Source organism: Camelina sativa, chromosome 10, assembly GCF_030686135.1.
Source record: "Camelina sativa cultivar CO46 ecotype springtype chromosome 10, ASM3068613v1".
NCBI lineage: Eukaryota > Viridiplantae > Streptophyta > Magnoliopsida > Brassicales > Brassicaceae > Camelina > Camelina sativa.
In genome coordinates this window covers 16,287,801-16,359,502 of record NC_141889.1, presented here as the reverse complement: position 1 = coordinate 16,359,502, position 71,702 = coordinate 16,287,801, and the positions used below count along the sequence as shown (strand labels likewise).

The window sequence follows — 71,702 nt, the reverse complement described above, 5'->3', positions numbered from 1 at the left end:
TTTTTGTTAGTTTTATAATTTTCTCAGGTTTATAAAAGAAAAATCAAGTTCGTACACTATGTAGCTTGGCCCAACGCAGCGTGGTGATCGAGCTGGAGACGGAGTCAACACAAGTCAGCAGAGCAGCTAAACCACCATCAAGCTCGAAGAGAGGCTTCCCTGTTCCACTGGATCTCGAAGATGAACACGCCAGCTCGACCCAACACGATCCATCATCCTACCCTCCCACCGCTGGTTACACCCTGGAGAGCATGGAGCCCTACCTTGACTCCCAATTCTCCTAAATGACCAAGTAACACTCCTCACTCATCTGGTTATACCATTGCATTTCATTTAGTTTGTTTTCTTTGTCTTTTGAACTCTCCTTCAAATTTTTGTTACACAAGGGACTGTGTAATTTAAGTTTGGGGGAGGGTTTGAGATGTATATAACTTGTTTTCTTTGTCTCTTATTTTCAAATCTTGCATCATTGAGTCTGCATACATAGAAAACCCAAAAAAATTTGAAATTTTTTTAAATTTTCTATAAAAAAAAAAGAGTGTTCATATAGTTGTAGTTGCATTTTAGATTAAGTCTTGCTTTCTTTTTAGTAGTTTGTACATATGCAGTAGTTTGTGCATATGTGTTAGGGGTCTGTGATGAGTTTGCCTCGTAGACATGCTGATTTACTAGATAAATTCAATGCCCAAGTTATTAGTTGTCTAACGCATGATCTAGCGAACCTGAAGTAAAACCGCACCATGTTTAGAATTCACAACTCTGCATTCTTGTCTAGATGGAAACATGTTGCGATCTGATGCCTTTCCTATTTACTTGAACTTAATCTTGACTCATAATTATCATGTTTTAAGCACTGAATCTGAACTCATGGATACCAATATACATACTTGGATTTTCTTTCACCTTTATACCACTCTTGGCTAATCCGAGTAGCTGATTCCCATTATTGGAACAGTTTCCCCCACCATTAGCCTACCCTTCTTTCAAGCCAAAATTATCTCTGTGTGTGAGGCCTTATTTTTCGGATTGAGCTTGGTAGAAAGTGTTAGGTCTGAGCCGACAGGAATGGAACCTTGTGTAGTTCTAGTTCGCGTTATCCGGACTAGATAGGACTAGGTGGGAACTTGTTATAGGGGTTTGGGATTCAATGTGTGCAGAAAGGAAAAGAAAAGAATGAAAAGAAAGGATAAAGTCTCTAGGAGGGGTAATCTGTCTCTAAATATGAAAGTCTAGTAAAGGATTTGGGGAATGCAAAGTATAGGAAAAAAAGAAAGACGGTTCTAAGAAAAGAAAAGAAAGTTGTCAAAGAATGTATAGCAAAAGCTTTTGAAGTCTTAAGAAATAAGAAGGAAAAGAGGACCATAGTGTTTTAGAAAAGAAACCCCAAATCCGCTAGGCAAAATCAAAAAGAAACCTCTCCTGAGACTTGGTACAAAAGGGTGAATGGGTATGATCAAGAGAGCATAAAGCTGAAGGGTAGAGTTAGGACAATCTGGGTTTAGAGAATTAGGAGTCAAACGCTTGGGTACTCTCGGGTAGACAAGGTTTTCTTCCTGTATGCATTTGTTGGTCCTTACCTTTAGCCTTCTCCCAAAAGCTCAATCCATTTTCTTGAGAGAACCCTGATCAAAAACGATGAACCTACTCTAAAGGAGATCACCTTTATCTCCATCCTTTTCTTACCAAACCAAATGAGTTCATAGGCAGTGTTTAAGCTTGATTCACGGTTCCAATTCAATGAATGTTAAAGGGATAGGTTGATTTGAATGCATGTCAAAGTTGAAACAGAGACTAAGGCGTGTAAGGAAGAGCATGGCCAAAGTTTTTAAGTACGACTCTCTCTCTCTTTGCGTTTTACAATTACTAACTTGGACATTGATTTTACCTATTTTATCAGCATGTTTTGGTTCTGAGCCCCCTCCTTCAAACCTCTTCTTCAAGCTTAATCTTGATTATTTGCTTGAGGGCAAGCAAGAAATAAGTTTGGGGGAGTTGATGTATCTACATTTTACTTGTTTTAGATCCTCATTTGCATTCACTTTAGCATCATTTCATCCTGTGTTTGTATCATTTGCGTCTCATTCTTGCATAAATTCACTCACTTAGTAGTTTTCCATTAGCATTGCATACATTGTTGCATATGGAGTTGTTATCAGGTTTAGGAGAGCTTTTGGGAACACGAAGCTGAGCAGAGTGCAAGGCGAAAGAGAGCTCGATCGAGCTGGGAAGACGAAGTGAAGCAGAGGAAGTCGAACCAAGGCAGAATGACCAACTGAAGCAGAATCTAGCCTAACGCATGCAGAGCAGAAGACAAGGCGGAGCGACTGACACAAGAGGCAGAGCTCGATCGAGCTGATTGAAAGAAAGGACGGTCGAGCTGTTTGAGACAAAGAAGAGCTCGATCGAGCTGAAGTGGAACGCGAAACCAAAGCTGGACAAGAGGAGAAAGCATAGCTCGATCGAGCTGTTGGAAGCAGATGAGAGCGAGATCGTGCTAAGCATCAACCGACTTAAAAATCGTTGACTTTGACTAGGGTTTTCACAAGTTTAGTATAAATATGTCTCATTTGTTTAGACTTGAGAGGATCCTTTGGAGCTATTTTTCTAGAACTTCTCTCAAGAAACAAAATGTGTTTAAGGCTTTGTAATTCGAATTCTCTTTTAATCTTTCAAGTTTTTATAGTTTTACATCTCTCTTTTATGCTTTAGTTTATATAATCTTGTTAATATCTCTTTAATCTCTTTTCATAATGTTGCTTATTGAATTTTCTGGGTTTGGGTTCTTGAGCTTCATGATTTCTGAGTAGTGTTCTTAGAGTTCTTGAGGTTGGGTGAGATCCATGAGGTTTTCTTAGTCTTTTCTAGGGTTTTGATGTTTAAATCTTTTAGATCCCTTCTGGATTAGTGTTCTTCATGCTAGCTTCTTTCTGATCATCTGAAGCTTAACCCGAGGCATTTCCACCCGAGAGGGCTTGGTGAAATGTCTGATCTAGCTAATACCGGAGATTGACGTGCCTAGCCTAAGAGATTAGTTGTCTAGGGTGTTTATTGACATTGATTGATTGGTTGTTAATGCCTGCCTTGTTATGCTTCACTAAAGAGATTTAGGTCTGGAGGTAACTTGGCTTGAGGGTCTCTGTCACGAGAGTGGATTGATCTGTTGTTGAATCTTTCGTCAAGGGATAACTTTGTTTAAAGTTTTATCGAATCTTTGTATTAAGACTAAGTTACTTCATGGATCATTGATACCCAGCCTCACGAGCTCTCTTTTATCATCTGTTTGCATCAGTTTACGTTTTGCTTGTTTCGCTTAGCTTTGCTTACTTTTGTTAGTCACTGCTTAGCTTTGTTAGTCACTGCTTACTTTTGTTAGTCACTGCTTAGCTTTGTTAGTCACTGCTTACTTTTGTTAGTCACTGCTTAGCTTTGTTAGTCACTGCTTACTTTTGTTAGTCACTGCTTAGCTTTGTTAGTCACTGCTTACTTTTGTTAGTCACTGCTTACTTTTGTTAGTCACTGCTTAGCTTTGTTAGTCACTGCTTACTTTTGTTATTCACTGCTTAGTTTTGCTATTAGTTCTCCTTTTCTTTTGTTGCTTGCTCACTTAGGTTGTTAGAAAATCAAAACTAAGGTTCGCTTGACTTAGCTAGATTTGATTGCATCTTTTGTGGTTAATAGCTCACCCATTTGGTTTGACACCCTTTGTACTACAATCACAATTTAAGTGCTTAGGGAATTGAACTTCAGTAGAGATGTAAAACTTTACTATCAATTTGGCGCCGTTGTCAATTGGGTGTTTGTCTGTTACATTCAAGATTTCAGATCTCTTAAGATCAAGCTGTTTTTCTTTTATTTTCGTTTACTGACTTGTTGGCTGTCTATCTGTTTGCTTCAGGAACACTCCTTCGACACACAGCTCGAGCAGTGTTGTTGAGTTCTCTCTTGCATGCAAACACGCTCCCAAGGCAGTCATAATCTCCTTTTCTGTGATGACGTCGATCGTTTACCCCGCGCGTTGAGACAACAAAGGAATCAAGTCGGATTAGATCAACAAGATCACGTTGGTATGGATAACCAACAGCACGACCCTCATGCACCTGGTGCACAAAACAATCTGCCACGCCAACCACGACACATTGGCGCTGGTGATGCTCCTAACACCCACACGCAGCGTCAGGGAATTGTGCCTCCTTCCATCCCAAACAATAATTTTGAAATCAAGAGTAGTCTCATCTCTATGATTCAAGGTAACAAATTTCATGGCTTGCCGATGGAAGACCCTCTTGATCACCTGGACGAGTTTGACAGGCTCTGCAGCCTCACAAAGATCAATGGTGTCAGCGAAGATGCATTCAAGCTGCGCTTATTCCCATTCTCTCTTGGTGACAAAGCACATCAGTGGGAAAAAGCTTTACCTCAGGGATCCATCACCTCTTGGGATGATTGTAAGAAGGCTTTTCTTGAAAAGTTCTTCTCTAACTCGCGGACTGCTAAGCTCCGTAATGCAATCTCCAGCTTTGCTCAGAAAAATGGTGAAACCTTCTGTGAAGCTTGGGAAAGATTCAAGAGCTCCACTACTAAATGTCCTCACCATGGTTTCAGTCAGGAATCCCTCCTTAGTACTCTCTACCGGGGCGTTCTGCCTAAGTTCAGGATGATGCTTGACACTGCAAGCAATGGCAACTTCCTGAACAAGGATGTTGAAGATGGTTGGGAACTTGTTGAGATGGTAGCAACCAAAGCAAGTCAGTACTCAGAATAAGAAGTGGGATAGAAATTAATCTTGCAAAACTTGAAATCTTAAATGTAGCAAAATGAATCCCAAATGGCAACGGCGCCAAATTGATACTAAGATTTTTGTGTATCCTAGCAGGTTCAATTAACCTTATGCAGTTGTAATACTTAAGGTGTCAATCCAGTTGGGAAACTTCACTAACAATTAAGATGCAATCAAGAATCACAAGTCAAGCCAATTCAAAGAGAGTGTTTGTGTCTAACAATCCTAGAATGATCAGAATGCAAAATGGAAATGTGTTATAGGACTAGAAACGAGAATGTATGACTGGAAGCGAAAATGAATGAAAACAGAAAACGAGTCTAAGCATGAACTAAAAGGCAAGACACGAAACAGTCTCAAGAATGTAATAAATATCAGGAAGAAAGAGGTCCTAAGGATGGGAGTAATTGATGTCGGTGAAGTCTCCTAGTCTACAAAGTGTTTAACATGCCACAAGCAATCTATCCCTAGACAACGAACATCTCAACTTAGCTAATCCAGTCTCTTGGTAAAAGCTACTCGGACTCAACCACTTCCATACCCAGCTCTCGCTAGAGAAACATGGTTGAGCAGGCATGACAAACAAGTTCGTTCATGTCAACAAACATCCTAGACAACTAATCTCTTAGGCTAGGAATGTAAGTCTCTGGCACTAGTTGGTCAGACATTTCATCAAACACCTTTTGGGTGTGGAAATGTCTCAAACCTAGTTCCAATTGATCAGAGAGAAACTAGCATTTCTAACACTAGTCCAAAAGGGAATCATAAAAATCAAAGCTTAAACACTCTACATCCTAAGATCCTCCACCTAGTCTATCCCATCCTCAAAGACTACTACACTACTCAGATCCGAAAGTCATTATCCAAGATGCAAACACAGAAAACATTGAAACAAGCATTATTAGGTAGATAAAAATAAGATGAAAAACTTTTGAGATGAAATCAAATGCAAAAACTGAATAAACTCGGAGATGTCGAATTACAAGTCTGAGAACGTTTTTAGGTGGCTAGGTTAACATTATGAACAAAAACGAAAATGAGATAAAAGATAAGATGTCTCAGCAAAGACTTAACAACATGTATATATAGTAATCCAACATGGAAAGCCCTAAAACTTAAAACGACAAGGTAAAGCGTCGGTTCAGTAAACTCCTGAAGCGTGTAAAACCAAACATCTTTCTTCCTGACATGTGCGATCGAGTCCGTGCGCGTCGAATGGAATGCAATGTCATCATGGCTCGGACGGACGGCTGAAGAGCGTGGCGGGAGAGCATGGCTCGATCAAACAAGCTGGAGTGCGTGGCGAGGGAGCATGGCTCGATCAGACAAGCTGGAGTGCGTGGCGGGGGAGCAAGGCTCGATCAGACAAGCTGGAGTGCGTGGTGAGGGAGCATGGCTCGATCAGACAAGCTGGAGTGCATGGCGATGGAGCATGGCTCGAGCGTGGTGTATACACATCCACTAAAACGATGATAACTCTTGAACCACACCTCCGATTGGCTTGAAATAAACGGCGTTGGAAAGATAACTCAATTCCCTACAACTTTAATCAATACGTTGAAAGCTAAATCCCACTCGAGTGGAACGGCTCGAACGGATGGCTCGGTTGACGCTTCCCGGAGTGTTGTGCAGCGGATGGGTCGAGCGATGTGTTCCCGACGTCTCCTAGATACCTGAAATACTCCAAAATGCACAATGTATGCAAGTATGATGCAAAAACTACCTAAACATGCAAAGTGTATAGAAAGGACTAGAAAATGAAGCAAAACAATGTGTTATCCTAGCTAAATGCATGATAAATATATGCTAAGGAGAGACAAAATATAGACATATCACGGCTTCGAGCAGATCGTGGTTGCAGAGGGAGTGTCGATCGACACCAGCAAAAAAGCATCGATCGACACTGTGGGTGTAGTGTCGGTCGACATCGAGAACAGTGTCGGGTGGGGGCAGATTTTGTTCAGGAGACCTGAGAGAAGATTCGGATTCTCAAGCAGAACATGAAGGAAGCTCAAGATCGACAGAGGAGTTATGCCGATAGGAGGAGTAGTGATCTTGAGTTTCAGGGTGGAGATAGAGTGTACCTCAAGATGGCTATGTTGCGGGGTCCGAACAGGTCATTGACTGAGACTAAGTTGAGTCCAAGGTATATGGGTCTGTTCAGAGTGATTGCGCGAGTTAGACTAGTGCATATAGACTGGAGTTACCTAAGGTTATGCGAGCATTCCATAAGGTTTTCCATGTGTCTATGTTGCGGAATTGTCTTTGTGAAGATGATCGGTTGTTGGCTAAGACTCCATAGGATATTCATCCTTACATGACTTTGGAGGCGAGACCAGTGAGGGTGCTCGAGAGGAGGATCAAAGAACTTCGGAAGAAGAAGATTCCTTTGATGGGAGTCCTTTGGGACTGTGATGGTTTTGAGGAGCAAACTTGGGAGCCAGAGGCGAGGATGAAGGCAAGATTCAAGAAGTGGTTCGAGAAGCATGTCGCGACTTGAATTTGCCTAGCCTGGTCCCAGTTGTAGTCCGTTGCTGGAGCGGGAATGGAGTATTCTAGCCTATCTCTCTTGGTTAATTGGTCGCTTAGGGGTGGTTGATTGCGCGACTAAGTAACAAGATGAGGTGGTGCTCGGGGTACGAAATTTCCGTGGGACGGTGGTTTGAGGGAACATTTCCTGAAATAGAAGTTTCTAAAAGTGGATAGTTTCTAGAAGTGGAAGTTCTAAAAATGGAAAGTTTTATGGGAGTTAGAATTTGTCCATTTTTAGTGATTGTGAGCCTTGGAGGGGCTTATGTGGCCTTTGTGGCGGGCTGTTTAGCCGTTGGGTGGCTTTGTGGCGGGCAATCTAGCCGTTGTGTGGCCTTTGTGGCGGGCTGTTTAGCCATTGTGTGGCCATTGTGGCGGACTGTTTAGCCAAAGTTATCGTTTAGGCGGTCCTTCGGGACGAGTGGTCTTTGTGACGCTAATTTGGGACGAGTGGTCTTTGTGATGGTCCTTCAGGATGATTGGTCTTTGTGACGGTCCTTCGGGACAAGAGGTCTTTGTGACGGTCCTTCGGAACGAGTGGTCTTTGTGAAGGTCCTTCGGGATGAGTGGCCTTGGTGGCGGTCCTACTTAGGACATTTGTTTGGCCTTGGTGGCGGTCCTGTTTAGGACATATGTTTTGCCTTTGTGGCGGCCTGTGGGGCAGTGGGATGATCCTTGTGTGGTCATGAGGTATTCTAGTGAGGGGATATGTGGTTGGTAGGGCATTTTGTTTTTCTACGCGAGCCACGGGAAGAAAACCTGGTTAGGGATAGGACTCAGACATGTTATGAATTGTTTGCTCACGACTCTTGGGGGACTTCGGTTCTCCTAGTACTGTTATGTTCTAAGACTTTGTGGCTGGAGCGTATAGTTGGTATATTGACTTTGGATGACGATCTGGGGGTGCGCTGTAGGGTGGCAACCCGAGAGACGAGTATTGGACTTCCCTATATTTCGCATACGGGCTTAGGTCTTATGAGGAGCCAATATTATGGCATGCAGGCTTCGGCCTGATGAGGAGTCAAAAAATCAAGGTTTAGGCATGTGAGTAAACGAAAGTCCAAAAGTCGAGAGCAAATAATGCCTGGAATGTGAGTCTATCGCCTATAGGTGACCTTTCGTAGATTGATCGGAGGAGTGCGAACCGTGGAGACGGTTGCACGGGAGTCCTTGGTTGATGGTTGTTCGAGATTCGAGGATGAATCTATGTTGGTGGGGGAGAATTGTAACACCCGCGACCAAAACACTGCGTTTTGGGGGTGGGTGTCGATCGACACCAAGGGTGGTGTCGGTCGACACCTGTTATTTCTGGTTCAGCCTGATTGATTAAATTGTCGATTTTGGTCGGTTTGGTTTAGAGAAAACGACCTATGTCGTGTTTTTGGTGGTTTGTCACTGCTTGAAACAGAGAGAAAAGGAGAGAAACAGTTTCTTAAGGTTTTAGAGAGAGTTTGTGAGATTTGAAGGCGTTTTTGGAGAGATCTTGCTGTGAGAGTGAAGATCCAAGGCTAGAGACGCGTTAGAAGCTTGCTAGGAGGGTTGGATTCGTTGCCTTTGGTCTGAATCTTCCTGCAAAGAGGTGAGTGCATGACCATGGCTAATCTAAGCGTTTGATTCATCGTATTTGCTTGTTTGTTGTTGTTTTGTGTGTTTTTCTTGCTGGGATTGGTTGCTATAGGTTCCTACGGACGTTTATGGTATGGGTTTTGAGTATTGGACGATTTGGAAGAGGTTGGGGAGCGAGATTCGACTCTCGGCTTTGAGAGGATCGTGGTTGCAGAGGGAGTGTCGATTGACACCAATTGGTGTCGGTTGACACCAGCAAAACGGCATTGATCAACACTGCGGGGTAGTGTCGGTCGACACCAAGCCAATGTCGGTAGACACTTGGCTGGTGTCGGACGACACCTCCCTTCCAGCGAGATGATGTTTGTTTTCCTGATTTGTATGTTTTGTTTGGAACATTGGAATAACTGTTTCTTGTGTGTATAGCCCAGTAGATGGGAGGATTCTCTCACTGAGTGTTTATCAAATACTCATGCATCTCAATTTGTGTTTGTGGTGCAGGTAAAGGCAAAGTGTGATCGTGGAATCAAGGCGATGAAGAAAAGGATGTTCTAGGGACATGATTGGATGTTGTCTAGCATTGTTAGGTTGCTAGAGTTCGGTCTTTAGAACTTGCTAGGTTGCTGGTTCTTTGTTTCTTGTTGTTTGATTTTGGAATTATTATGTTTTGGATATTGGTTATTTTATTATTGGATATTGGTTTGATTATGTTATCCGATGTTGTGTGTTTGTGGTTAGGTGGCTAGTGGGTATGGGACCATTAGTTGTAGAGTATTTATTTATTATTATTATTTATTAAAATAAAAAATGGGTCGAATCGTTTCATAAGTAAAATAGGAGAAAGATACGAAGAGAAAAGGAGAAAGGAACTGGAGAATTTTAACCAAAAGAAAGAACAAAAGAAGGAGAACATTTCATCAGTTGGATTGAATCAGTCTATGAATGGTGGAGAATAAGCCAAAGCTCAATCCTTGTCTCTATTTATTAGCCAAAGAGAGGCTTTAGTTTTTTTTTTTTTTTTTTTTTTTGGTTTTGTAGTTTTTGGTTTACTTTTTATGTATGAATATTAAATTTAAGGTTTGTTTTTGGTTTTGTAGTTTTTGGTTTACTTTTTATGTATGAATATTGAATTTAAGGTTAAGTGTAATGCCTCTGTACCGTTCTATGGCCAAACCCGCCCAGAACGGTGTTATTCCCATTTAAAACCTTAGCCAGTCCATTGGTGATATTTCCACAACTTTAGACATCATTTAGACTTGCCAACCCTCATGATGCTCAAGTATTGAGCCGACCCGGACTAAGTCATTATCAGACATTGCTCGTACACGAAATATAAAACTGATTTCTTTCATTAAATAAAATATTTCACATCACAAGGTTAATAAAAGACTTTAGAGTTTGTGGCCAGGCCTATTGCCAAAAAGATTATACATAACTGTTTTTAACAAATAAAGCATACTTTTTCTTTACACAAAGGCACAAAAACTATTTCGGGCTCCTATCGTCCAACACGCCCTCTAGATTTTCTCTAGTGGTCACCTACAGAACAAATACTATCATAAGTAATATAAGATTACTTAGTGAGTCTTAGGGGTCCCTGCAGAAAATTAGATTTTCGTCCCAACCCCAAATCACAAGGAATCAATCACCACTTCACAACAATCAATCAGAGAAAGCAAGCGGAAGATAATAAGCCAAGCAAATAACCACACGCAAGCAATCAATGCAACATGCAAAACTTGAATAAAAGCATACGTTTTTAAACAACTTTTACTAGGGTCCAAATATGCTGCCTTCCATTCCACTCCCTTGTTTTGCCCGCACTAAAACCACAAAGGTATGCAATCGGTATAAAACACCAACTACACCGTCGTATAAACAGCTTTGGCCAAGGTAGCAAACCAGGACCGAGCTCTTGGCAACAACATGCAAAGCTATGACAAGGCTGCATGTTAAGACGGTTTCACAGGGAAGGTCAGACACATCTCCATTCTTAGTGCGATTATGGCTTGTCGGACCCCTCGTCACAAACGACACGCACTAAGATCATCCAACAATTAATTTTTAAGTTTATGGTTTTAAAGAACACATAAAACTTCAAACAACAATATTTAACCTCACATGCAATAGATCAAATAAACGGATCGACATCCACGTTTATGATCTACCATGGAATTCACCTCAAACATTTTACTTAAGTTTATGGATTTAAAAATCACATAAACAACAAGTGAAAATGCGATACCTCAAATGTAATAGATCAAATAGACGGATCATCCACGTTTATGATCTACCATGGAATTTACCAACCAAAATGCAAAACTTCAAGAAAACTACCAAAAAATCAAGAAGAAATGCAACTATATGCACATACAAAGCGAATCTAAAACAAGTCTCCCAACTCCAAACTAGATCGGATCAATGCTCCATGAACTCACTGTTTTCAAAGAACTCAAGCTTCTCCAACTCAAACTCTTGCTAGCTTCCATCTCTTCTCGTAGATGCAGCAACTTCGATCCAAGCTTCTCACACTTAAGCAAATTTCTCTCAACTCTTTTCTACTCTCTCCAACAGCCTTTGGGCGAAGTTCTCTCTTTCTCTTCTCCAAAAATGAGAAGAAGAGATGGTATTTACAGAGAAGATGAGTGAATTCCTCAAGCCACACACAGGGGTGAGGTGTCCTCCTCTCATTCCTCCATCACACACTTGTCCAAAGTGTGGTGACACCTCTCCTTATGAGGTGTGTCTCCCTCATTCTCCCAAATCACAAATGGCGATTGGAATAAAGAATATTCTTTCCCACTTTCTCCTATTTCCGATTATTTAAACACTTAGTGGAAATTTAACTAATGATTAATTAATTAACATTTAAATCACCATTACCTCCACTTTGTAATTTAAATATTCTTTTTAGTGGGTTCCCTCCTGCTAACACACATTTCATCCCGGCCATGTTCTAGTTTGACGGTCTTTGGTATGCTAATTTGTCTGTCCCTCGTACGCATGTACGATTGACCGTACGACCGACCATTTGGTCGATTTTTCTCATCAAGTGGCTGATCGAACCCTTGATCGACTGTCGGTCGATTGCTATCTCTTCGATCACCTCTTAGTACCTCTTTTCAGTTTGGCCTGTCCTTACTTCCGCGTCTGTCTGGCCCGTACCACGTTGTGTGGGTCACTACATTAAGATGTTATATTATATGGTTAAATTAACCGTATATATATTATAATTGAGTTGTTGGTTTGGAAATTTAAATTTATAAATAAATAGTTTTATGTAAAGTAAATATGTAAATTGCTTTAATATTATTGGTTTTGTATATATATAGTGAGTTCTGTTTTGGTTTAACCATTTATGATTCATTTATATTTTTAAGAGTTTTAAACCTAAATAGGATTTAAAAGTAATTTATGATTAATTTAAATGTTGTGGTGTATAAATTAATATGGGGTTATGATTCAAAGTTTGAAAAATATTTGATTCAAAAAATTTAGATTTTTTATAAGTGTTACATTATAGATTTCGATATATTATTATAACTATATATGTTTCGTAGAGTTAAGAGTTTTATGGATTGTGTTTGTAGTTTAAAATTTCGTATAGCCACATATATATATATATATATATATGTGAAAAATTTATCACTATCTTACTAAAATAAATCAAATTAGATAGCTCCTAATATTTTGTGTTTTTTTGTAGCTAGTAGTCACGACTTAGCCATAAATTAGATTTGAAGCTAAATAGACACAAATTTGCTACGATATAGCTACAAACTAGACAGGATAATATTTTGTGTCTGAATTGTGGCTAACATATGATGGCTACAATTTTTTTGTAGCTAAACTGTGGCTTTGGACAGTTTTTCTTGTCACTACAACAAATATGAGTATTGATAGCAGATTATAATAGCACAATTTCTTTAACTGCTATTAAAAGTGAAATGAGAGTTTGTCAAATAGATTTATAGCATTGAACTAATGCTATGCCTAAAAACCAATAAGCGGGAACTAAAAACACATGGTTCCGCCTTAATTTTATGAACAAGCGCCAACACTTAGAAAATAAAATTACATTTTGGTGGTCTAAGAACAAAACCATTACGTTTCATAGCATAAGGAAAAAAAAAGAGAAAATAAAGAAGGCAAAAAAACAAAAAGAATAAACCTTCGAGTTCTCCGTCGACTCGTTTGCTCGCCATCTACGTCGATGTCATCCTCTAGATCTCTCGCCATCTCAGTTGATTTTATTCTCTAGATCTCTCGCCACTTCCGCCAACTCTATTGCTCGCCATCTCGATTTGATCTGTCTCACTCTCTTAATTCGTATCAGCTCTCCTCAGATCTGACTTTCAGGTGAGTTGAAAGTGAGTCCATAGTAGCAATACCCAGCAGTGTGTTTCGTTGGTTGTTGTAAATACAGCATTGTGTCTTGTTAATAGGTGTGGGTTCTCAGATATTGGGGGAAGAATACAATCCCTATAGAGGTTAGACACATCTCTCGATTTTTTGGCCTTTTGTATCCTTTTGTAGTTGCAGTGTCTCTGTGATTGATTGTCGTAAATATGTTTAACTTGTGGTCATTGTTGCTTGTATCCTATACCGTTTGAACTGTGTCAAGGGAAACTAGGATTTTTAAGAAAAAGGTTAGACAATGCATGGGTGCATTTATGCAGGTAAGTATAATTGTTAAAAGTGTTTTGTTTATGCATTTGGACTAGTGTTGTGATACTTATGTCTTTTTCTTATACTTTCTCTAACATGAACTCAAGGGTTGATTCTGCATATGAGAGTGGTGCTCGATGTTTTGTTGAAGTTGTTACTGCCAAATTAGCAGTTAATGGAAAGATAATTTGTCTGTGCGCCGGATGCCCAATTTAGAGCGCTATACATGCAACGAGGTTGTGTCTCATTTAGTTATACATGGAATGGATGAGGTTTACAAGAGAAGTACTAATTGGTTTCACCATGGAGATTATGTTGGTTTAATAGAAGGTCAAGATAGAGTGTGGAATGCTGAGATTTTGGGTTTATACGAAGCTGCTAAATGGTCTGATGAAGATTTAGCTTGTAATGGTTCAGATTTATGTGAGGCTGTTGAGGGTGAGGATAGGCAAGAAGATGAGTTTTAGCAAAACTTGTAGAAGCTGAAATGCCATTGTATCCAACGTGTGTGAATCATAGCAAGCTATCAGCTACAGTTACACTGTTTCGGATTAAAACTCAGAATGGCTGGTCAGACAAGAGCTTCGATGATTTATTGGAAACTTTACCAAAAATGTTACCTGAAGACAATGTACTGCACACATCAACCTATGACATCAAGAAGTTTCTGAAATCTTTTGATATTGGATATCAAAAGATTCATGCTTGTGTGAACGACTGCTGTTTATTCAGAAAGAAGCTGAAGAAGGTTGATTTTTGTCCAAAATGCAAGTCTTCAAGATGGAAGACCAACATGCACACTGGGGAAGTCAATAAGGGTGTTCCATAGAAGGTTTTGAGGTACTTTCCAATAATCCCTCGTCTAAAAAGAATGTTCAGATCGGAGAAAGTGGCTGCGGATTTGAGATGGCATTTCAATAACAAGAGCACTGATGGGAAATTGCGCCATCCAGTAGACTCAGTAACATGGCAGTCAATGAATAACAAGTATCCTTCTTTCGCAACTGAGCAGAGGAACATGCGACTTGGTCTCTCTACTGATGGGTTTAACCCCTTCAACATGAAGAACAGTCGATACAATAGTTGGCTTGTGTTTCTCGTAAATTATAGCATGGCTCCTGACTTATGTATGAAGGAGGAAAACATCATGCTTAGTTTGTTGATTCCTGGACCGCACCAACCTGGTAATAGTATAGATGTTTACTTAGAACCTCTTATAGAAGATTTAAATCATTTGTGGTCTAAAGGCGAGATAACTTACGATGCATTTAGTAAAACAACTTTTATGTTGAGGGCGATGCTGATTTGGACCATAAGTGATTTACGAGCTTATGGAAATCGGGTAAGATGGGTTGTCCTATATGTGGGAAGCACACAGATAGTGCGTGGCTGAGTCATAGTAGGAATTTTGTATATATGTGCCACCAAAAAAGTTTGTCTCCGTCACATAGGTATCGAGGAGAGAAGAGTTGGTTTGATAGTAAAGCAGAGTATGGAACAAAGGGAAGGATACTCACGGGTAGAAATATTTCCTTACTACTGAGAAACTACAAGAATGATTTTGGTAATAGAAAAGAGACTCGGAAAAAGAGATCTAGAGCTGCTTGTGAAATACCATCTGATAACGAAGATGAATACAGTGAATCTGATGATGAAGAAGAAGACTTAGCAGAAAAAGATGAAGAGGAGTTGTCTAGATTGAAGAAAAGATTAATATTCTTCACATTGCCTTATTGGGAGGTATGTAAAATATTTATAGAGTTCCCAAATTGTCACCACTTACTTATAGAGTTTCCATTGTCGTCACTTGTATATGAATTTCAACTGATTACTCTCTTATATGCTTTGTCTTGTCAAGGAGCTCCCGGTAAGACATAAATTAGACGAGATCCATGTGGAGAAAAATGTGGCTGCAAGATTGACTGCCACATTGTTACATTGTGGCAATTCAAAGGATGGATTAAAAGCTAGGAAGGATCTTGAAACTCTTGGTATCAGGAAAAATTTGCATCCAAAAGCTCACGGTAAAAGGACACTACTTCCCGCAGGTCCTTGGTCTTTGTCAAAGTCAGAAAATAAAATATTATGTAAGCGGCTCTTTGACTTTAAAGGTCCGGATGGCTATTTCTCTAACATATCTACATGTGTATCATTGGATGAGTGTAAAGTGATGGGACTCAAATCTCATGATTACCACGTCTTGGTGCAACAACTACTACTAGTTGATGTTAGAGGTTTACTACCTAAGGGTCCTAGAATAGCCATTTTCCGTCTATGCGCATTCTTCAACACATTGTGCCAAAGAGTGATTGATATGGAACAACTCCAAATAATGGAAACAGAAATTGTGGAGACTCTATGCATGTTTGAAAGATTTTGGCCACCTAGTTTCTTTGACATCATGCTGCACTTGTGTGTGCATCTAGGAAGAGAAGCCCGACTAGGTGGTCCTGTCCATTTCCGATGGATGTATCCATCTGAGAGGTAGTGTCCTTTTCTTTATTTTAGTATCATCTTCAAGACGAACTTAGTGAATCTAATTGAACTTATTTGCTGTTCATTACAAACAGGTACATAAAAGTATTGAAAGACTATGTTAGAAACCCAACAAGACCAGAGGTGTGTATAGCTGAGTCATATCTTGCAGAAGAATGCATGAATTTCTGCTCTGATTACTTGAAGGCTACAACAAATGTAGAAGAAAAAGAGGAGAGGAACACTGAGTATGAGAACCACTCCATCCTAGAAGGTGTACCTATATCAGCTGGAACCTCATTCACTCTAACTGATATGGATAGAAAAATAGCTCACCTTGCTATAATCCAGAACACGACAATGGTGGAACCTTACATTGAGTAAGTTTTTCATATTATGATGTACAGTATTTATTCTTACAGTAATTATTTCTGATGAATTTTCTTGTTTCTTGGTTATATGCAAGTGCTCATTTACAACATCTACAAGACTCAAATGGTAGATGCAGACGTGATGCAAGTTATTTATGGACTATGCACACTCAACATTTCCCGACGTGGCTAAAGCAACAGGCATATTATACTATATTTGTCTTTTTTTTGTGGATTTTTAATTAGTACTTTAGCTGACCTTTTATTTTATAATTGTTAGATACCTATTGATTATGAAGATAAGGACAAGACATTTAAGTTGTTGGCTTATGGTCCACGTAGTATAGCCAGATCTTATACAGGCTACATTGTGAATGGCATGCGGTTTCATACAAAGTCAGTGCATAGGCTAAATCAGAATAGTGGGGTTTACTATGAGGCAACAACAATGTGTAGATCTAGTGCAGGGCACACAGCACAAGTGGTAGATGTTGTATCATACTATGGCAGAATAGTTGATATTATCTTGTTAGACTACAATGTCTTCTACGTCCCAATATTCCGGTGTCAGTGGACTGTTAAAGGTAACAGTGTTAAGGTAGAAGATGGCTTTACGCTGGTTAATATGAATCAGAGCCAGGTGTCATTTGCAAATGACCCATTCATTTTAGTCTCTCAAGCGAGACAAATATTTTATTCCAGGGAGAATGATGAATCTTGTTGGTATGTAGTTTTGAAAGGTCCATCTAGAAGATACAATGATGAGAATGTGGAAGATGAGTATGCAGATGTTGGACCATTACCTTCGGATATTGATATGACTCTAGAAGGCGTATCAGATGAGGCTCAAAATGTCAGAGATGATTGTGAATGAATTTTTGTGTGATCGTGTTCATTTGAGTCTATATTTGATTGGTTTTGCATGACTATTAGATTTTTTGTTTTTGGATACTTGGTCTGTCTTTGGGTCTATATTTGAGTTTCCCTTTTAGTTTTACGGACGTAGCAGATGGGGGTTAAGGGGAAAAAGGGTGCAAGGAAAAAGAAGACCAACGTACAAGAAGAAGAACCTGAATTCGTTGGTACCATATATCCACATGAAACACAGCCTCAAGACACACAGGTTGATGAACTACAACCGGATCAGACTGTTCTGGATAACCATATGGTTGGGTCTGAAGCTGCTAAGGACAGTACAGAACAAGGAGGGGATAAAGAGTCAGCTGTTGTCTCTGAAGATGCTACTGATACAGTTCCACCCCAGACTAAAAAACACAGAGGACCAACAAAGATGAAAGATATTGCCAAGGATCCTAATACACGAATAAGAGTACAGTTCACTAAATTTGGACAAACCGTGTGGAGAAGGATTGGTTAAGTTGTCTTCCTACTTAGGTCCCTTGGTAAGAGAACATGTTCCTGTTGTGATAGATGATTGGAGGAAAATTGGTGAGGAGCTGAAGACAGTACTATGGAAATCTGTTTGATTTTTTTCTTTATTGTAGATACGGTTTAAACAAGATGGAGAATATGAGAAAGCGGCTTTTTTGAAGCACATAGGATGTTTATGGAGGGCATCTAAGTCACGTTTGGTTAATCAGGTTTGGAAAGCTCCGAACAACGTAGAAAGAATGAAGCTGCGACCAGACAATATTCCTACGGCAGAGTGGAGGAAGTTTGTTAAAGAGAAGACTAGTCCAGAGTTTAAGGTACTAACTTGTACTTAATTTATTTCCAACATTTAATGTGCTAATACTTTTATATAGGCTGTTAGTGATTCATACAAGGAAAGAAGACGTAAGCAAATTCCTCACACATGTAGCCGTAAAGAAATGGTTAGATTGGCCGAAGATTTAGTGTCACTCAGTGACTATCAATATATTTTGGCCACCAGTTCTGTCAATGGTTTCTTAATGTCATTGAATGTGTGTTATAATTACTCAGAGAAAAGAGAGTACAGATGAAGTGACTAGACTCAATGTGTGGGTCAAGTCACGAACTAAAAAGGATGGGACAGCAGTGAACATGGATGCTGCTGCAAAGATTGTAAGTCATTCTTTTATGATCCTCTTTTCTATGTTTTTCATTATAATTTACCTCTATAAACATAAGTCTGACATTTAATAGGAAATGGCAAATGTGTTCGTTCTGTCTGATGCTCCATCATCATCATCATCAAACCCAAAAGAAGACAATCTTGCTCAGATATTGGGACCTGACAATCCTGGACGCCTGAGGGGAATAAGTAGAGGAATGAGTATGACCAAACTTGCTTGTTTCCAGATGAAAAACAAGTATGTGACTCAAATGCAATAGACCCAAATTCAGTTGCAGTAGCAGGTCAACGAATTACAAGATGCTCTTGCGAAACTGAATAGTCCTGTAAGTCAATAAGTTTGTATCATTGGATTAATGGTCTAAGAAAATGGTAACTAATTATATTCCTTTTTATTTTACAGCGTCAATTTTCGGAAGTTGGTGAACATTCAGCACCAAGAGTAAGTGTTAATATATAATGAGATTTGCTGAGGTTGTTCACTGAATGGTTAACAGATTCTAACCTTTGTAGAGTGTAAACCAATAACCGCAGCCTAAGTGCATTTTGTATGATTGTTCTGGCGCTAAAGTTAAAGTAGTCGAGGGTTGTATTCTATCTTTTGATCACATGGACTTCGTCAACAATGTGCTGTTAGACCCTAATTCAGTGAAGGTGTTGGTTGAGACAGCTTTTCAAGAAGATGCATTCCTTTGGAGACCTGCACCAAATATGTTTAGTATTGGTCAAGCTGTAAAAGAAACTATTGCGTGGCCTCATGATTGTGTTGATGCTATTGAGCATGAGTTAGGAACATAAGACATTCTGCCTAAGGTAATGTTTTCTTCATCTGATTGATTGTACTAGGATTTGATCTCTACGTTTTAGTGTTCTTAAATCTAGTAATATTTTTCTATATTGGAATTATTTTTTTAACAGAGCCCAAATACAAGTTCCATGAACAAGTGAAAACTTCTACATTGGCTATCAAATAATGATAAACTCATTGTTGAAGGCCGTTGGCAGACTCGTGATCCCAAAGCTTTGGTGAATGGCCTTCCTCTTGGACGAAATGCCATTAAAGTTTTTGTGTATTTGGTTAATGAACCTGAGACATTTCATTGGCGGCCAACAGAAGAACTCTGAAATCTTGATAACTCTTTGAAGTCGTTTGTAGCATGATCATTCAACAGAGTTTTGATCAAAGATTTAAGTACAGAGGCACCAGCTACAACATCTCCAGCACGCAGTCACAAGTACTCACTCCAGCAGCTCCTGTGAAGAGTTCAAAACCACTTTCACAATCTCCTTCAAGTTCATCTCAGAAGGTAAATTTCAACGTTTTGTTACTTCGAAAATATGTTATGATCGTTAGCATTGATGCCTTTGGTAAACCTTGCATATTATTTATACGATGCAGCATACTTCTCCGAAACGGATTGTCAAGGAAGATCAGAAGTGCAGATTGCTGGACATTACCGGTCAGAATAGGGTTGTTGCAGAAGGACGCTGGTCTTCAAACAACCTAGATCAGTTAGTGCATTGTTCGCTTGGGTCATAATGCAGTCCATGTGTGGATTGATGTAGTCAAGGTGCCTGATGCAAAAGTTTGGAGGCCTAATTTTGCTATTGAGTGTATGGAGGATACTATTGGTACCATTATAGCATGGCCTGAAGAAAAAGTTGTCCTCATTTGATGTCGAGTATAAGAACCGTATGATTTTCTACTTTCGTTGTTGTGTGGCAAATGAGACTTGTGTTCTTTGTTTGGGATTTATGGAATCGGATCGTATGCTCTTTGTGTATCATAACAATGTTTGATATTTTCTATTGTGGAATACAATTTCAGCATTATCACAGGTTTCTATACTTTCAAATTGTAACTAACCTAATTGATCGTTATAGCAGGCAGATGAAGTCGTTATAAACTCACTTAGTAGCACATAATAAAAGCTACAACTCAGATACAAATAGCTCAACACCGATGCTAAAATAAATAATCAAATGGCATTAAAATATAGCTACTAAAAATTAAATCAAAACAAGAAAAGATAGCTACGTTTACCGTACATATAGCAGACAAAAAGTACTATTATATATTTAAATATAGTACGATATATGTGTTATTAAACATTGTAATATAACAATTTATATATGCTATTAAATGATACCCTACGATAGCACTATCCTAGAAACGCTATCGTATATAATCCTTCTATTATAGCGTCTCTTTTAATAGCATTCACGAAAACGATTAATCGTATGCTATTAATACCCATATTTGTTGTAGTGTGTAGTGGCTAGTTTCTTTCATATTTGAGGTCCGTAAATATATTTCTTTAGAGATTTTGGCGTTGATCATTTATCTAGTGTGGCTAACATTAACTGTTAATACAAACATAATGTCACACTTGAAATTAAGTAGGCCAAAAAATAAGTTTTTTTTTTCATAGAATGGTAGTTATGAAGTTTTGGAGGCAGATCTTCTTTGGATTGGCTTATTTGGTGTGCTAAAGTCTTCATATGATAGTTGACTACATCATAGCTATACAACCTCCTTTGACGTTAATTGGACCAAATTTTCTTCTTTGGCGCTCTAAGGTAAGATGAGTTTAAGCCAGCTATCTCTGCTAAAAACAGAGGATCTAATTATCAAAAAAAAGAAAAAAGATAAGGTGAATATGTATATGTACTATATAGTAAATTAGTAAGTATTACATTCATCACCTGGCACTATCAATAACAGACTTGCGGTCTCACGTACTCGTAGATAGAGTTTTATCTAATCTTGTATGTTGTGTAGACAAGCATCATCTCTGCATCGCATGTCCATACGTATTGACGATTTGGATAAAAGTAGGTAAGCCACTGCTTCGTATTCCATCACGCCGGGCAGGAAAGACATGTTTCTAAACTTAATTCCTTGCAAGTGTAATCACATTGACTATATACTCTACATCAGTTAAGTTTTCTAGCCACAATTTTTTTTTTTTTTTTTTTGATCAAACAAGACTTTCATTCACTTAAAACCTCATCAGAGGAAAGTTCATACAACTGAAAGCTAAGAAAATACAAAGAAAATAAGGATAGTGGTTCCATGAGTTTTCCAAGGAAGTGCTGAGCTTTGAAAAGTTTGCAATACTTGAAGAATATGTTGGGACCATAGCGGAATCGACTATGAAGACAGGTTTCGCGAATTCCTTAACCAACAAGTGGTCATAGACGGCTCGTGCAATACATGCCACTGAGATTTTAGAAGAGTGCTCCACAGGGGATACACAAGGTAGGTTTTCCACACTTTTAGACCCAAATCTCAAAACTGTTGGTGAAGCTACAAAAGGGAATCGCAAGTGATATGTGTAGAACAGTAACAAAGCTAGGTTAGCGCCGCCGTTCAATACCTCTGCCATCGCCGGAGCACGCAGCGACCGAGAACTCCTCATTATTGACCACTCTGAGATCAGTATGAAAGGTCTGGAGAGGTTTGGTTGCGACACAAGTGGAGGTGTTGTTTCCACCGAGGGAAAGGGCTTTCCGGAGGATCAAGGTTCCAGATCTAAGAGTATGAGTTGGTGTTGTTAAGCAAAGCTCAGATCTGTGTGGTGAAGCACCACAGTGTTGAAAAGTTTCTTCTTTTGTCGACTTCAAGGAAGGTGCTACACGCAGACTAGGGGCCAGGTAAGTTGTCGCGAGAATCCTCCTTCTCCGGTTGTCAATATGTAGGCTGAAATCGAGTTTGGACAAAAGAAGTAGGGTTTGAGACGGTTGAAAAAGTTGAAAAGGGGACCAGAATCTGAGAGAGTTCTAGCCACGATTTAATTCCTTCCCTTCACAAGTAAATTTACCATTGCATATGTTATTAATCTATATAGATAAAGTTAATTTTGCTCACTTCTCCTTCTTTCACGTCAGCATCCAAATAATCAATTTTTTTATAAAAAAAAAATATTTTAATATTCATTCATTACATATTTATTAATTATAATTAATAATAGTAAAAAATAATAATAAAAAATAAATTATTTAAATTAATTAAATTTTAAAATAGTATAAACAAAAATATATATTTTTTTGTAAATAATAAAAATAATAACTATCTAAAACTGATTTAAGTAAATTAAATGAAAATTTTAAAATAGTAAAAATAATACTATAAGTTTGTTTTAGTAATAATGCATGTTATTATTAAAATTATAACCAAAAATGTTTATATTCCAAAATTTAGAATGAGTTAAGGAGTTTTAGAATATAAGTAAAATAATGCATGGTGGAGTAAAAAAACAAGTTATGTAATTGTATTTATAAAAATCTAAACATGAAAATAAAATTGAAGTGAAACATTAGTTTCTAAGAAACATATACCATAAAGATTTATTATTAAATTTTACTTATAAGAAAGAAAAGATTAATTACTTAACTTAACTTAACTTAAAAGTTTTGATCTAAAACAAATATATTGTAAGGGACACACATTTTTTTAGAAAACTATGAAAAAGAATTTTGAAAAATAATCTATCTAAAAACAAAATCAATGGTCAGGAAATATAGAATAAATGATATGCAAGCCGTTACAAAAAGTGGCATGTGATTTGTGTAGCATATCTCATAACGTATATTGTCAAGAGGTGCTACAATATTATAACATAATATAAAACATATATAACAACATATATAGTATCAAATGTTTTAACCCAAAACATTAGCAAAAACAACATATTTAAAGTACACTATGTTTTTTTTTAGAAGACGAAGTTGGGGTTGCATCACAAAATTAACATCTACAAATCACATATGAGATTTTAGAAAATATGTAGCATGGATTAGTGAATAGATATTCATTGTGGGGTTTAAATGTTCCATCATTTAAGTATTTTTAACTTAGTCTGAAATTCTATTATGGCATATGGTACATTTAGACAACCTCATTGTAGCGACATAACAGTATAACTGTTCATGAAACTTTGTATATTTGCATTTAATGTAGGATATCGATACGTTTAAATGGTCACTATAACAAGGTCAACGATCGACATTGACGTCAGAACTTTTTAAAATAAAAATTTTCATGGGATATGAATATGGAATAACCTTTTATAAAGGTCAGAAGATTGTCGACAATATTATTACGACACTAGACAATATGTAACATATATATATATTAGTAAAATAAGTACGAAATTTATATAGATTTATCTTTTAATTTTCAAATTATATTCATATTCAACTAATTTTATTGATAAAAATTTTAACTTAAATTCCACGTAAAATCGTAAATATATATAACAAATAAATATTGTCTTAAATATATATATATATATATTATATATCACTGAGAAAAGTAAGTTATATATTTATACTCAAAAGTTAGAATGATTATATTTGAGCTCAACAATTTCTATTGATAAGAAATATTTTTTTAAATAAAAATTCCGCGCGTGCGCGGATACAAATTCTAGTGAATATATAAAGTTCATATATTATTATTATTATTTTTTTTTATGAAGGAATTTGATAACTACACATAACAAAATCAATGCAAAATAGTGTCGACCATATATATAAGCAGATTCTTTGAATGGTCTATATTACGTAATCAAATTGAACGAATAGAATTCGTCTGGATCAATAGTATCAGCCACATATACTTTCTTGGTCGTGTCACTGTCTTCTCACACTACAAAACCCAACTTTTCATCCTTTATAGTTCTTAAAGACGGGAAAGGGTGGAGCTTGCTGGAAAATAAGAGACGATGATTATGGGAGACGGAGTTCTTAGGGACTCGGATTTGCTTTTCCGTCTTTTTAAAGTCGACAAGACTTCCAAGTTAGTGTTGTCGGTTGTGTAAACCCGTGAACTTGAGTTCGGAACAAAGCAAGCGAAGAAGAGCGTAAAGAGAGACATCTTTGGGATTTGAAGACTTGAGTGTTTAATTTGAGTTTTTATGTTAATTTGAGCTACTACTATACGTGTAGGATAAGTGTATATATAAGCGGATGTTGAAGGTATTCATTGAATCTTCTTAGGACACGTCTCTTTCTGGAAAGTGACTATATCTTGTTGGGCAAGTTTAATAGTTTTGTTGTCCGTCATTAATAATGTCTTCGTACAATCTTTGTATACTTGAACCTCAAGGACTTTTGACTCTCCGTCTAAATTATTTAGCAAGAAGACTTCGAGGCCCACAATCAAAGCCATCTCCAAAGATAAAGGAATAAACGTATATTTTTGTTACTAATATTAGGCATGACCAAAATTAAACCGTAACCGTATTTCGGACCATAATTGGACTATATCCAAACCGTAACCAGATCGTAACCGTATAAATGGTTTAAAACCGTAACTGATAACTGTAAATATATTGTTAAATTATATTAACCATAACCGTTAATTAACTGTAACCATATCAAAACCGTTGGTTAACTGCATAGTTAAACTGTAATTTGTTAACCGTAACCGTTTCAAAAACATAATAAAATATCATAACAATTATTTATTTAATATGAATCATATGATATGAAGAAATATGAGTACACTAAAAGAATATATTAATTATAAATGAATAATATCAATTATAATACGGTTACGGTTAAATATGGTTCCGGAAAAAAAAATCAATTATATTATATCATCAAATAATATCAACTGTATTATATTATCAAATAACCGTAACCGTATATAATTGTAACTGCTTCAACCGGAACCATATTTAACCGTAACCGTTTATTAAACGGTTATGGTTAAAGTCAAACAAATTTTTTAACTGTAACCGGTGGTTAATTAACCGAAACAGTGATAACCGTAACCGTGGTCATGTCTAACTAATATATCAGAAAAAAAAATAACTAACTCATGGTGTTTATATATTAAAAAACTATTGGCATTGCAATGTTAATTAATCATGGTTGACCATTGTATCCTATGTCCACTCTCACTTAATCGGTTCACTAGGTCCATGAGCTCATCAATTTTCGACCGTCGGTTTGCTACATCTGAGAGGTTATAAAGACTTGTTATCATGCCTACAAATCACCATATGATATTTCTCTGTGATTTGTCTTCACTCGCAAAATTCCGACAGTCTCTTCCCAGAAGATTACCCATCATGAGACTACTCCAGCTCAAGCACGCTTAACTATGGAGCTCTCTTAGAACCCTTGACCGAAAATATAAGTGAACTTTGGTGACATAAGTGGCCAAATCAATATTTGTAAATCTCTTCGCATGTCCTTGAAACCGGAATGTCATAGTAAATGGTTTCACTAGTAAGAAAACTTTTTTTTTTTTACAATCCATTATCTCGGTTAAAAATTCCATATTAATAAAATTTATGAATAAAGTTTGTCAAAATAGAAAACATATGTTTGCGTCTATGTTTGGCTGTTAGATGCAACATTTGCATTTAAAATAATTTATCCCACAATATATTGAAGGAATAGATAAAAAGAGGCTCTTATATATGCAAAACTTATTTTTATGGATATATCGGCATAACTATATACTGTCTGGTTAATTTTGTATATTATGTTTTTTTAAACAACTTACTATGCCATAGTTATGAGTATGTTCGCGTAACCCGCGTACCTCCGGATGTCCAGCTCTAATTTTTATGGTAAACTTTTTTGTTTTTGTTTTTGTTAACTATTAGGCCACAATAGCCCTGTTTATTAATCAAATTCCTATATTTGTAAGAATCAAAACTTAATTTTTGATGTGATAGTGTCTTCTATAATAAAGTTACTATTGACCATTGCATTATGATAGACTTCTTTAAAGAGATAATTGGCATACATTTTTGAAACTTAATTGGCAAAAACATATATTTTTGAAACTTAATTTGAAAACTCATACATTCACTATTTATAATTAGAAAAATCCACCTAAACCACTGTTCAGCTATTTGTATAGCCCATTTTTGCCATTCAAAATCCTATTTAATTACATCTCATGCCATTAATCATTTTTTTCCCTTTTTCTTGATTTTTTAAAATAATTGTTAATATAATGTTTTTTTAGAAAACTTCTTAAATACAAAAAAGTTTTATATTTTTTCTTTACAATTTGATATGAATTTTGTTTAATATTTTTTTAATATATTATATACATCTTTCTATCCGTACACTTTTTTAAATGTACAGATGTCTGTACACACTATTAAGTGTACATATGAAATTTGTTTAATTCTTAGGGTTTCAAATGTCTGTACATATGCTTGTACTGCAATGTTTTTATACAAATTACATGTGTAAAGTTAATAATGTGTACAGACATTTGTACACATAATAATGTGTATAGACATCTGTACACATACTAAGATATACGGATACAAAATATTTATATAATATATTCAAAAATTATTAAATAAAATTCATATCATATTGTAAAGAAAAAACTGTATTTTTGTATCTAAGAAGTTTTCTAAAAATAGATTATAATAACAATTATTTGAATAATCATGATTGGAGAAAAAAAAAGCTTTATTCTTACACACATACCCATTTTTGTAATTTTCTCACCAAACCTATGCCCCACCATTTCTCCCTATCTCACAAACTCTCTATTACACAACACCCTATTTTTCCAATTTTAAATAGTGAATGTATTAGTTTCCCAATTAAGTTTCCAAAATGTACTAATTTGCTAACAAACCCTTCTTTAAACAGGTGAAAGTGATGTTGATATGTATTGACAGAATAAATCGTTAAGAAAAAACACAAATAAATAATAATAAGAATAATAATAATAATAATAATAATAATAATAATAATAATAATAATAATAATAATAATGATAATGATACTGACAGAATGACCTACATTCTCAACACATCAAAAAATTTTGGTAAAAAAATAAGTTTTTGTTTGCTTTTTTTTTTTTTTTTTAACTCTAGTAGTTTAAATTATAAAGCGGATAATTTACTACAGTGCTCACATGAGGCTTTTTTTTTAGATTTTGTTTATCCAGTTTGGATTTCCAAATCATTGTTATTTATTAAACAAAACAATTTACATGGTTGGCGCTTTGTAAAATTCGAGATATACAAAACAAAATCAGAACAAAAAAGTGTCGACCATAATCATATTCTTTGATTGGTCTATTACGTAATCAATCGAATAAAAGGGACTAAAAAAAATCTGACTGGATGAAAAGTATCAGCCTCATATCTTTTCTTGGTCGTGTCATTGTCTTCTCATCACTACAAAATTTGTGTTTTCATCGTTCCAATTTTCTACAGACGGGAAAGGTTGGAGCCTACTGGAAAAAACGAGACAACGATGGTGGGAGTTCTGGGAGACTCGGTTTTTCTTTTCGGTTTCTTCAAAGACATGACCTCCAAGTTAATGTCGGTTGTGTCGATCCGTGAATCAGATTTTCGACCAAAGCAAGCAAAGAAGAGTTTGGAGAGTGACATGTTTGAAGTTCTTAAACTTTTTATGCGTTGAATTTTTTTTCCTGTTAATTTGAGCTACTAAACCTGTCAGATAATATATACAGTATAAGGAGGATGGTGTGGGTGAAAGAAGTCATGGAGTCTTCTTTGTAAACACGTCTCCTTTTTGGAAAGTGACATCTAGCTTGTTGAGCAAGCTTAATTAGTTTCATTGTCCATTTTCTTTTGAAGTCTTTGTATACGTGAATCTCAAGGACTTTTGACTCTCCATGTAATTTCATTGTCATTTCACCAAGACTCCATCTCCATGACGATTATTTTGATTAGTTCTTTTTTTTCCTATTAATATCAACAGAAATAATTTTTTTGATTTTTTTATTTTCCTTAATTAGAAACATAGATAATAAAAATAATATCCCATTGACAATGATGACTGCTCCCAACCGCGGATCCAGGAGGGTTTTGAACCTCGGGAAGCATCGAACACTAAACCTACCCTTCAAATTACTAATCACCATTACCAACAGATCCAACAGATATTTATTGTATATAGTTACTAAATAAAATATAATAACCAGTGTGGAGCACGTGCTCCACCTACTTACACTGTAGAGCCGCTACTGGCTGCTTCTACATACATACATAAAGCGTTTAATTGTTAAACAATATACGTAATTTTTGTTAAATTTATAATGTATTGGAAAATTTTAGTAAATACCATTAGTATGATTTTTTAAAATAAAAATACTGCTATAAGTTTTGTTTTCTAACATCATTAAAATATTTATTTTTTTAGAAATACCACAAACAAAGAGTTTTTGGCAATGTATTTGATAACAAGAGCTAATGCTGAGGCTTTGATTCATATTAATTTGGTACCATAACAGAATGATTCGATGGGGGAGAGTGAATCTGTGACAACGCTATTTACAAAACTGATGAAGCAGAGGATATGAAGGCTGAATGCAAAACTGGATCATAAAACCCTTCAAGGGATTGGGAAAAAAAAAGCAGCTATATTATAGACAATACCACAACGGAGGACAAAAAAATAAAAATAAATAAATAAATAAATAAATAAAGACAACACCACAATGCATTTAAGTGGTGTTGTTGCATCTTAAGCAGAGGACAAAGAACATTACAAAGAAGAAATGTGTGACATCCATGTTTCAGAAAATATGGTAGTGCATGCAAAGAGGTTTAAGAGCATCATTATCGGGACCTCTTATCCCCAAGTTCTTAGGTTTTTGCTATTTAAAAATAAATCAAAATTATGAATATAACTAAGAATTGCCTCTTAATTAAGAGGTTTAAGAGACCATAAGAGGCGAGGACGTGTTCGATAATTGTTGGTTGATTATGTTTTCTCTTCCTCCTCTCTCTCTCTCTCGAGACGGAGAGACTGCAAAATCAAGAGATTTCTCTCAAAAATCGATTGCAAGCAGAGAAGAATGATTCAATTTTTGGTGGACACCGGCTGTCCAACACCGTTAACTCATCATCTCCACCGACGGCTCAACGGCGGCTCTCTTTCATGTAATCGGCAAGTTTTTCTTTGAAATCAGAAAGTCTCATTCACCAATGATTATATTGCTGAATTGTTGTTTGGGTTGTGATTGATCTGTTGTGTAGAGATGTATATGTCTTTATGTCTTTAGCTGAGGTTTTTGTATAGGGATTTGAATGGGTCTGTTCATATACAAACCTATCAATAAAGATGCTCTAATGTCCCAAAGGTCGCTGTCAGAGTTCTCGTGGTCCATCAGTACCGAGTACTACATGAGGAACGTGGTTGATAGCTCATTGAAGTTGCTAATGGATCCTGGATCCAACTGAGTGAACCACAAAAGTGCAGGTCCCGATAGGTTCTCTGAGAAGAGCGTTTAGTAACTCGCATCTTCCTCCTTGGGTTCAAGCTCGATTCTACTTGCCGTAATCTGGCAATGGCAAAGTGAATTTTTTGGTCGCCCGAGCCATCATTATTAGGCATGTTGACCCTGTGGGCGTCCTGAATTTGAAGACTTGAGATATGTGAGGTGAAAGGCGATCTCCACGCCTCCTCGATGACTCTGTCAAGATCGGAAACCGAGATTGTTGTAATAAATATGCCAGGTGAAAGGCGATCTCCATGGATTCAAATAAATTTTACCATTTTTAACTATTTTTAAATATATATTCCTATATATTAATAGAGAAACACATTTGAGAAAAATGCGATGTGTCGCCGCCAGAGAGCTCATGACACTTTTTAGCAAAATACTCTTTAATTTTTTAATTAATTACAGCTTTATGCCATTGTATTTATTTTAAAAACAATTAACTGAATAATAATTAGATATGTCATCTTTTTCACACAAATTTAATAGTAAAGCAAAATTTCACTAAAATTTACTTACAAATATACAAGTCAAAATTATATTAATTTCTTAAAATTAATATGAATATTGATTTCTTAAAATCAATATAAGTCAAATATTCTAAAAAGACTATAAAAACATATCAATTAATATAAAGTTAATAAAAATAAAAAACATATAACTTATTAGAACGAAATGCCTTACCAAAAAAAAATATAAAAAAATGAAATGTTATATGTTAGTATTATTACCATAATAATTTATATAACAAGCTTTCAATAGTTATTAAAATGGATTATAAAAAGAAGTATATTACCCCTAAAATATCTCTAACTCATTAAAAGAAACTTAATTCCCTATAAATATATATTTATATATATTCATAAATAAATAAAAATGACAACAAATTAGGGGATATCATGATGTGTGATTATTTATATATATCTAAGTATGTAAACTAATTAATCTCAACATTTAGTGTTATTATTTATTAAAAAATATAAATATTGATAACCGAATAGGAATATACATTTTAATTGTATATTCATTTATGTGCTATTAAAAATGAATGATACAATAACCCTTATCATTATAAATAAACTTAGTATAAAAAATCATAATTTATTTAAAAATAAGTGATTATTAGATTATGCAAAATTGTTATAGTTACTCGACAAACCATAAATATAAATTTGATTTTTATAATACACACAAAAATATATTGCCATAAATTGTAACATTTTATAAATATTTTCTTTACCTTGGTCACATATTTCACAGATGAAATGTATTCTTACACAAATACGTTGATTTTGGAATTTCATTAATTTTTTCATAATGGCTTTTTTTGGTAATAATCCGTCATTTATAGAAAATATTAACAGATCGACTAACTCAAGAAATTTAAATAGAATCAAAAATATTAAATCAATAAATTAGATTCTGTTCAGAAAATTTAATTTAGAATATGATTGTTACTAACATATAAGAAAATTGAATAATTAAACTACCAAGTAATTTAGTACATGTTGTTATAGTTACATAAGAAACATGCAAAATTGTTATCATTACAAAATAAAACATAAGAAGATATGAATTTAATTTTTAAACCACACAAAATACATGTTGCAATAAATAGTAACATTTTATCAATATTTTCTCTACCAGAAAACTTTGAATAAATAAATAAAAAACTTAAGTTACATATTATGTTTGACACAAACAGATATTGGTTCTCAGATAATAACTTTACTTAGAATATTTTTCTTTAAATCGATTTATCCCGTACATAGTGCGGGTTGTTTTTTTTTTTTTTTTGTTAAAGGATATTCAAATTAAAATGAAAAAGGAAATGAAAATGTTTACAGGGTCCAAGCCCAGGAATAAAGCCCGAATAGAATAAAACTAGTTAGACCCATAGTTTAAAAGGAACCAAAATGAACCAAGTAGTGAAACGAACCAGTTAGAATCGGACCAGGAAAGAAACGGTTGGCATTAACCCTTCTTCACCCACCCGATAGTCTTCTTAGATTTCATCGATCTGCTTTGTCTTCTTCTTTGTTGAGAGAGATTAGGTTTAGCCACCAGTAAGGTCATGTATCACCTCGAAACCAAAAAGCTAGCAAATCAGACGAGAGAGCTGCGTTGGAGTCACGGAAACTGAGTGCCTTGTTCCTCACTAAACGGTCGATCTGGCTTAAAAGTAGGTTTGCCGGTTTGAAGCTATTCCGATGAATCCGATGATTTCTTTCAGTCCAGAGAGAGTAGATCGTGGCCTGCCAAGCTAGTAAGAGTAATTTTTTGCTGTTGTTGAACCTCTGAAGGTTTGTAAGCTTTGAGTCGTGTGCGTCCATGAACGATTGGGAGTGAAATTACATCTCCGAGATATGATCTCCCAAACTGACCAGCTGAAGGGGCATTCAAAGAGTAGATGATCCCGACTCTCATAAGCCAAACCACAAAGGAGACACTTAGGGTCGACCTGAAGTCCCCAGTTCGTCAACCTATCCCTAGTAGGGCAGCGATTCAACATAAACAACCAGGTAAGAAAGTTGTGTTTAGGAATACCTCCTGGAGTCCACACAATTTTGTGACATGGTACTAACGGTTTGTCTTCCTTGATTGCCTTGTAGATTGTCCCTGTTGAGTGACCATCTCTGAGTTGATCATCAATCCACCAGACATAAGAGTCAGGTGAGTCAGATAACTGTTACCTAGTATCTTTTATACTATGAAGCACAAGTCACATGACCAGTAGAAATGTGCCACGTAAGATTTGTTTATAATTTTTAAAATTAGAAAAATTAATGTTTTCTGATAAAAAAAAAATACGTAACTTCCTCATATTTTTGTATTTTCTACATAATTTTTAAAAATAAAATAAAATAACAAATCATAAAATCCCTAAATTTTCTCATATACTACACCACGATCTTTTAAACCTTTTTATCTTCTTCTACAAACTGAAAAATCCATTTCACGTTGGACTCAAATTCTCGATCTTTTTCTGGCATTTGCTTTCTCTCGCTTTACACTAATTTTTTCTACAATTTATACATCGATTATAAATTGTATGAGAAAAACAATTGTAATCAATCCATGCTTATTGACTTCTTTTCATCTTATGTCTCTTTCTTTTTATTTCTGATTCATTGTTTTTTTTTTACTTTTAATCTCATAATAAAACAAGGTGAGTTTCATTGATTACATCTTTTTTCTTTATTTCAGATTCATGGTTGGAGATTATTACTCTACATTTTATATGATTCAAGAACAAAACAAGAGAAAGCGCACTGTGTACAACCCATGTCAGTTTCCATCTACACATCTACTAATTAATAATGTTTTCCTGCTGTCTGTATCTCTAAAATTTGTTTACTACATATGAAGGTTTTTTTATGTTATTTATTATAAAACTCATTTCCATGTTATCTTTTATTTATGTTATTATTTTTATGCAAACCATGTTATCCTTTAGTATGATACTAATTTAAAGAGACTGATTTATTATTGTCTCAAAGAATGTACTAGAATAATGTTTTCTTATCATTGTTAGAGGTCATGTTTTGGTTAAGTCTTAACATTTTGATTTTACAAACAAAATTTTTTTTTCAATAATATAAAAACCAGTGATACATGTCTCCGTCCTATGGACGGGTCATAATACTAGTATATATATATTTTCTCTGTAAAAAATAGTGATTATCTTTAGTTTCATAAGTGGTTCAAATATATAAGAGTAAGTTGATTAAATAAGATGAACTATTTGTTGAAAAAACAAATAGAAAAGATAAATAGTAAGATTGTAAGGAATAATTGTAACGCCCACGAACCAAAACTCTGCGTTGTGGGGGTGGGTGTCGATCGACACCCATGGTGGTGTCGGTCGACACCACTTATTTCTGGTTCGACCATATTGATTTAGTTATCGATTTGGACCGGTTTGGTTTAGGAAAAACCATTGAACCGAGATATATAAGTGGGAAAACGACCTAGGTCGTGTTTTATTTTTGTCTTTGTCGCCGTTTGTCGTTTTTGAGAGAGAAAGAGAAGAAAACAGTTTCTAAGAGTTCTTGTGAGAGTTTGTGAGATTTGAAGGCGTTTTTGGAGAGATCTTACTGTGAGAGTGAAGATCCAAGGTTAGGAACGTGGTGGGAAGATTTTTGTGGTGGTAGCTTCGTCTTTTGGGCTTAGATATCTAAGCTAGGATCTCTGTTTCTGTGATATTGTGTATTGTTTGGTTGTTTGTTTTGGTTGTTTGTGAGTTTTTCGTAGCTCCTGAGGCTTGGATTCGTTCCTGGGATCGTGTGGGACGAAAAGGAGAAGTTTGGAGACGAGATTCAGAGGTTCTGTTCGAAGAAAATCACTGCTCGACAGTGGTGTCGGTCGACACCAATATGGTGTCGGTCGACACCAATATGGTGTCGGTCGACCAACGCGAGACGGCTCGGGAGGTGTCGGTCGAGGTGTTGGTCGACACTGTTAGGGTTTCGGGGGTGTCGAGCAGGTGTCGGTCGACACCCAAGTGGTGTTGGTCGACACCAGATGTCCAGTGTCGGTCAACACCTTCAGGTATCGGTCGACACCCTTCTGACAGTAACCAGATTGTGTCGGGTCACTTGTGCATGTTCCTGGTTTTTTTTATTGTTGGTGTTTGTGGCATGAGAGGTCTTATTGCTTGTGTGTATAGCCCAGTAGATGGGAGGATTGCCTCACTGAGTATTTATCAAATACTCATGCATCTCAATTTGTATTTGTGGTGCAGGTAAAGGCAAACTGTGATCGTGGAATCAAGGCAATGAAGAGGAGGATGTTCTAGGGACTCGATTGTTTGTGGTCTGGCATTGCTAGGTTGCTAGCGTTGGGTCATTAGAAACATTGCTAGGTTGCTGGTTCTATGTTTCCTGTTGGTTGAATTATTGGAGATTGGTTATGTTATAATAATGGTTTATTATTGGATATTTATTGATTATTGGTATTGGTTATTTCCGCGGTTGGTTGTGATTGTGGTTAGGTGGCTAGTGGGTATGAGACCACTAGTTGTAGTTTATATATTATTATTATTTATTAATCAAATTTTCTTTCCACAACCAGGTTCATTTCATCATTGCAGCCTATGAGAATATGATTAGTGGAACCGGAATGAAACCTTGAGATGTCATCACAACCTCAAATGGAAAGACCATTGAGGTGTTTAATGATTTTAATTGAAAATCATAATCAGGCAACACAAGAAATTTCAATTAAGGACTCTAAATTTAACAACTATCAATGGACCTATTAAATTTTACAGTTTCTTAAGAAATTTTTAATATAATTTTTTAAATTTTTTATAATATATTAATTTTTAAGAAACTTTGCTAATGGCCATTGATGGTGATGGAGGTGGTCTAAGAAAGCTTCGTAGTACTCATATATCACATAAAAGCTCATAAGTGAAACGACCTGACCCGTTTTTTTTTATAATAAATAATAAATAACAATAATAATAAATAATAATAAACTACAACTAGTGGTCCCATATCCACTAGCCACCTAACCACAATCACAACCAACAACGAAATAACCAATACCAATAAATAACCAATAAGAAACCAACATCATAATCATAACAAAATCCAAATACCAAACAACAAGAAACACCAAATCGGCAATCCTAGCAATGTTTCTAATAACCCAACTCTAGTAACCTAGCAATGCCAGACAACAACCAATCGAGTCCTTAGAACAACTTCCTCTTCGTTTCCTTGATTCCACGATCACACTTTGCCTTTACCTGCACCACAAACACAAATTGAGATGCATGAGTACTTGATAAATACTCAGTGAGGCAATCCTCCCATCTACTGGGCTATACACACAAGCAACAATGATCCAATGTTCCAAAACAACCAACAAACAAAGCACACAAACCAGGAAAACGAACATCGTCTCGCTGGAAGGGAGGTGTCGACCGACACCAGCCTAGTGTCGACCCGAGAAAACTCCTGATATCTGTGGCATTCTGCGGTCTAGGCCAACCCCTAATAGCCTGAATCTTATCCGGATCTACAGAAACTCCATCTGCAGACACAATATGACCCAGAAAACCATCTCACGCTGCCAGAAACTACACTTGCACAACTTAGCAAACAATTTCTACTCCTGCAGCTTCTCCAGAACTGCCCTCAAATGCACTGCATACTCATCAGGACTCTTAGAATAGACCAGGATGTCGTCAATGAAAATGATGACAGACACGTCCAGAAACTCCTGAAACACGCTGTTGATCAATCTCATAAACGCAGCTGGTGCGTTAGTCAACCCGAACGGCATCACCACAAATTCATAATGCCCATACCTCGTCCTGAAAGAAGTCTTCCTCACATCTGCCTCATCTATCGGGATCTGATGATAACCCGATGCCAGATCTATCTTGGAGAACCAATTAGCACCTCTCAACTGATCCAACAACTCATCGATCCTCGGGAGAGGGTACTTGTTCTTCACAATGACCTGGTTGAGACCTCTGTAGTTAATAGACTAGCAGAAACTCCCATCCTTTTTCTTAACGAATAACACCGGCGCTCCCCACGGTGATACACTAGGACGGATGAATCCCTTGCTCAACAAATCCTCTAGCTGCTTCTTCAGATCTGCCATCTATGCTGGAGCTATCCTGTAAGGAGCCTTGAATAACGGTGTCGTCCCTGGTTCCAGTTCAATCGTAAAAGGATCAGACCGAGAAGGTGGTAATCCCTGCAACGACTGGAACACGTCCTCAAACTCCTCCACAACCTGAATACCGCTAACCATATACTTCCCCACTGACTTTGGCATAGATATAGTAACCAAATCAGCCTCACGGCCCTTCTCGATCATCTTCCCAGCCTGAATGGCCGAGATCACGAGACTCCCCGAAGTTAGTCTAATCCCCTGAAACACCAACTTCCCTCCTGAGCGCTCAAACTCCACTCTACCCCGATAACAATACAGATGAACCATATGCCGATGCAACCAGTCCATCCCTAAGATAACGTCATACAACTCCACTGAGCTGATAAGCAAATCCGCAGGCCAAGACTCTCCCGCGATCTGAATATAGATACCCCTCGCTCGACCTATGACCCTCAGGAACTTGCCTCCAGCAACTCTGACAACTCATGCATGCTCTCCGAGATCTCCCACAATATCCGCACTCTCTGCACACTCCGGGGTAATGAAGCTATGAGTAGCTCCAAAATCAAACATAACATGGGACTTAAACCCTCCCACCAACAGGGTCCCTACACAAACCTCATGTGTTGAGAACCTAACACTTTATCACAGGACAACATAAAATCTGAAATTACTAAGAATTCACAAAGATACAGTACCAGAAATTATACCTATGATCGCCCCAGCGCTGGTTCTACGAGTCTCTGCAGTCGTGTAAACTCGTGGCGCTTGCTCAATCCGTGCCACCTGCTGCCCTCCTAACTGCACCTGCTGCAGCGCTGCCACTACTACCGGCTGCAACTTAGGACAATAGGACTTGATGTGCCCTGGCTCCCTGCAATAGTAGCACACACGATCTGCTGTCGACGGGGCACTCCTGTTGGGACAGCTAGCAATCTTGTGATCTTTGCTCCCACACCTGAAGCAACTCGCACCACTCGACGTCTGCCTAGCCTCCCACTTCCTCTTGGTTCCCTACGCAGGCTTACCGCCCTTGCTAGAACCTCCCTCATGCTGAGCCCTACTAGGCTGGACTGCTGGGCTAGCCGCCACTGACTGTGCCCGGATATCCTCCTCAATCTCTGCTGCAGTCTCAACCAGCTCTGCACGTGAAGCATAACTCCGCCCCTACTATGAACCCTCAAGTCATCATATAGGGCCCTAAAGAACCTCCTGGTCTGAGCCTCCTCAGACTCCATATCCCGACCCCCATACCTCTGAAGTCGACTGAACTCCAAGTCAAGCTCCCGCACTGACCGAGTCCCTTTTGCTAGCTGAAGGAACTGCATCTCCAACCTATCTAGTGCCTCCCTAGGGAAATACTTGCGGTTGAACTCCAAGACAAAGTCAGCCCAAGACATCGGAACTCCACCACAACTGAGCATCACCAGTCAAATAGTGAACCCCAATGTCCACCCTAAACCCCTCAGGACATCTAAGAGTAGGATCTGTACCTCCCAAAAACCGCTTAGTACCAATACGGCCCATCTCTGTCAGCATGCTGATATAACGAGAATGGACCCCCACATCCGCAGCCACTGGCTGCCGCTCCACCGTCACCACTGGTGGCACTACCTGAGCCTGAGCCGGTGCCACAGGTGGCAACTGCTCTAACAACTGTGCCAGCAAACCCGCAAGGTCGACACCCGAGACTCCACCCACAGGGACACCTGCACCCGGGGTCCTAACATCACCGGCTACTGGAGCATCAACACTGCCCCCTCCGGCCACACTCATGGAATCCCCCTGGACACCCTGCGACTCGCCAACACCCTCTGCTGTCACACTCTGGTCTGTAGTCTCACTAACCACTGGGACTCTGCTCCTACCACAACCACGTCCGCGTCCATGACCACGTCCGCGTCCACGACCACGACCAGCAACAGCATCCTCTCTAACCATCTACACTACCATGAGCAGAATGGTAAGCACACAATAAACATAACACACAACATAACTCACCGTGGAATCACACTGTAGGCTCAAAGAAGATTTTCTAGGACTCCATACCACACACAATTGAGTAACTCACATAATCAATCAAGACATGCAATCCCAGAAACCACAACAGAAACCTAGTGAACCCAAACCTAGAACCGTAAGGGCTCTGATACCAAACTGAAACGACCTGACCCGTTTTTTTTTTATAATAAATAATAAATAATAATAATAATAATAAATAATAATAAACTACAACTAGTGGTCCCATACCCACTAACCACCTAACCACAATCACAACCAACAGCAGAATAACCAATACCAATAAATAACCAATAAGAAACTAACATCATAATCATAACAAAATCCAAATAGCAAACAACAAGAAACACCAAACCGACAATCCTAGCAATGTTTCTAATGACCCAACTCTAGTAACCTAGCAATGTCAGACAACAACCAATCGAGTCCCTAGAACATCTTCCTCTTCATTGCCTTGATTCCACGATCACATTTTGCCTTTACCTGCACCACAAACACAAATTGAGATGCATGAGTATTTGATAAATACTCAGTGAGGCAATCCTCCCATCTACTGGGCTATACACACAAGCAACAATGATCCAATGTTCCAAAACAACCAACAAACAAAGCACACAAACCAGGAAAACGAACATCGTCTCGCTGGAAGGGAGGTGTCGACCGACACCAGCCTAGTGTCGACCAACACTGGCATTGGTGTCGACCGACACTACCCCACAGTGTCGCTCGATGCCCATTTTTTCTGGTGTCGATCGACACTCCACCTGCAACTGCGATCCGCATGAAGCCGAGAGTCGAATCTCGCTTCCCAATCTCCTCCAAATCATCCAATACTCAAAACCCATGCCGGAAACATCATTAGGGACCTGTATAATCCAATCCCCAGCAAGAAAACACACAAAACAACAACAAACAAGCAAGAACAAGGAAATCAAAGGCTTAGATTAGCCATGGTCATACACTCACCTCTTTGTAGGAAGATTCAGACCAAGAGCAACGAATCCCACTCTCCTAGCAAGCTTCTAGATCCTTCTTAACTCCAAATCTCTCAAGAACAGCCAAGAAATCTCACCAAAAATCTCAAGAACTCTCTTTTTCCTCTTTCTCTCTCAAAAACGATAAACGGCGACAAGAGAAAACTCCCAAAACCCCTTATGGTCGACAATTAACTTATATAACTCGGTCTATTGGTTTTTCCTAAACCAAACCGGTTCAAATCGATAATTAAATCAATCTGGTCGAACCAGAAATAAGTGGTGTCGACCGACACCACCATGAGTGTCGATCGACACCCACCCCAAAACGCTGAGTTTTGGTTCGCGGGCGTTATAATAAGACCATGTACAATGAGGATGTTGAATAAAAATTTTAACTGTTTAATGCTTGTAGTGAGGGTGTTGAAAAAACAAAAATTATGAGGTGGATTAATCGCAGTTGAAAAGATTCAACCTGTTGAAACACACCAATTTTGGAACTATTATGCTATGTGTCATCGTTTAATAGAAGAATTCAGTATAACTTATTTTAGCCGACACTTTTTTTTAAAGAGTGACAAATGTAATTTTGTTATTGGACATTGAGCTTTTAAAATATTTTTATTTCACTCTAACTATTTGAGATCAATTATTTTACAACAAACTAATATATCTTTTATGCTTCTAATATATCTACTAGCCGACACTTTTTTTTAAAGATCAATGAGGAAGCATTATCAACTGTAATTGTGAACACTCTCTTTTCTATTCCCCAATCTTTTAGCAATGCCAACACCTTTGTAGCTATTCCAGCACCCGTATGTGGAGGAGGAAATGCACAAAATGACAAAATTTTTGTCTTCAAATTCTATCCACTATCGATATAGTGTGCAGTCAAACACATGTACCCCTCTATTGTGATTGCCCTCCACAAATCTGTTGTTAAACAAAACCTACCCGGAACTTCATCCAACATCTTTCTAAGCTTCAGTTTCTCTTTCTCGTAGATCTTTAAGCAATCAGCAGCCGCAGTATTTCTTGACCAAAACTCGATGTTGGAATTTGCATACTGAAAAGCCTCTCTAATTCTTTTGTACTCAACGAAAGAGTAAGGCAAATCATGTTCTATGATTGCCAATCCTATCATCTCCCTAAACACCATCATATCTAACTTTCTGTTTCCACATAAAGGAGTGCTTCCTGGAGTCTTTGAGCATGATTCCATGTGACGCAAGAGAGTATTGGTGCCACTTCTACGAAGATCAAGGCAATAAGTATGCTCACAACGGGTGCATCTAAGATTATTCCTACCATCATCCAACTTATCTCCAACAATTTCAAAATTTTTCCAACACCTTGACCTTTTACGTTTACCTGTAGACTTGCCTGTCCTCTTATCAGCCGTACTAGCTACTGAATCTGCTTCTACACGTTCCTCTCCTACATGTTCTTCTTCATCCGGATTCATATCATGCTCAAGCATATAATCATCTCCACTCATATAATCATCTTCAAGGTTTAGTGTATCACCCATCTGAAATAACCATATGTCAATTACAGAATTGTATTATTAAACAAAAAGATAACTACGGGAAAATCAAACTAAGATTCGTTGCACTTTCTAATTGGATACAGTAGTGATTCACTGGAGTTCTAAGCTCCATCAAGTTGTAAGATTAAGTGATTAAAGATAGACACTAGTGCCATAACACAAATATTTACAATTTGTATTGTAAAAAAATCAAGGCAATGAGTATGGTAGAACTATAATGCTAGGACAACAATCATAAGTCTTTGATGCACAATTCGAGAATGTTACCACAGTAAATATTCAGAGAATCAACAGGCAAAAGTCACAAAAGTATCATCCAGAGACACTTTGACAATAAACCAAAATGCAACACAAAGGAAAAAAAATTATACTCAATGCAACATTTCATAGAATGAGAAACCTTATGTTACATAGAAGCACCAAAACAGAGATAATAAGTATGTTATACGCAATGTAATGTTCAAAAATAAAATACTACCATTATACTTTACACAAGTGATGTAGAATTTTAAAATGTCATTCACACCAGTAGAGTAATCACAAAGGGTTCTAACTTTTAAGCACAACACATGCGACTAAAAGAGAGAACCTATGATACTAACAAGCACCAAAACAGAGATAAGCATATACCTGAACAAATCAAAATTGTATCATAATTACAAACAAAACAGAATGAAAACCCAACACATCCATTAGACCATACAACATAGAGAGCCCACCACATACGAACCTAAGTTCTCTCCTTGGACCAAAACAAAATTTTCAATTTTCGAAGCAGTTTTCGAACATAAACACAAGCACGAAAGAGAGTAATCAGAGAAGAGACAAAATCAGAACCAGTTTCCTCTGCAAAGCTCAGATATAAGACTCAGAGCAACACGAAATAAGACGACCTCTCAATGTCGACATAATACAAATGACTGAACATTAACAATCATTCTGGCATATTATCCACCACCAAAAGGTCAATAGGAGCATTCCCTACTAAGAGATGTTAACATTTTGGATTAATATTTGCATTCAAAACAAAAGAAACAATTCAATTCCCATTGAAATGAATCAGAACAAGCTCATGGCACAACCTCTTTACTAAAAAAGATAGTGATTCAAAACTCCCATAAATCATAAAATTTAGCTAAAACTAGGAATTTAAGACTAATCTTGTAACACACATGGATGACGAATGACACACATTAGAATAAAGAAGAAGATATACAAAGAGAAGCAACAGTTCCATATGCTCATCATACCTTCTTACGAGCCTCGATTCGTTTCCGCCTAATAGCTTCCTCCTGCTGCTTCCGAGCGTCCTTTCTTCTCTTCTTCTTCCTCTTGTGAAAACCAGTCACAAAATCCCTACCAACAAAACAACATATATCAGAAAAATGAACTAATTTCCACGAACAAACAACGATTCAAGATACCCAGATTGAGTATTTCGACTCTGAAATCAGAACAAATAACAGTAGAAATGATAAAGCGAGAAAACCCAAGAACTCAAATCGTGAACCCTAATTCAGATAAATCTCAGAGTAAAGATCGGAATCGCAAGAGATTTAACCCGACGGCGATGAGGGTTGCTCTGGTTATGGAGATAACGGAGGAGACGGCCCTAAGCGGCGGTCTCAGCGGTGGCGATAAATGTGACCTGACGCCGAGAGTGAAGAAAAAAGGAAATAAGAAATGATTTGTGTTTTCCCCAAATCGATTTTAACCTAGAATTTTCAGTCCAATGGGCCGCCCAATGTCCACGCTGTCCGTCCAGTTTTGTCCGTGGGCAGAAGCGGACCAAGCCCATTTAAGCCCATTCAAATTATGGGCTTGTCCATGACCCGTCTATAATGAATTGGACATGGGCAGACCATGGACAGCCCGCCCATTTTGACAGCTCTACCTGTGCTACAGCACGTGATGACACATATTATAATTAATTTATGTATATTTCATATTCATAAAATGTTTTGATTTATGTGTTTTTTATAATTTCAAAATTTTAAATAGCATTCAGTAGTATATATGGTTTACTTACATGGTAAATAATATAACATATTTATATAAGTACGTTGTTTATATATCTGTAATCCTTTGCACAGTAACAAATATACAATCCTCATTTTACAGTTTTTAAGCGATAGTGGTATGCTTATAGGTGTTAAATCTAAATAACGGATTTTAATTTGATTTTATTTGGACTATTGCACATATATAACCTACACGTAAATATTTGGAGAATGGCAAAGACATCTCGTCCCATCCCGTCTTGTCATGTCCCGTCCTGTTTCATTTCGTCCCTACCCGTAAAATTTTTTATGTCACATAACTGTTATTTTTAAAATAATTAAGTTTTAGACAATTTTTATTGTGCAAAAATTTTGGATAAGAACATAACTAAATTTTTTGCTTTTCTCACATTTTTGACATAATTTATTTTTCCTTCTACAATAGAAGATTTGTTCATAGTAAATAAATTAAAAAGATATTTATAAAATATTCAATTTTGCATAAATATATAGTAATACAATATAGTCAACCAATTATAATTATTGAATTTTAGAGTTATAAGTACTTATTTAGGGTAATTACTATTTAGAAATACAAATATAAATTGAAATTTCTTTGCTTCTTTTAAAAAAAATATATTATTACTAATATATATATAATATTTTTAAAATATATATATATATAAAAAAATTTAATAAATTTTCTTAAACAAAAAATGTAATCCATGAATAGTTTATTTTCATAGATATATATTATTTTTATTCATGATTACAAAATATATTAGTTACATATGATCATTTTAAAGATGTTTCTTGCATATCTTGTGTTTTAGAGAGTATTTACAAATAATTTGATTTTAGATATATTTTCTATATCCATTAAAACAAATTTGAGTTGATTTTTATTAATTTCACATATCTTATATATTAATTAACTTTATATTATTAAGGCTATAATGAATACTTTACTATTCTAAAATATCTTTTGAAGTAATTTAATTTTTATTTTAATTGTTTTTTTAAAATTAAACTGGATTTATTTATTTATTTTTCTAAAACTGTGAGGAAAAATATGCACAAATATTAACTGTAATTTCCTTTTCTTGTTTTTTTTTCGTTTTTTCCTAAAATATTTATAAAGAATCAGAAATTTAGATTTGATTTATTATGTATTTAAATGTTTTTTTCTTTTTTTTTAATTATGATATATATGTTTTCCTTAATTAAATGTTCTAACTGATTAAAATTTAGGTAAGATTATCGTTGATTTAATAAAACAAAAGCAAAAAAAACATTGGTAATTTGTGTTTTATTTACCTTTTCTGCTTTATTTTAGTTTAGGCTCTGGCTAAATTATAACTGTGATCGATATATTTTGTTCCATGTCTACATGATTTTGTGTTGGTTCTTCTTGTGTTTCTCATATTGCAGAGTCTTTGCTGTTTAAGAATGATAAAAGATTTGTTGAAACGCAAGTTAAGGCTCCACCTCAACTACAGAAAACGGTTTGTTAAGATGCTCAACATCTATGATGTTTTAGTTCAGTTCTCTGTAAGATGTGAATGATGTAATTCACCAAACTGATGTAATTTTCTTGTTTTGTTTTCTTGCACCATAATATTTTCTTGATTATTGTGTGTGCTCGTATACTTAATGTCCCCTGATTTTGGATTTTTCCATCTGCTTGATTTTGTTAGAGTAGTTATTGCACATTGAACAAGGAGATCATTAGGAAACTGTGGCAAATCTAGTAAGATTGTTTTATCTGTGTTACTGTTTTCCTGCAATGGAAGAATGCTTTTCCAAGTTAGAGCTCTCTGTTTTTGTTTTTTTGTTTTGTATGTAAACTATTGTTGTGTGATAATCTTCTTTGTTATTTTTAGTTTTGAATTTGGTGAGCTACTTGTTTGTTGTTCTCACTCTTCCCTTGTTGATTTCCCATTTTTATAAAATCCTAAAAATAAGAACCCCATTTTTATTATCACCATTGGAGGGGACAATTTTAATTAATTTTCTAAAAGTTCTAATTTTTCAAAAAATACACAATATATTATTAAGAAAATATAAGAGCCTCAAAATTATATCTTCTCATTGGATTTGCTCTAAGTTTAACAACTATCAATGGACCTATGAAATTTTACAGGTTTATAAGAAGTTTTTAATTTAACTTTTTTGGAAATTTATAATCCTATATTAATTTTTAAGCAACTTTGCTAATGGCCAATTGATTGATGGGTGATGGAGGTGGTTTAAGTGCATCTCCAACTGTGGATTTAGCCAAGGTTCTAACTACAGATTGTGATTAAAAATAAATCAGAATTAATTAAAAAAAAAGCTAAGAGTTGCCTATTATTTACTAAGTTTAAGACTTGCCTCTTATTAATACGATCGTTGAGTTGGTTTTTAATATAAAAACAAGTGTTTTTTTTTTTTTTTTTTGCTCTTCTCTCTTTCGCGAAACTCTCAACCCAAAACGAAGAATTTCTTTTGACAAAATCGAAACCTGGCAATCAGAGGTTTTGATTAACCAATCACTAATCAGAGACTTTGATCAATCAATCGGAAATCAGAGATTTTGATTAACCAATCGGAACGACATATCTCGATTATACAGATAATTTCCTTTCTATGATCCTATGAATTCTTGTTTAGTAATGGTATAGAAATTAGGGTCCTTTGATTTTTGAAAATTAGGGTTTCTCAAAATCTGTTTCTATCTGTGTTCATAGGCGTGATAGTAATTAGGGTAATCTGTTTGTAGTATGTGATCAAAGTCTCTGTTTTATTCTCTTATCTCTCTGTTTTCTGTTTAATTGCTCGGCTTTTCTTGAATTATGCTTTTTATGCCACCAACAGATGCTTAATCTTTAAAAATGGATATGTTTTGAGAACTTCAATGGTTTACGCAATCATATGGTTCTTGGCTCCTGGGAGATTAGATTTCTGAAGGTAATTCCACAGTTGATCTCGATGATTATTAGGTGTAGATAACGACTTATTCCTAGTAATTTTAATCATAATACTGCTTTTGGTTGTCTGTAAATTTTCACCCACATGTGATTTTGCTTGCTCTTCTAGTTTATCTACCTGGTATTCTTGTGTTGTTACATGTAATGTAAACGATGCTGCTGCAATGCTTGTTTTTTTTTTTAATTGTTTAGCAATTCTGGTATGTAATGCACATCGCTCAAAGTTATTTCGATGTTAGAGTTTCTTGAGATAATTATCAAGTTGTTTGATTAGGACTTTCTTCCGGGAACGCCATACTTAGAGGAAAGAGTGCTCATTGTGAGACCCATCTCCGGTAAATAGATTTAGAGAGAGAGTGTTTATTGGTTGAAACAAAGGAATGTGTTTTTTTGGTGTTCTTGATTTGTTTGCAAAAAGATAGCTTTTGGTTTTTTTTCTGTTTGTTAACCTTAGTTAGCTTTATGATTATTCATGTAGTTTTTGGTTTTGATTTACTAGATACAGATTCCGAAGTTCTTGTGCTTTTTTGTTTCCCTCTCCAATCAACAGCCTTGGTGGCAAGCATGTAGGATATCAACACTTGGACTTCCCCTCATTGAAGCTCAGTAATGTTGGTGGTCGACCCTTTTCACATGGGGGAATCAATTGCATTGGAAAAAGCTTCTTGTCATCAAGTTAGTTCTTTTGATTCTCTCTTCTCATCAAGAATTATAAAACAAATATTGATTGTTCTTTTGTTATGTGATCTCTTATGCCAGCTTAACTACTCCCACATACTGAAGAAACAAGAACACGATCGAGCAAAATCTGGATTGTTCATGACAGTCTCAACATCATGATAATGCTACCTTTGATGATATCTTTAACTGTGGCTTTGTTAGTTTTTGATTTCCAGGAGCTTCATTGTTTAGTTTTTTTAAAAATGCTACCTTTGGTGATATTTTGTCTTAGAGTTACTAGATTTTAATAATTTTATGCAATAATTTTTATTTTTGTAAAATCTAAAATGTTTAAACATTAAACTAATAATGTTTTACTTAAATTATTTTTATTTTGAAAATAATATTTTTTCGAAATTAAGAATACAATAAAAAATTTTACCATTGGAGGGAATAATTTGAATTAATCTTCTAATTTTAAAAGTTCTTATTTTTTAAAAGTACCCAATCTCCCAATAGAAATGCTCTAAGAAAGCTTTGTACAGTAAAACCTCTATAAATTAATAATGTTGGGGCCAAGAAATTTTATTAATTTATTGTGATATTACTTTATCTATAAATTAATAATTATTATTTTATAGTGTAAATTAATAATTATTAATTTATAGGTATATTTTTAATTGTTTATTTTTTTAGAATTATGAATTGAGACAATTTTTACAAAATAAGATTAGAATTTTGGATCTTGTAAATTTTATGGTATTAGAATTGAATTTGAAATAGTTAAAAGATATTATTGACAATGAATTACAAATATAATATTATAGACTAATACACATGACATAAATATTTAAATTTATGAATAAGAATATCAATTATCATATTTTAATGGTCTATCAATCTATCAAAATGTAAATGATGCATATTTAGAAATTGAAAACTATTAAAAGTTTTAGCTGTTTTATGAAATGTTATAGAATATTTTATATTATTATAGTTTGAAGATACAACATAACAATTGTTTTATAGATATGAGATTTAAGAGAAACATATTTTACTATATCAGCATATATATATATATATATTTACAAGTTTATTAATTTATGATATTATTGGGACCATATTTTATATGAGGATTTTAAAAAAATTATTATCTTATTATCTTATTGAATTTTGTTATTTTTATACTGTCCTAATTTGGGATTAACAAAATTTATTAATTTATAAAGTATTAATTTATAAAGGTTTGAATGTATTACTCAAATATCATATAAAAGCTCGTAAAAAGACCATATGACTGTTTTTGTTTTTGTGTTATTCATGGTTGATGCCATTATTGTTAATATATATATATATATATATAAATGTTTTTTTTTTTTGCTTTTGTGTTATTTACGATTAATGCCATTAGTGTTTAAGTGTATATATATATATATATATATATATATATAAAACCCTAAAGATCTAAGTTGTTTCTCTCTTTGTTTTCCGGCGACTGCTCCACGAAGGATTGATTGTCTTAGCGAAAGATTTTAATCCTCTCAAATTTCTCCAATCCGCTTCAGCCTTCAACCATCCATCAGGTTTGTCGATCGGATTTTCGTTACTATGGTTGTATAGAACGCTACGGTACCTTAGAATCGACTTTAGCTTACCGGTGGAGACGATTCTGATTGATTGATTCTGGTTTTAGCAGGATAAAGGCGGTTCCTTTTTGTCATAATGTGGCGGAACAAGGGTTTAGCTGAACAAGATTTAAGCAAGCTTGATGTAAATGAGCTGCATCCTCTGTCTCCCGAGGTCATATCTCGCCAGGCAACGATAAACATTGGTAATTTCTGCTTTATTTACCTTTAAGTTTCAGTTTAGGCTCTCTGGCTAAAGTATAACTGTGATCGATATATTTCAGGAACCATCGGACATGTTGCACACGGAAAGTCTACGGTTGTGAAAGCTATATCTGGTGTGCAGGTAGTGGAGGACTATTGAGTTTTTGTTTCTAATGAAGTTATTTTTCTGTCACTAGAGGGTCTTCTAACTTGGTATGAATTGTTTCTGCAGACTGTCCGTTTTAAGAATGAATTGGAGCGTAACATTACCATTAAACTTGGATATGCAAATGCCAAGATTTTCAAATGCGAGGATAACAAGTGCCCTAGACCAATGTGCTAAAAGTGAGTTCTGTTCTGGATTGCTTCTTTTGATGTGTATGACGGTTAGCTAGCAACTTATCTGTTGTTATTTCTAGGTCTTATGGGAGCGGGAAAGAAGACAACCCATATTGCGATGTCCCTGGATTTGAGAAGTGCAAGATGAAGCTACTGAGGCATGTCTCATTTGTGGATTGCCCGGTATGATGAGTTTTACACTTCTCACAAAATATAAACTTTTACTTGTCCTATAACCCGTTGAGGAGGTGTTTTATGTTTTCTCAACAGGGACATGATATCCTCATGGCCACAATGCTCAATGGGGCAGCCATCATGGATGGTGCTCTACTCTTAATTGCTGCGAATGAGGCCTGTCCTCAACCACAGACAGCTGAACATCTTGCTTCTGTCGACATGATGCACCTTAAGCATATAATAATCCTTCAGAACAAGATTGATCTCATTCAAGAAAAATCCGCCATCCAACAGCACACTGCAATTCAGAGATTTATAACGGTTTGAATATTTTCCCATCAATCAAAAGTTAGCATATTTATTTTCTTCATCATTTGATTAAGCTATAATAAACCTGTTGCAGAACACAAATGCCGAGGATGCCCCTATTGTTCCTGTCTCAGCACAACTCAAATACAACATTGATGCTGTGTGCGAGTACATCGTCAAGAAGATTCCAATCCCTAAAAGGGATTTTGTGTCACCGTCAAAGATGATAGTCATTCGTTCTTTTGATGTCAATAAACCTGGCTATGAGGTTGATGATATCAAAGGTGGAGTGGCAGGTGGAAGTATCTTCCGGGTATTGATTTGATTCTCTCTCTTCATTTACCTTGGACTGTCTTGTGCCTTTTTTCTGGAAGTTTGTGTTGTATTTTCATTTCATTTAATTGTTATTGATTGGTAAAACATAAGGAAATCAAAGTATCATGGCTTGGGTAGCTTCTGCTTCTGCAGTCATCCCTTTGTTTGTAATTTGATCTTTTGCTATCTTGCAAGGTGTTTTGAAAGTCAACCAATTGATTGAGATCCGACCTGGTATCGTTGGCAAAGATTTGCTTGGAAACCCCAAATGCGCTCCCATTTACACCCGTCATTGTACGCAGAACAGAACGAGCTTCAGTTTGCTGTGCCGGGAGGTCTGATCGGAGTTGGGACAACAATGGACCCTACGCTAACTCGTGCTGATAGGTTGGTTGGTCAAGTGCTTGGAGAAATGGGTTCTCTCCCTGAGGTCTATGTTGAGCTTGAGGTGAGTTTCCAGCTTCTGACCCGTCTTATTGGTGTGAGGACAAAGGAAAAAGAGAAGCAAATGAAGGTGGCAAAGCTAAGCAAGGGAGAGATACTGATGGTGAACATCGGGTCCATGTCCACGGGAGCTAAGGTTCTAGGAGTGAAGAAAGATATGATGAAAGTGCAACTCACGGTGCCTGTCTGCACCACCGTAGGTGAGAAGGTGGCTTTAAGCCGCCGTGTCGACAGACATTGGCGTCTGATTGGTCGTGGTCAGATTGAGGCTGGAACGACCATTCCCGTCCCTCCTCCTCCTAGTCTCTGATCAGTTGCTTCAATAATAATTATGCATCTCTGAAAAGGTCTCATGGTGATTAACTGAGTCTCTGTTTATTTGCATCATAATATCAATTACTAGATTTCCAGTCGTTTGTGCCACTACTTTGATTGAATTCCTGATAAATTGCATCATATTTTATGTTTTTAAGATCGTACTGTTGGTAAAAGTGTGTCGTTATGTAATATTATTGTTATCCAATTGTGTTTCTATTATATGCTCTGTTTCTTTGTCTCGCGCTTTATTTAAATTGGGTTTATGTTCTTTATATTTTAAAATTAGCGAGCTCACTTGAGCCAAAAAAAAAAACAAAAACAAATTAATAGTCTCACTTAAAGCCAAATAAATTATTTGTAAGACCATCTCTAACAAATTTTTCTATTTTTATCTCTAAAATAGAAAAATTCTATAATACAATTAGTAAAAATTGCTATATTTTTCTCTATTTATAGAAAAAAATAAAAAAAATACAGCAATCTCTATTTTAGAGATCAGAATAATTTTACCTCTAAAATAGAGATTGTTATAGTTTTCTGCTCTATATATAGAAGCATATATAGAGATGAATTGGATGTTTGACATTGTTGAGAAACAGAAGTGAATGTTAGATATATAAGTATTTGAAAATTAGCTGTTGCATATCCCATTGCAAACACAATGTGTGTGACAAGTTCTAATCTTAAAAGACCCTGCTTCATAATGGATGTTGACAATCTACGAATCATTTAAATTATATGGTTTAGTTGTTTTATCTTCATAACCTGGCATTCACTTCATTGGCTTCCAAATTTGGATCTTCCGAGGGTGCTTTGGTTCTCCAGTCCGATGATCCATAGTTTCCAGCTAAATATATGTTGTAATCGTCTTCTATTTTTAGCATTCAATAGCTGATTCCGGCATCTAAATGAGAGAAATGGTGAGAAACATATATACTCTTTTACAGAATGAGCAAAAAAAAATCCATTTAAAATAGGAATGTATAAATCAGAACACTTTTTTTTTTTTAATTTAATGTTAAATTAAATTAAAAAAATATAAACATTTTTACATTGTTAGAGCAAATATTTCCTTGACAAGCTTCTTTGTCAGACTAGCAAGTGATCCTAGCTCAAAGTTCAAACATCTGCTATATGTGCCGTATAGTTTAATTTTGAACATTAGCAACTAAAGCTTATTGGCCTAGACGGCTACAGTTTAATTAATAAAATATTAAATAGTAGAGGGAGACAATATGATAAGAACACAACCTTGAATTTCTCTTTATTGATATGAGATACCCGAATTACAAGGGCAGAGAGAAATCTAGCCAAAGAGACTCGTAGGTCTCTAACAAACTTCTACACTCGTAGATCAGTTTTCTTGTTGTTTGAACTTTTGCTCAAACTAAAATCTAAGAGTGGGGCTCAAAGCCATGCAGAGGCGGGAATGACTGCTCCAAATTTTCTAAGGGGATTATAAAAACCGTCCTTAATATGTTCTTCACTGCTTTAATCAATGACCACACCAAGAAGACAAGACTGACGCTGCAATTTCCATAAAAGAGAAAAGCCTTAACGGTTTATTTCTTGTCCGCCGAATTTTTCATCAGAACTGAAAGATTTCTATTGTTACATCATAGAGTTAGATCTTCTTTATTATGTTATCAATACGACTCCAAGCTTGGATGGAAGAGATCATACGATCGTGCTAAAAGCCTCCTTTTCTCGCGTATATAGAGATTGCTGTAGTTTTCTGCTCTATATATAGAAGCATATATAGAGATGAATTAGAGATGCTCTTAAAATATCTTTTATAATAGACGTAGGTTTTGTTCCAATTGATTTCTCTAGTTTTTCTTCCTAAAAAGAATATTCTAAATAGATACTATTTTTATTTTACAATTAACATTTGTTTTATCACGATACTATTTTATTTATTTTGGTCATAAAAAAACAAAAAAAACTAAAGATTAAAAGGACAATTTTGCAAATGAAATAGTTTTAACTCTATTTACAGAGGAAAAATAGAGCTCTTCTACATATAGAGAAAAATAGCAATTTCTATTATAGAGATAGAAATATAGGTGGGTTGGATATACTTTAACAAGTTAAACAACTACACTCACTTACACTGACTGTAGGACACATGATTGAAGCGGGTAGCGAGAGATTTCTGTAAGAAATTTTGGTTCTCTCTTATTGTCGAAAGACTGTACTTCTGATCCAATTTTTTTTTTTTGACAATCAAACCCCATATATTAAGTTATCGGAAATGGCTCTCTTCGAGAGAGAGCCAGTTAGGTACCAACGAGCTTACATGGGAAAAACAGAAACCTCGTGCTCTTGCACATTTCGCAAGTTTATCAGCATGAATATTATCCTCTTGAGGAATATATTTAATACTAAAATTAGCAAATCTATCTCTGAAATGAGTAAAATCTTTCAGTTCTGATGAAAAATTCGGCCAATCCTCGATATTAGACGTCATCCTTAGGAGGTCTGAACAATACGTAGCAAAAAGAGCTTTATCCATGTCCAACACTAATAAGCACTCCATAGCCCAAATAAGGGTATCTGACTCTGCATGTAAAGGGGATAGGCTTCTGCTCGATCCTTTTAGCCCCATATGCAGGATTCTATCACCAATAGACACAATCCAACCATGCCCACTCCTATCCACCTCTGTAATGCCAAGATCCATCTATAAAGCATACAAGAGATTCTTGTGGAATTGGGGTCGAAGGTATGCCTGCTTCTACTTCCGCTGGTGTTAAGTCTCTATTATTTGCTTTTATCCAAACTTCTTCTTCTTGGATAGCTTTCTCCACTGTATCGTGCGGAGACTCAGAAATATTTTCAAACACTTTTTTGTTTCTTGCCTTCCAAATGTACCACATCACCCAAGGGAATGTCTGTAGATTTTGATCAAGAGCACCATAGTCTCTATCGATCCCATATAGAAAATCGAGGTTGCTATATAGGGAAGATGAGGGAAACACCATAGGATGGGTAGGGATTGCCGATAAAGCCCACACTTGACGTGCTGGGGAGACATTCAAATAGCATATGATTTATAGTTTCCTCCTCCGCTCCACATCTAGGGCAATCCTTATCTCTACCAATATGGCGATAATGCAAGCGCTGGCAAGTTGCCAAGCACCCAGTCACACATTGCCACACGAAATGCTTTAGCTTTTGTGATGTTTTTAACTTCCATGCTTGCACCTTGAGTGTCGTAACACTAGGTCCCTAAAGAGGGAGGTCGCCAACAGGGTGAGAGATAGCTCTCGCGACTTCGTATCCAGAATTAACGGTATAGTTTCCAGACTTTGTCAGGGTCCACGAATACCCGTCCCTCAAGGAATTTAAGCTCGGTTTAATTCCCAAAATAAGGGTAATTTTTTTCGGGGGAAAGAGTTCCCGAAGACGCTCAATTTTCCACATTTTGTGTTGAAATCAATCAAGGTGTTAACACAAACCAAGGGATTTCTCTCATTAGTTAATCCTTGTGGCGGTCGTGCTGGCATATCTGGAATCCATGGTTCAGTCCATATGCACGTGTTGAACCTCGAGTTTATGGTCTTACGGATTCCGTACGACAGAACATGTTGTGGCCCCAACATGCTACTCCAACCATATGAAGGTCGATTTGATACTCGTATCTCTAATGTACTACAATAACGAAAGTATCTTCCTTTAAGAACTCGACTAAAGAGATAATCTGGATATCTGAGTAGTTTCCATAGCTGCTTTGCCAACAGGGCAAGATTAAATTCTTCTAGTGTTCGGAAGCCTAGCCCGCGTTCTGAGAGTTGAGTACACATTTGCTCCCATGAGATCCAATGTAATCCTTTACTATCTGCTTTATTGCTCCACCAGAAATCGGCAATGACACTACTTAATTTTGAGCATATAGCTTTTGGTAAGAGAGAACACGACATTACATATGTCGGAATTGCTTGCGCCACTGATTTTATCAGGACTTCCTTGCCTCCTTTGGATAGGGATTTTGAGGTCCATAAGTTTACCCTCTTTTGGAGTTTATCCCTCACAAATGCAAAGACTTGTGCCTTTGATCCGTGAATCTTCTTGGGAAGACCCAAGTATGTACCCATGCCTCCTTCTTGTGATATCCCAACAATAGATTTGATCTCTTGTCGTATATGGGAAGGGACCTCTGTTCCAAACATGATGGAAGATTTGGAAAAGTTAATTTCTTGTCCGGATGCCTCACCATAAAAGCGGATTATATCGATAATCTCCATGCATTGATGAGGATCTGCTCTACAGAATAATAAATTGTCATCTGCAAAAAGTAAGTGGGAAACCCGGGGGCTTGCGGTCGAAATACGTAATCCCTAGATCTTCCCCTCTTTTTCGGCATTCTTAATCTGAGCAATAAGCGCCTCTATACAAAGTATGAATAAATATTGGGAAATTGGGTCCCCTTGACGAATCCCCCGTGTTGGCCTAATGCGTCCCTTGGGATCCCCGTTGATTAGAATACGGTAGGAGACATAAGTAATGCATTGCATTATCCATCCCACCCATTTTTGATCAAACCCCATTTTTTCCATCAAAGCTCTTAGGAAATTACATTCCACCCTATCATAAGCTTTACTCATGTCCGTGTTAATTGCCATAAATTTCTTTCAGTTGGCCTGGTTGGAACGGAGCGCATGAAATTTTTTTGAGCAATGAGAATATTATCTTTGATTAGCCTTCTTGCCACAAATGCAGATTGGGTCTAGGAAATTAGTTCCGGTAAAAACCTCTTGAGTCGTAAACTCAAAATTTTTGAGATCACCTTATAAATCACGTTACACACGTTAATAGGGCGAAATTTCGACATTTCACGAGGTCGTTCTCCTTTCGGGATTAAACATATATTTGTTTCATTTAGCTTACCATCAAAAATTCTAGAGCTAAAGAAGTTCTTCACCATCTTAGTGAGATCGCCTTTTATGGGTTCCCAAATTTTTTGGAAGAATAGAGCAATCATCCCATCCGGTCGTGGAGCCTTTCCCGGATTCAGGGAGAACAAAGCTCGTTTGACCTCCTCTTCTGAGATTTCTTTCGTGAGATGCTCGTTCATAGCAGGTGTGACTAGTGTAGGTATGTCCTTAATGGCCAGCGTAGGGTCGCTCGCATTCGAGGATGAAAAGAGAGTGTCGAAATACTCCACCACTACTTTTTCTATTTTTTCTTCTGTATCAACCCAGACTCCAAGTTGATTAAGGATGTCGGTGATCTTGTTCCTTGCCCTCCTTTGTTTTGTGGAAGTGTGGAAGAATTTTGTATTTTTATCTCCTTCTGCAAGCCAAAGTTCTCTGCTTTTTTGGTGCCAATATGCTTCCTCTTCCGTATAAGCTTCGCAGAGCCGCCATTTTAGGTTGAGGAGAGTTTCTGACGATGCTTGATCGTCTCCATAGGTCTCATCAATCTTTTCTTGAAGTTCCTTAATAAGCTTTTCTGAGTTTGTTTGATTATTTTTCTTCCAAATGGAGATTGCTCTTTACAATTTTGGCTTTTTTTATGATGGATCGTTCGATAGAATTGTCGTCCCCTCCCCATCCATCAAACACCGCCTCTTTGAGGCTGGCTTGTTTATCCAACGCTTGTCAAACATAAACCTTCTCAAAAACTTTTTTGGACGTGAAAGAATAGATGCAAGGAGGGGACGATGGTCCAAACCCCACATCTTCATATACTCCACATTAGTGTGGGAAAATATATTGTGCCACTCTTCATTTCTCATGGCTCTATTCAAGCGACACCGAATCTTACCATTTGACCATTGACCAATCCATGAAAATTGGTTTCTTTGGTAAGGGAAATCAATGAGACCACATGAATCAATCATAGCACGGAAAGGTAGAAAGGAGGCTTCCGATCTTTTTTTTCTCCCTCTTTTTTTGTGGTTCCCTGTTATTTCGTTGAAATCTCCAATAATAAACCAAGGCTCGGACCTCGCAACTCAAGAACGCATTAGTCTATCCCACACATAATCGTGATTTGCTGGGACAGGGTCACAATAAATAAATGACATATAGACCCGATTTCCATTAATAATAGTTTCGATGTCGATTAACCCGTCATCTAATAACAAAAACTTTACTGGGAAATCATTTGAATACAATAAAGCTAAACCGCTGCTAGTGCCCTCAGGCTCGACGATTTGAAGGTTATCAAAACCTAAATCCGCTTGCACGTCTTGGAGATAAAACTTGTCGTTTTTGGTTTCTGACAGAAAAAAAAAAATTTGGCGAGTATATCTGACACATCTCATGCAGTCGACAACGAGTTAATTTGGCTCCCACCCCTTGACAATTCCATGTTATTGTCCTCATTTATTTTTTCCGGAGGGAGAATAAAACCCCACCGTACTAACTTTGAGACAATTGATTATGAGCTCTAGCAATGGCACCATAAGTAAGTAATGTTGCAAGAGTAAGCATTCCTTAAAGGAAGATTTTTAAAATGATCTCTCATTTGATGAGGAAATTATTACAAATTGGCCAATGATATGGGGCTTTGTCCTCATCTTCTCTACTAAACCATCATTATCCCACACCAAATAATTTGCAGTAGAGGCCCACCAAAAAGAAACAGCTTGGAATTTTTGGAGACAATCTGACACCGAACCACGTCCAAGCTTCTCTTTTCTAACTAATTTAGAGAGATGCAGCGATATGAGCATCAGTTTATCATTCGGTTTTCTCCATGAGGATGTGTCTAAGGTTGGAGCCCTTCGATCCACCAACTGGCTCCAGATGTTCGGCCGCTGAGTAAGGTGAGACAAAATCAGCTGCGTTAACAAAGGTTTCATCGCCGACTCCAGATCTGGCCTTGTTAAAAAGATTGACGTTCTAAATGGTTGTTTCACCGGTGAATAGCTCACCAGATCGAGGTTTATCTTCAAAAGAGGCATGGGCCAGCGGTTGGAACGAGGTCGATGACATCTCTTCCCACCAAGTGAGACATAAATTGAGAAGGATCTGACCGGTTAAGACATAACGGGGTGAAGAGTCCATTCCGCTGATAGGGACCAAAGGTAGATAGGCGGAGGTAGTCCCCATTTGGGAAGTTTCAGAATCTCCTTCACAACTGTGAGAAAGTCCTTCGATCTAAGACTGGAGAGTGGTCTCACAAAACATGACGGACTTGCATTGGATAACCGGCAGAGAGAGAGTGCAGAGTAAGGAAAGATCTCACAAGAAACCATGGTGGAAACAAAGTGGAAGTAAGAGTAGCCTACAGGATTCGTTGAGTCTTTTTCATTACATATGCCTAGTTCCTTCCATGAATAGAGAGGTGAGGTTGTCCTTGAGCCAAAGACCAATAACTGAAGAGGATGACTTAGCATTTAGCTAGATAAACATCTGTAGGGCTTAGCATAATGCTAGAGTGATTCTTCTGCTTCGTAAGGCTGAGAGGAGAGATAATCAGCACTGATAGAAGTTGTACTTGGAGAAAGAGAGGGAAAATAAATTGTAGATCTAGGCCAAAATAACAAAGGTCTGGTGAAAAACATAGAATAGATACGGAGAGAAGGACGAGAGGGGCTCAGATCTGTTGTCAGAGATCTAGAACATCACTTCGTCTCCGTCCAAACAGAGCACCGCGGATGACCAATTATATATATGTTATAACCATATCCACCACGTGGAATTTCTGATCCAATTCTTGAAAGACACTTTATTCCCTTTGAAGATGTCGATTGTGATGGGTTCAAGGGAGTGCCAAGAAGAGATTTTTGCAGTCCAAGCATTTGACATTGTGGAGAAACAAAAGTGAATGTTTGATATATAAGTATTTGAAAATTAGCTGATGCAGATCTCATTGCAAACACATTGTGTGTGACAAGTACTATTTAAATTATATGGTTTAGTTGTTTTATCTTCATAACCTGGCATTCACTTCATTGACTTCCAAATTTGGATCTTCCGAGGGTGCTTTGGTTCCAGGGGCGGACCTAGAAACATATATTACTGGGTGCAGATTGCTCTTAGGTAGAGTCGAACACTCCTCCTATGACAATTTCTGGGGTAAACTCTAACCAGTTTGCCAGTTTTCTTACTTTGACTAACGTAAAACTTTTAGGTATTTGTATACTTACTGGGGGAACTGCCACCACCAACCTCAAACGTAGGTCCACCACTGTTTGGTTCTCCAGTCCAGTGATCCATAGTTTCCAGATAAAAAAATCTGTTGTAATCGTCTTCTATTTCTAGCATTCAACAGCTGATTCCGACATTTAAATGAGAGAACGGTGAGAAACATTTATACTCTCTTACAAAAAACATTTTAAATAGGAATGTATAAATTAGAACACTTTTTCTTTTTATTTTTATTTTTTAAATTTTTTTAATTTAATATTTAATTATATTCAAAAAAATATAAACATTTTTACATTGTTAGAGCAAAACATTTCCTTGACAAGCTTCTTTCTCAGACTAGCAAGTGATCCTAGCTCAAAGTTCAAACATATGTTATGTGCCGTATAGTTTAATTTTGAACATTAGCAACTAAAGCTAATTGGCCTAGACGGCTACAGTTAAATTTCTTTTTTGTTAACGGCTACAATTTAATTAATAAATATTAAATAGTAGAGGGAGACAATATGATAAACACACAACCTTGAATTTCTCTTTATTGATATTGACATACCCGAATTACAAGGGCAGACAGAAATCTAGCTTGATCTCATGATCCAAAGCTAGCCAAAGAGGCTCGTAGGTCTCTAACAAACTTCTACACTCGTAGATCAGTTTTCTTGTTGTTTGAACTTTTGCTCAAACTAAAATCTTAGAGTGGGGCTCAAAGTCATGTAGAGGCAGGAATGACTGCTCCAAATTTTCTAAGGGGATTATAAAAACCCTCCTTAATATGTTCTTAACTACTTTAATCAATGGCCACACCAAGAAGACAACTGCAATTTCCATCAAGGAGAAGACCCTTAACGGTTTATTTCTTGTCGTCGAACCTTCTTGTGCATCCCTCTACAGTAGTCCACCAGGATCTTTACGTCATAGAGTTAGATCTTCTTTATTATGTTATCAATACGACTCCAAGCTTGGATGGAAGAGATCATGCGATCGTGCTAAACGCCTCCTTTTCTCGCGGGCTCTTTGCTTGAATTTTCCACTTGCCCATAATAGAAATCCTCCATTTTTCATTTGGTAGAGAGAGGTTGTTTTTCAAGACTGAGTGGAAAAAGGTGATGCAAGACAGTGTTCTTCGTTGTCACGATAGCATTCTCCGAGCCTTTTGTTCTACGTCATCACAAGCTCCATCCTTTCTGATAACATTATTATTTTACCCATTTTAGCTATAGTTTTAGTATGCATTTAGGAAGAGTTTGATATGATTTCAATGCTTTAATGTCTATTATCAAGTATTTTAGGTTTCAAGAAGGTTTTACAGGTTTTATAGCAAAAAGGACCAAAAGACAAGGAAAATACGTTTTAGGAAAGTTTCAGAGTTCTACAGTACGGGCCCCTTTTGAAGACCTTCCACAACTCAAAATATATCATGCTTGGTGTCTATGGAAATCTGGAAGAGTCATTTTTCTCCTCGAAGTGGAATCAAGTCAAGCCATTCAATTATCCGGAAGTTATGCCTGATTTACCGAGACGTGTTATAAACCTACGAGAAGAGAAGCAACCAGCCGATGGGCTTTCATTCAAGGCCTGACCAGCGACCATCACCACAGCCCAGTCCAAGCCTCCTCCACGGTCCAGAAGCCTCTTTCGCCTCCCCTTTTCCTGCACTTAACAAGAGAAGACGTTTCTACCCTTACAAAACCCTAACCCTAAACAAAACCCTATAAACACTCTTAAGACCTATGTGCTTCCTTTGTGCCTCTAAGTTCTTCATCCACGCCACCAGCAGCCGACCTAGAGACGACCAGAGACTCTTCTACCGCCGTCGAAGCTCGTCCTCTCTCACCTCCTGTTAGAAGCCATCGCCGAAGACACCAAATCTCTACTCTTCCTTATTTCTTTCATACTTACTTTGCTTTTGGGATCAAGTTACTTTTGTGACAAATAGAGAAGTTTACTTTGAACCCCTTTTTGTTTATTGATTCGTTTTTGATGCTGTTCTATATAATATCAATGTCGTTTCTTTGCATCATGAGCGAGTAGTTTACTTTGTTGGGTTCTATGGGGTGATTCAAGGGGAATTCATAGGTTCGCTTCAATTAGGTTGTTAGATCTTATTTTCGGTTTTGTATTAGAGTTCTTTTGGGACATCTTTATCTTAATGCTTATGCTTGGATTGATCACCAAGTATTGATCTAGAGAACGGAGCGCTAACCGTGTTATCCTACTTCTCTGAACTAGTGTTATACCGAAGTCTTGCTCGTAACCTGCTTAAGTTGAGTTGCGAAGTTTGGTGAATGTATCGAACTTGTTTAACTAGCTGGTTGACATGCGACGTTGCCTGCGAAAGTTGAGTAACGGAGTGTGAAGACTTTAGACTTTCATTATATGAGAATAGCGTGTTAGTTCATTAGTGTTTCGTAGTTGAGAACCTAAACCGAAAATTAGTATTTACTTGTTAGATCTTACACTTAATATTGCTTAGAACCATGAAAACCCTAAGATGACTCCCAAAACGCCCAACGCCTTAGTCTTATAATTTTAAACCGCTTTTATTTACATTTTATTTATTTGCAATAGTTATTAGGAAAACCGAAACCCCAATCTCTTCTTTAGTCTTAGTTATAGTTCTTTCCCTTTTAATTCAATTTGTGCTTGCTATTACTCTCTGTGGGATCGATCCTAAAATACTACAATTGATTAACTGTGCACTTTCAGTCGTCTTGTAGTCTTTTCAGGTAAAAGATTTGGAGTGAAATTCTACACACATCAAAGCTTTTTGGCGCCGTTGCAGGGGAGTAACTAGCTGCCCATTGAATTTGATAAGAACTCTCGTCTAAGGTACTTTGAATTTTTCTTTTGAATTTTTCTTTTGAATTTTTCAATTTTAATTTTAAGTTTCTTGTTTTTCGATAACCTCTATTTTCCCTTTTAGTTTCTGTTTTTGGATTTTGTAGTGCATGACTAGGAGTCAACCCTCCGGAACCGTAGCTCCAATTCAAGACATTGATCGACTAGAACGTGAAATCAGAAAACTTCAAAGACAACAACTCATGGCCGAAGAAAGGAACCAGGACCAAGGTTTCCTTAACCTCGACCAACCGCTGATACCTCTTGCCCTCAACGAGCAAGGAGAACCGATTCTTGCACAAGGTGGCAATCCCAACCTTGTAGCCGCTGATCCGCAACTCGACCCTGAAGTTGGCCGAGACAACCTACAAGCTCCTCGTGATGCTAATCCTCTAGGCATGGGAGACAACCTCGATGCTCCTCCTCACCAGCCTGCTCTCATCCCTAATCCACCACTACCTCAAGTTGGCGGAAGACAACCTGCTTATGTGCACCCTCTGAGACGTGCTGCACCCAACCGATTATGATGCTCCCAGCCAATTCGTTCAAGACCGTGCTGCTATTTGTATCACTCATCCTCCAAGACGTGACTACGAGATTAAAACTCAAATTATTGGTTTGGTGAAACAAAATCAGTTCCATGGCCTTACTACCGAACATCCGATGGACCACATTGATCTTTTTGAAGAAATCTCCTCTACAACAAGAACTAATGGAATCCCCGAAGATTATTTGATGTGTAAGCTTTTTCCTTTCTCTCTAGCCGACAAGGCTCATAGATAGTTAAAGTCTTTACCTCCTGGATCGATTACTAGTTGGGAAGGATGCAAGTCAGCCTTTCTTAGCCACTTCTATACCAAGTCGAGATCCAACTCTCTTCGCAACAAGCTGCAAAGTTTTCAACAAGGACCGGTCAAATCTTTTTATGAAGCATGGAACGTTTCAAGGACTATGAACGTGACTGCCCTCATCATGGTTTTGCTCAAGGTAACCTCTTAAGTACCTTCTATAGAGGATTACACCCTAAGTATCAACTATCACTCGACACGGCCAGCAATGGAGATTTTACTACGAAGACCGTTCAAGAAGGACGAGCTCTCATCGACAACCTTGCTGCAAGTAGTAGCAACACTTGCACCGATTTAGCAATTCCGACTCTAAGGAGATTGCTGACCTCAAGAACATGATGAACCAACTTCTTAGGAACCAACAACGTGGAGTAAACTCTTGTGAGACTATTAACAATGGGAACATGGAGCCTTTTCAAGAAGATTCTTATGACCAAGAAGAAGAAGTCAACTATGTTGGTGCTCAAGGATACTACCAAAACCGAGGGTACAACAACAACTTCAACAACAATTTTAGAAACACTTCTAACCTTTCTTATAGGAACCCAAATGTGGAGAATCCCCAAGATCAGAATTATCCTCAGCAAGCTAACCGCTTTCAAGGCAACAACTTTGGTGGAAACAACAACAACAACTTTCTGCCGCGACCCCAATTCAACATAAAAAGCCGCCTTTCCAATCCTGACCAGCCCAGGCGCCTACCTCTCAAGTCGATGCCAACGTCGACATTAAGATGCAAGAACTCCTTGTTGATTTTCAAAATCAATCAAGAGAGATCAACTGAAGGATGGACAACATCTATACCGAACTGAATGGGAAGTTTGAAAGCTTTTCTATCCATGTCAAGAAGCTTGAAACTCAAGTTTCTCAAACCGCTAATGCTGTTCCACGCCAAGTTGGTGTACTTCCGGGAAAACCCGAAGAGAATCCTAAAGGATATTGAAATGCTATTTCAGTCGTACCAGCCTTCACTTACCGTGACGCCAAGCCTATAGTACCACTCTTTGACTCTTATGAAGATGTTATTCGTATAACATGTCCATTTGATGAAGAAACCGCTAGCCACTACCCCTTAAGGAGAATACCTAAAGCTGAAGACCCTGGACGTTTTGTTTGCTCATGCTCCATAACAGGCATTGAATTCTCTAACTCTCTTTGTGATTCTGGTGCTAATGTTAATGTTATGTCAAGAAGTGTAGCCGATACACTAGGATTGCGAGACATATCTCCATCCGACCTCAGTTTAGTCTGTAGAGACTCATCACAAAAGGTTCCCGACGGATTTGTTCGAGACCTACAACTTGTAGTAGGAGAATGCATAGTTCCTACAGATTTTCACATCCTCGGTATGGAAGACAAGACAGAGAGACCATTGATTTTAGGAAGACCATTCCTAGCTACTGTTGGAGCTATCATAGACCACAAGTTAAAGAGGACAACATTTGCTAACATCAACAAGAAGAAGTCATATCCGACTATCTCCAAGCCGAAGCCATGGCAACCTGCTCATTACATGAAGAGCCGATGGATACTAACATAGATAAGATGAATCAATTCGACCATTCTGCATCTACAAGTACCAACAACCTGATACCTAAGCCACCTAAACCGCCTAAGCCACCACAAATTTCCTAGATCAAGATCATAGTTCCTCCTGAGCTAAGCAATGAAAGCAAGGAACAGATCCAAGAGATGATAAGGCATACTAAGGAAGTTCTTCTTCATGCAAAAGTTTTTGAAACTTCTGCAAAAGGACAACTTGTTATTGAAGCTGGAGCAGACTATCAAGATATCAAAGGAGCCGAAGGAGCATTGATTCCCGAAGCTGACCTTTCTCAAGCCTAACTTGGCTACCACCGTCGAGCCAACGACGTTAAACAAGTGCGCTTCTTGGGAGGCAACCCAAGCTAGTAAGTATTTATTTTTAGGATTTATTTTTTTTTTACTTTTAATATTTTTACATTTTAGTTTCAGGTTTATAAAAAAAAAAAAACACAAAAAAAAATAGAAAATAGAAAAGCCAAAAAGAAGGAATAAGAAGGTCCATGGATTGGCAACACACCATGACTAGTGGCAAGAACCACCTACTGACCGGCCATGTTCAACTTGACCGATGTATGCCAAAGGCGACGGATCATCACCATCCTTGAGTGACCGATGCCGAGAGTCCCCACCAGCCGTACCACTTGTAGCCGATGCCATGTCCCGTGTACCATGACCGTACCTGCTGCTTACGTCCGCGACCATTCATCTTTGTGCCGCGAGACAACTCCAAACCACCACCATCCTCACCACCTACCATCACCATTCTTTTACTTAGGTATGTTTTTATTATTTTTATTTCTCATTATTATTAATGGTTTTAGGTTTTTGTTTCAAGGAGGATGCATTTAGAGATATATCAAACATAATTCGAATGAACTTAGCCTAGTTCATATTCGATGTCAAGCAACCAAAGGAAGTATAAACGGTTAGTCACCACATTTTCATTCCACAGCCGAACTCTAAGACAATTTTTGGGCAACCATAAAACGTCTAAGAGTCGACAAACATCATTCCATCAAGGTGACATTGTTCTTAAACCCTACACTTCTCCTTATGATTTTTAATCCTCATCTCTTTCTTTTTTCCCACCGAGGACGGTGTGATCTAAGTCTGGGGGAAGGATGTTCCATCCTATACTAATGCTACTTTCTATTTTGTTGACTTGAGATCTTTTTACACTTTTTACATCAATAATTTTGACATTTTATCGAGTCACATTTTTTTTTTTAATTTAGTCAAAACTATTAGGGGATTATGATTTGGATTAACACCCTTATGATTCTTGATTATGCTTGACAACAGAACCAAAGTTTGGACAGACTGTGAGCCGACTCAACAATCCCCAAAGTCCCTATTCGATGGATATTCAGATGATCTAACGTTGTCTCTAATTTTTATAGGACCTAAACCGGACTTAATTATCAAGCCCTGGGAATTGGTATACATAGGACTAGATCTCTACATTCAAGCCACACAAGACATTGCACTTCTTCAAGAGTATGTTCCTCTCTCTCTTCCCTTCAATACTAAAAAAAAAAAAAAAAAGAAAAGAAAAAAAAAAGAGAATAAAAGATGAGATGATTTTGATCAGTTTAGAGAGGTAGGTAAATTACCTGTGACCTCATTATTCTACTCTTGAGTCAAATGATCACACAAAGCTTGGAAGCGAGGGGTAGGTAAATTACTGATGACTACAATATTCGCCTACACCTTTGATTAAAAAAAAAAAGAGAGAAAAAGTGAGAAAGGGGAGAGGAAATGAATCATATGAAGAAAGTCTTGGCTTTAAGAGAGTCTACAAGCCATTAATCAATTTTCCCTTGGTAAGATTTCACTTTTTATTATTGCTTTAATTTATGTAAAGAGATGACAATGGAGATTCTGGAGACTCTAAAGAATTGTACGATCAAGGATAGTTGATGATTTTCATGGTGGATTACAAATAGAAGTTCCTAATGTCAAGGCGATGAAGAGTGCAAAGAAAATATCCCCAAAGATAAGTGAATTCCCATTATTTTCAAAACCTCTTTTCCAGGACTCATTCTGATTATTTGCTTGAGGACAAGTGACAAGCAAAATCTAAGTCTGAGGGAGTTGATAACATCATTATTTTATCCATTTTAGCTATAGTTTTAGTATGCATTTAGGAAGAATTTGATATGATTTCAATGCTTTAATGTCTATTATCAAGTATTTTAGGTTTCAAGAAGGTTTTACAGGTTTTATAGCAAAAAGGACCAAAAGACAAGTAAAATACGTTTTAGGAAAGTTTCAGAGCTTTACAGTACGGGCCACTTTTGAAGACCTTCCACAACTCAAAATATATCATGCTTGGTGTCTATGGAAATCTGGAAGAGTCATTTTTCTCCTCGAAGTGGAATCAAGTCAAGCCATTCAATTATCCGGAAGTTATGCCTGATTTACCGAGACGTGTTATAAACCGACGAGAAGAGAAGCAATCAGCCGATGGGCATTCATTCAAGGCCTGACCAGCGACCATCACCACGGCCCAGTCCAAGCCTCCTCCACGGTCCAGAAGCCTCTTTCGCCACCCCTTGTCCTGCACTTAATAAGAGAAGACGTTTCTACCCTTATAAAACCCTAACCCTAAACAAAACCCTATAAATACTCTTAAGACCTATGTGCTTCCTTTGTGCCTCTAATTTCTTCATCCACGCCACCAGAAGCCGACCTAGAGTTGACCAGAGACTCTTCTACCACCGTCGAAGCTCGTCCTCTCTCATCTCCTCTTAGAAGCCATCGCCGAAGACACCAAATCTCTACTCTTCCTTATTTCTTTCATACTTACTTTGCTTTTGGGATCAAGTTACTTTTGTGACAAATAGAGAAGTTTACTTTGAACCCCTTTTTGTTTATTGATTCGTTTTTGATGCTGTTCTATATAATATCAATGTCATTTCTTTGCATCATGAACGAGTAGTTTACTTTGTTGGGTTCTATGTGGTGATTCAAGGGGAATTCATAGGTTCGCTTCAATTAGGTTGTTAGATCTTATTTTCGGTTTTGTATTAGAGTTCTTTTGGGACATCTTTATCTTAATGCTTATGCTTGGATTGATCACCAAGTATTGATCTAAAGAACGGAGCGCTAACCGTGTTATCCTACTTCTCCGAACTAGTGTTATACCGAAGCCTTGCTCGTAACCTGCGTAAGTTGAGTTGCGAAGTTTGGTGAATGTATCGAACTTGTTTAACTAGCTTGTTGACATGCGACGTTGCCTGCGAAAGTTGAGTAACGGAGTGTAAAGACTTTAGACTTTCATTCTATGAGAATAGCTTGTTAGTTCATTAGTGCTTCATAGTTGAGAACCTAAACCAAAAAAATAGTATTTACTTGTTAGATCTTACACTTAATATGGCTTAGAACCATGAAAACCCTAAGATGACTCCCAAAATGCCCAACGCCTTAGTCTTATAGTTTTAAACCGCTTTTATTTACATTTTATTTATTTGCAATAGTTATTAGGAAAACCGAAACCCTAATCTCTTCTTTAGTCTTAGCCATAGTTCTTTCCCTTTTAATTCAATTTGTGCTTGCTATTACTCTCTGTGGGATCGATCCTAAAATACTACAATTGATTAAACTGTACACTTTCAGTTGTCATGTAGTCTTTTCAGGTAGAAAATTTGGAGTGAAATTCTACACACATCACTTTCCATCGACTCAAATGATTCCCCTCATGATAGTGAATAGAAATGCTCCATAGGATGGAATTTGGATTTCTGAAGAGCGAACTCAACACTTAGATTCCATTGTAATGAACTCTGCTAATGGTACCATGCTATGGTTTTCATAACCATCTCTCTTTAGCTCCTTATCGTCTGCATCTTGATCTCCTCTTCAATCTTTGGTAGTCTCCTTGGGCATCTCATAAGATATATGAGTTGTACGGATTTGCACATTTGGAGAAATGGAATTCAAATGTGCTAGCTGCGCTCCTTGATTGCTTCATGCACTCAAAAACTCCAAACAAGCAAAACCAATACTATAACTCTCACCTAAATTTACGTGGGAGGTTTCAATGTGGATTATATATTTAGATGATTCCATGATTTCCATATTGGAACACCTTGATTGTGCTCCAAACTATCACCACTATAACTTAGATTGTAAAAGAAGTTTTGCCTTCGCAACAACTTGAATCTGCTTTGGTTTGCCATGGTAGTGACATAAAACATACTTTTGGTTCGACATTGTACCATCCTAGATCGATCGTCTTCATTGCAATGATTTAAAATAATTCTTAAGCATCATCAAGCATTGAACATCAACAAGCTTATCTTCACTAACAAACACCATCAAATATACGCAACTTAAAGCTTTTCAAAAGCATCAAAAATTAAGATGAATTAAGGTATAGCTTAAGAAAATTGAACATTTTTCCTCTAAATGAGCTCTCAATTTCGTGTTATTAAGAAGATTCCCATTGTGAGCAACACCAACACAACCAAATCGATGACCACCGACGAAGGGCTGAACATTCTTAAGAATGGAAGAACCAGCGGTGGAGTACCTGAAATAACCAATGGCGATGTCTCTTGGTAACTGGTCGAGCTTGGACTCGCTAAAAACCTCAAAGACCAAACCAACACCTGTGATGGTCTGAAGAAGAGTTTATTTTTGCTAGCAGAATCAAGGGAGAAGAAGAGGAGATAAATGTTTGTGATTGCTAAAAGGAAAAAGGATTAGCCGATTATGGAATTAAGATTAAGATACATGTCTCCTTTATATAGTTGTAACATCCGCAAACCAAATAGTAGGTTTTGGGGGTGGGTGTCGATCGACACCAAGGAGAGTGTCGAGGATAACATTATAGATCAGTGGCTTGTCGATCACAGCAAAGCGCGTGTACATTGCCGTCCCTCCAACAAAGATAAGGAGGTCGATCATGCCGCTAATCTTGATGTCACTCTCGCTAATCTCCATCTGTGCCAGTACGTTCCTCAAAATGATTTTCCCCGAGCATCCAGTGTTGATGTTCCCCGAGCTTCCAGTGTTGACGTGTATCCTTTTGACTTGGCTTTCGCTGATTAGGAGTTCAATGACCAGCAAGTCATTGTATGATAGATCGAGTTCCTCCAAATCGATTTTTCCAAAATATATCGTCGTATCCAAAGAAGTGGTCTTTGCTGGCCAAGACCTTGTCATCTCAGCCTTCTTCGTATAATCTTTGATTGAAAGAACTGAATCGTTGCATGCCGTCAAGCCTCCTGTAATCATGTTAATTCGTCGTCTTAGTGCTGGTGCAGGCTGCTCTGGTTAAGGATCGGTGCTAGGTTGTTTTTCTAGTTCGTCCACGTGTGCTTCTTCTTGCTCGTCGTCCATTTGATCGTCGTGCTGCCCCTCATCTTTTATGAACTTTCGAGTGACATTCTTGGCTCATCGATTCTGACTTCCCATTCCTGACCCGGTTGGCTTGCTTCTGTTTGACTCAATAGTTATTCCACCTTTCTTGTACTTAGCCATTAAGAGCGCTTGTAGATAAGGACACTCTTCAGTTGCGTGTGTGTTACTCTTATGATATTTGCAATACTTGGCCGAGCTACCCTCAGTGCCCAAGGCATGTACGATCTTGGTTGCGATTGAAGTGTTTATATGGCTGGACATATTTATTTTTGGTCCCGAGGCTAAGGGCTCCTTCGGTACCGCGCTCTTGTTGTTGCCTGCTTTTTTGCGAGGACTACTTTCTCTTCTTCAACTTTAATATGTTATAACGCTCTGCACAACGCATCCGCCAGTGTCTCGACATTTGAGAAGGACAGTTCCTCCTTAAATCAAAATTTGTACCATAACGCATTTTTAAGTGCGATAATTGCCGCTGCGTGTAGTATAGGGACATTCATGAAAATGTCCTTGTAACGTCTATTGAATGACCGAAGTTTATTTCGATGGAATCTAAGTGTTGAGTTCGCTATTAAGAAATCCAAATTCCGTCCAAAGGAGCATTTCTATTCACTATCTCGAGGAGAAGCATTTGAGCCGATGGAAAGGATGGAGCTTCTAATGTTGTAGAACAAAAGGCTTGCAAAATGCTATCGTAACAACGAAGAACACTGCCTCTCATAACCTTTTCTATTCAATCTAAAAAAACAACCTCTCTCCCCCAAATGAAAAATGAATGATTTCTACTACGAGGAAAATCTAACCAAAGAGCCTGCATGATCTCTTCCATCCAAGCTTAGAGTTGTAATGATATCATAATAAAAAAAATGTAACTCTATGATGTAATGATCATGGTGGACTGCTGTAGAGTGATGCAGAAGAAGGTTCGATGGACAAGAACTAAACCGCTAAGGATCTTGTCCTTGATGCAAATTGTCGTGTCTGTCTTGTCATCTTGGTGTGGCCTTTGAGAAAAGTGTAAGTGCAACCTTGATGGACATCATGGTTGTACAAGTTTGCTAGAACAAGGCGCATGATGTTCCTAGTTAAAGGAGTATCCAACAAGGATTAAGTGATGACATGGAATTGGCACAAATTAAAGTGATGACGAAGAGGAGATCTCGGAGTACATATACCCCCATGCTTGATTGACACAATTGATTAAAAACCCACAATCTCCCCCTATTATAGTCACGGGTCTTCATGGATCTTCTAGGTTAGCTGTCATGATCTTGGATACCTCCAAATCTTGAAGAGAATATCCTCCTCTCAACCAGAATGTGCTTAGTGATCTCCTATTCGTCATCACTTTAGTTCGCACCAATTCCACGTCATCAATTAACCCTTGTTGGATACTCCTTTAACTAGGAACAACATGCGCCTTGTTCCAGCAATCTCATACAACCATGATGCCCATAAAGGTTGCACTCAATATCTCCCCCTTTTTTTTTAATTCAATTTGTCATTTCAAGCATACCTGCAGACAAAATATCTTGGACACTCACAATCACACATCATATCATGCCAATAATAACAAGATCCTAAATACGTAAGATGTTAACACTAGCTTCATTTCGAAAACAATCTGTGTCCAAAATTAAACATTACACACGCTAGGTCTCAAAATAAGAATGGGACATAGCTGAAAACACAAAGCCAAAAAACAACTGCTCACTCCCCCTAAACTCTAGAATCCCCCTCAAGAACTACTTTTCTATCATTCAGACACATAATCATCAAAACCCTCTTCATAATAATCAAGCTCAAAGTTCCAACGAGCAAAGGAGGTGTTAGACCCAATCTTCATCAATAGGCTCAGTTTCAGCATCAATGTCATCATCTTTCGGTTCATAACTTTGATCCTCACTATCAGCATTCACTCTATAAGTCTGATTATTTAAAGAGTGAGGGAAAGAACTATAATCTCCCCCTGCTTGATTGACACAATTGATTTAAAAAACCACAACAACACCACATATACTAAAAACAAACAACATAAGATATATGACTAACCTTCAATGCATGTTGCCATATCCAAAAACAGAGAGGATGTGTGTTTCAGGTCCGCAACCAAGGAGTTTCCAAAGACAGTCACCAACTCGGCGTTTAACACCACTTCAACCCCTGCAAATTTTAGGATTGATTTTTTTCGGACGAAGTGATGGTTTTTCATATTGCTCAAGATCATTCTCCCTTTGAAACCGAAGAACCCTATAGATCAAGTTTGGAAAAGGTAGGATATTCTAGATTTGACAAGGGAACCAAGCTGCATGCTCCACTTGATCGTACACTAACATGCCAAAGTTTATAGAATCTTGTTATCTAGTAGATACAGAAGTTTGACACGATCAATGGTGACATTAGAGTTGTTAGTCGAGGGAATTCAATTCAAATAACAGATCAGGTACAACCCAGCGAGCGTCTTACACATCAAAGGCGTCCGCAGATCCTTCCAAGTTACAACTTTTTCTCTAGAAAGACCAAAGCATGTTTGGTGAGTGTGACTCTGTCAGTTTCAGAATTGGATTGCCACTTAATAGCTAGAGTCCTAAAAACTTTGTTGACCATTTGAGGAAAAAAGTCATACATCTTCCGCCGCACATAGACAAAAGACTTTCTCGTCACATTGCTGAAGATGTGAAAATTGGAATAAAATTCCAAAACCACCTCTCTGACATACGGCTCAATATCAACAACAATGTCCATCAGGTGATTTTCCTCTATTACACGCATAACAT

The 71,702-nt window shown here is 37.1% G+C and overlaps 5 protein-coding genes, 1 long non-coding RNA gene, 2 other non-coding genes and 3 pseudogenes across 15 annotated transcripts; 3 read left to right on the top strand and 8 right to left on the bottom strand.

Annotated features, from left to right (window-relative positions):
- The first annotated feature begins 4,066 nt into the window (after positions 1-4,066).
- LOC147936234 (uncharacterized) lies at positions 4,067-20,118 on the top strand (annotated as a pseudogene).
- On the bottom strand, positions 4,493-4,599 carry LOC147936235 (small nucleolar RNA R71). The gene has a single exon (XR_015569705.1). It is a non-coding gene; the product is annotated as a small nucleolar RNA R71 (small nucleolar RNA).
- Positions 20,119-23,799: 3,681 nt separating the features above from the next.
- LOC104719194 (uncharacterized) lies at positions 23,800-24,415 on the bottom strand. Its single transcript, XM_019230889.2, has one exon. It carries the CDS (start codon positions 24,321-24,323, stop codon positions 24,129-24,131), a length of 195 nt encoding a protein of 64 aa, XP_019086434.1. The 5' UTR covers positions 24,324-24,415; the 3' UTR covers positions 23,800-24,128.
- Positions 24,416-27,389: 2,974 nt separating this feature from the next.
- On the bottom strand, positions 27,390-27,908 carry LOC109126967 (uncharacterized). The gene has a single exon (XM_019230974.2). It carries the CDS (start codon positions 27,829-27,831, stop codon positions 27,649-27,651), a length of 183 nt encoding a protein of 60 aa, XP_019086519.1. The 5' UTR covers positions 27,832-27,908; the 3' UTR covers positions 27,390-27,648.
- Positions 27,909-35,232: 7,324 nt separating this feature from the next.
- On the bottom strand, positions 35,233-40,813 carry LOC147936233 (uncharacterized). The gene is made up of 3 exons (XM_087470234.1): positions 40,694-40,813; positions 35,583-38,828; positions 35,233-35,445 (listed from the first exon to the last, which is right to left on the bottom strand). The coding sequence occupies exon 2, from the start codon at positions 38,265-38,267 to the stop codon at positions 37,713-37,715; it is 555 nt and encodes a 184-aa protein (XP_087326360.1). The 5' UTR covers positions 38,268-38,828; positions 40,694-40,813; the 3' UTR covers positions 35,233-35,445; positions 35,583-37,712.
- Positions 39,928-43,153, bottom strand: LOC104719193 (zinc finger BED domain-containing protein RICESLEEPER 3). Its single transcript, XM_087470233.1, has 3 exons — positions 43,086-43,153; positions 42,122-42,227; positions 39,928-40,853 (listed from the first exon to the last, which is right to left on the bottom strand). The coding sequence occupies exons 1-3, from the start codon at positions 43,136-43,138 to the stop codon at positions 40,188-40,190; spliced, it is 825 nt and encodes a 274-aa protein (XP_087326359.1). The 5' UTR covers positions 43,139-43,153; the 3' UTR covers positions 39,928-40,187.
- A 1,163-nt stretch (positions 43,154-44,316) lies between these two features.
- Positions 44,317-46,901, top strand: LOC104719192 (uncharacterized). Of its 7 annotated transcripts, none has more exons than XR_015568137.1 (4): positions 44,317-44,376; positions 45,728-45,820; positions 46,340-46,515; positions 46,600-46,901. It is a non-coding gene; the product is annotated as an uncharacterized LOC104719192 (long non-coding RNA). The 7 variants fall into 7 exon arrangements; XR_015568141.1 differs by having other exon boundaries at positions 44,358-44,376; positions 46,346-46,515; XR_015568139.1 differs by lacking the exon at positions 44,317-44,376 and adding an exon at positions 46,115-46,175 and having other exon boundaries at positions 45,270-45,820.
- A 1,043-nt stretch (positions 46,902-47,944) lies between these two features.
- On the top strand, positions 47,945-50,450 carry LOC104719191 (eukaryotic translation initiation factor 2 subunit gamma-like; annotated as a pseudogene). The gene is made up of 8 exons (XR_015569182.1): positions 47,945-48,083; positions 48,197-48,331; positions 48,410-48,471; positions 48,562-48,674; positions 48,749-48,851; positions 48,939-49,166; positions 49,249-49,457; positions 49,654-50,450. The product of XR_015569182.1 is annotated as a eukaryotic translation initiation factor 2 subunit gamma-like (transcript).
- Positions 50,451-52,885: 2,435 nt separating this feature from the next.
- On the bottom strand, positions 52,886-58,402 carry LOC147936232 (uncharacterized). The gene is made up of 5 exons (XM_087468642.1): positions 58,333-58,402; positions 55,122-55,685; positions 53,693-54,492; positions 53,333-53,462; positions 52,886-53,040 (listed from the first exon to the last, which is right to left on the bottom strand). Exons 1-5 carry the CDS (start codon positions 58,400-58,402, stop codon positions 52,886-52,888), a joined length of 1,719 nt encoding a protein of 572 aa, XP_087324768.1.
- Positions 58,403-62,039: 3,637 nt separating this feature from the next.
- LOC147936231 (small nucleolar RNA R71) lies at positions 62,040-62,147 on the bottom strand. Its single transcript, XR_015569806.1, has one exon. It is a non-coding gene; the product is annotated as a small nucleolar RNA R71 (small nucleolar RNA).
- An 8,607-nt stretch (positions 62,148-70,754) lies between these two features.
- Positions 70,755-71,395, bottom strand: LOC147936230 (uncharacterized; annotated as a pseudogene).
- Between the last annotated feature and the right edge of the window lie 307 nt (positions 71,396-71,702).

Coding starts and splice junctions, on each gene's coding strand:
- LOC104719194 (XM_019230889.2), bottom strand. CDS start 24,323: ATGTCTCTCTTTACGCTCTTCTTCGCTTGCTTTGTTCCGAACTCAAGT.
- LOC109126967 (XM_019230974.2), bottom strand. CDS start 27,831: ATGTCACTCTCCAAACTCTTCTTTGCTTGCTTTGGTCGAAAATCTGAT.
- LOC147936233 (XM_087470234.1), bottom strand. CDS start 38,267: ATGGTTAGAGAGGATGCTGTTGCTGGTCGTGGTCGTGGACGCGGACGT.
- LOC104719193 (XM_087470233.1), bottom strand. CDS start 43,138: ATGACAAGACGGGATGGGACGAGATGTCTTTGCCATTCTCCAAATATT. Junction 42,228..43,085: donor CATTCTCCAAATATTTACGT/GTAGGTTATATA, acceptor TTTTGTTGGTAG/GGATTTTGTGACTGGTTTTC. Junction 40,854..42,121: donor GAATCGAGGCTCGTAAGAAG/GTATGATGAGCA, acceptor TGGTTATTTCAG/ATGGGTGATACACTAAACCT.
- LOC147936232 (XM_087468642.1), bottom strand. CDS start 58,402: ATGGATCACTGGACTGGAGAACCAAACAGTGGTGGACCTACGTTTGAG. Junction 54,493..55,121: donor TAGCTCTAGAATTTTTGATG/GTAAGCTAAATG, acceptor TCTGTAGAGCAG/ATCCTCATCAATGCATGGAG. Junction 53,041..53,332: donor CTTGCATTATCGCCATATTG/GTAGAGATAAGG, acceptor CGCACGATACAG/TGGAGAAAGCTATCCAAGAA.